The 72089-nt window shown below is 39.1% G+C and overlaps 1 protein-coding gene and 1 pseudogene across 1 annotated transcript; one reads left to right on the plus strand and one right to left on the minus strand.

Moving 5' to 3' along the window:
• The first annotated feature begins 3560 nt into the window (after window positions 1–3560).
• Window positions 3561–12082, plus strand: LOC107045785. Its single transcript, XM_015268141.1, has 4 exons — window positions 3561–3696; window positions 10633–10796; window positions 11168–11557; window positions 11615–12082. Exons 1-4 carry the CDS (start codon window positions 3561–3563, stop codon window positions 12080–12082), a joined length of 1158 nt encoding a protein of 385 aa, XP_015123627.1.
• Window positions 12083–24584: 12502 nt separating this feature from the next.
• LOC107045786 lies at window positions 24585–30847 on the minus strand (annotated as a pseudogene).
• Between the last annotated feature and the right edge of the window lie 41242 nt (window positions 30848–72089).

Below are 72089 nucleotides of genomic sequence, written 5' to 3' on the forward strand. Positions count from 1 at the left end.
AATTTTTCGATATAATTCAAAACTGGCGTAGTATCCCATGTAGTATTATACTTCGCTTTTGTTGGTCTCTGCTTAGACACACCTTTCATAAAACGACCAATCAAACCATCTTCATTTATGTTGTAAGTAGTAATTAGTGAGATTGATGAACGAGATGTATTTAATGTGGTGTAACTCGCACCGTCATTGAAACGTTCATTCAAAAACTGAATAATTTCGGTAGTTTTTGCATTAAATAAATCTATCCCATGCACATGGGTGAACTCCCACCATCGTTTAAGAGAGCTTTCATACTGTTTCAGTGATGATCTTGTGATGGAACTGACTATCACTTCCACAGCTTCGTCTGATAATCCTTTATTCATATACGCTGACCTGATAATTTGCCCACCACCAATGAAAGGTGGGACGCTAGCGGGTGGTTCGAGTCTCTGAAAGGAGATAATAACAAAGTCGGATTGGGTTCAAATGTGAGCACCGGTTTTACTAGAAGAGATGTAAACAAGGGAATACCACGGCTGTGTGGGCCATAAAGGTACTACCATTGTTCCCTCAGCTTTATCATTAACTATTTTCCTCAGAGACCGTAGAATGAGGGCGAAGGGAGGAAATGCGTAAAATTTTTTATTTGTCCAATTGATTGTGAATGCATCAATGGCATTTGCCTCTGGGTCTGGAAATCTTGAATAGAATTTTTTGCATTTTTTATTCACTCTTGATGCGAATAAATCTACTGAGAAATTACCGAATTGTTTTTTAACCTTTTTAAAAGCCCAATCAGCTAGCTCCCACTCTGAATCTATATTTACCTCACGTGACGCCCTATCGGCTTCCGTATTTTCGGCTGAAGGAATATAAGATGCCCTTAACCACAATTTCCTCTCTTCGCACCACTTCCAGATACTTCTTGCTAATTCACTGAGATGTGGAAATTGTATTCCACCAGCCTTGTTTACATATGAAATAGCTGTAGTGTTATCCAGACGGAGTAACACTTCACAGTGTGTTAAGTCTGATGCAAAACATTTTAGTGCAAAAAAAGCAGCCAACAGTTCAAGATAATTGATATGTTGGCTCTTTTCATGTTCGTCCCAAAATCCAAAGGCTGATTGACCATTATAATAGCAACCCCATCCAGACAGGGATGTATCTGAAAAAATTTCTCTCGAATACACCTGGGTTCTGATAGGATTTGAGCCAATAGACACGTGATCTTCCCACCAATTGAGATCCTCTGCGAGATTCTCAGTTAGTGTCAATTTTTTCTCATAGTTTCCTCCATTCATTTGTAATGTCAAAAATTTTAATCTTTCCATTCTCTTGCAATGTATAAAACCGTAAACTACAGCTGGACATGCTGCTGTTAAGGTACCTAAAAATTCTGCAAACCTTCGTATTTTGTAAGATTTATTGACTTTAAATTCATTTGTCAATTTTCTAATTTGTTCTTTCTTCTTGTTTGTTAAATTTAGAGAAAAATCGACTGAGTCAATGATAAAACCCAAATATTTACATTGTTGTTTAGCTATGAGTGAACTTTTTTCGTAATTGACAATGAGCCCTAGATGTTCTAGTAATTGAATCACTTCGTACATATTTCTCTCACAAACTTGCTTTGATTCATGTATGAAAAGAAAATCATCTAGGTACAGCACCAACAGCATTCCCTCTAATCTCAATTTATTGACAATGGGCTTCATTATTTTTGTAAAAATATAAGGGCTCGTGCATAACCCAAAGGGCAGACACGAGAATTGGAAAAATTTTCCCTCAAACCTGAATCTCAAAAAATTTTTATGTCCTTCAAATATGGGAACAAGAAAATATGCATCTTTAAGATCCATTGTCCCCATGAAATCATCTTGAGAGAGAAGATTTATAGCGGTTCTCATATCTTCGAGTTTGAAATGTGGTGGATTGATGAATTTATTTAAATTCTTCAAATTAAAAATGAATCGACTCGTGCCATCGGATTTTGGAACTAAAAAGTATGACGAAAGGAACTGCCCTGCAGAGTCTTCACATTCCTCTATCGCGCCCTTTTTTAATAACTTCTGAATTTCGACACTTAATTTCTCAGATTCTTCTCTAGAGAATTCTTTTCCCTTTGGAGCGATAGTCTGGAATGGAGTCTTAATAAATGGGATTTTGTATCCATTTAAACATTCTAAAATATATCTATCCGATGTGATGTTGCTCCATCTGTCCACAAAATAACGGAGGCGACCTGCTGGTTTCTTTACCTGCACTACCTCCTCGATGACGAGGTCCTCTTCCTCTCCGTCGGCCTGGATGAAGGGTGGGGGGTCCTGTAGGGTTTGGGTTTGAATTTCATTGGACGACGCTTTGGAACTGGACCCACCTGACGACTCCCGACAGGTGGGTATTTCGAGTTTCCCTGGTTCTTATAACCAGGAGTATACTTCAGAGCAGCTTTTTTCTTGATATTATCGCATACTTTGCCAATCTCCGTCACGCTGTTGATTTTATCTTTGAGTTTGTCCCCGTACAGTAACTCATCCGAAATCAATCTGTCGACCATTTCCTTCATGTCGTCACCTAACTTTGGGGTAATAAAAGATTTCCTTCCTACCGACTGCTGGTGGAAAACATCAACCATCATCTGGGCAGCGTGACTAATACATTCCGTCAGTTCCTCCTCATCAACGCCATCTTCGGACTGTTCTAGAAGCAAACTCATGGCCGCCCCCAAAGCAACAATCGCAGTACCAACACAGTTTTGAGTGTTCACGAAATGGTCGTCTCTCTGCTTTGGAATTCCCTTACACAAGGGAAGAACATCTTCATTTAATGCAGGTGCCTCCATGTAAAGATCTCCTTGCCTGTTGTACAATTCGATGATTTCTTTTTTATTTTTCTCAGGAAGACCTTCTTTTTTCCATTTCATCCGTGTTTTTCAATTCTGGATGGAATTGAGCTTTCTTGAATTTACAATCACTGGGGTCAGCTCCCAATAACTTTAGAGCTTCATTTTTTGCTTGTTGCTCTGATGTCTCTCTCGAAGTTCCGATTTCCTCAATCACCTGGATTTCAACGTCCTCTGGGCGTTTTGTCGGTCGATTCTCCTTCTCGCTGTCATCTAGAGACACGATAACGATTTTTTATGGCACCATCGTTCTTATTGAACTCAATTGCTGACAAATGTCTTTATTGCGGTCTTATTGACCAGACAAAACCGTATGGGTTTGTCCCTCACACTTTCGTCTGGAAAGGCAAGGTAGACATCGAGACACAGCTAATAACTTACCAGTTTTCTCGATGTCAGTAGACTTGGGTTCAGGAGGCGCTTTCAAGGTGGTCTGTACTGTTTGTACAGTCACCAGCGTCTCAACCACCTTTGTTAGGTTATCAAGTCTTTTATGCAATTCTTCGAATTTCTCATCACGTCTACTCTTCTTATGACTCCTGGATCTCGATCTGGAACGACTTCTCCTCGGCATGTTGACTCTCAAAAGAAAAAATTCGACGGAATTATTCCTTCTTTTGAGATAATACACGGCTAAACGTCTTGACGCTTCGGCACAACGAAACAATATGAAATGGAGGGGCCGGAGAGATTCGGGAGATGGCTACGGAGGGTGCCACCCCTGCTTTTTCTTTTAAATTTGGGCGCTAAACGTTGTGAAGCTAGGCATGACAAGCATGACTACATTACTATCATCGAGAACGAGACACGTAATATAATAATGCCTATACATTCAGTTCCATTCCATTCTCATTCACAAGGGGAAATGGTAATTTATTTCATTCTGTAACAGTATGTATCATTAATATTACNATAGTTTTCTCATTTTTAAAAATCACATTTTCATGTATTTCGTGAAAGAATTTCAAAAGTGTGTTCCAACAATATTCATGGCCTATGTGGAAAAATGTTGTATTGACCATTTTGGCTATTTTAGGGCAACCAAGTGGAAGAAGGTCATATGAATCTTAAGCAGGAAAGGATCTTGACGATTTGAGCTGCCCAGAATCATTCGGATCCAATTTTTGATTACACTTTTCACTCCAGTATATACGACCTTCTTTCACCATCATCTCCCTGATAGTAAAACCATGGAACAGAAATTTTGTTCAATCTTTTTCGAGTTTATTACCATCTCGAAGCGATCATAAATTATCAGCATTAAATAAATATTTATTTAGTTCAAAGGCAAAATTTTTTGATTCAAATAAAGAATTCATTTGGATGAAATAAAGATTTATTGTCAATAAAAAAACACTTATTCAACATAAATAAAACTTCGAATAGAAATTCTTATTCAACTTGAAAAAATACTTTATTTAGTACTATTTAAACAAACTTATTTATTTGATTTAAATAAACTTTATTTGATTCAAATAAATCATTTTTCTGGGTGTAAATTTCAATCAATGAATAATTTAAAAACTCTGGAAATGATCGAATGTTATAGTTTCATATGACATAAACAATTCGAGCTGACCGATTGATGAAATTGTTATAAATTCAATAATTTAAATAATAATTCCGAGTAATTAATAAATTTTCGATAAAATTTGTGAATATTCGAAACACAACAGAATTCATCCCATATCTCTCTTCACCGTAGAGTACCATTCTTAACATTGGTGTTGATGAAGCCATTTGTTTTTCCCCTTTTTCTTTCATAAAAACATTTTTTGCCTAGGATTCTGGCGTTTTTCGTGCTGAACATTGAAAATTCACATTATCTAAAAAAAAAACAAAGATGTTTTATATTTTATCATATTGTGTAGCTTTGGATACTCCATTCAAAAAGACTCAAATGGAATAAAAAAGATGTCGAATACCATGAAACAGCGTTAATCCTCTTAAATAAAATCAGCCAACCGTTCACATAGATTCTCACAATAACCCAAAAATGGATACACGAACCGACACCCCACCACAAAACACAAAGATCTCGTGGCCCAATTAATGTCCAACTAACGGAGGAATATCGTCACGCTATTCAATAGACCTCGTTCCCTCTTTCAGTCCCTTCTCTCGTGCCCTTTATAGTATCCGAGGATTACGAAGAGGGTGTGTCTTTTATACCTGTTCATTCATCAAGGAAAACAAAAAAAAATGAAAAATGAAAGAGAATTTAAAAAATAGTCAAAACATTTCTATCTTTCATGATTAAGGATTTTCTAAGCTTTGTTCAATTATATCTCTTCATATAATGATGAAATATATTCGAATGCACCAGAAAATTTTCGGGGGATATCTATGAGAAATGGTCATAAGGGTTTGGGTGATAAGAGTCATAGACTCATATGAGAAGATCCACGCGAAATCAGCAGGACAAAAAAGTGAATGCCATGATGTCATAAGGATCAGGAATTGGCAGAGGATGAGAAAGTATAGAATGAGTAAGGTGTTCTTAATGGTTATAAGAGTCATAAATCTGATGGGATTGACAAGTTATAAAAGTAAAAAAGCTTGAGGTTTCAAGAGGGCTTCTGTTTTTCGGGTACGCCTCTGAGTAGGAGTCACAAGGTTAGTTAATAACATTCAGAGTGTCAGATATCTGGTGCCTATAAAGGTCAGAAGTTCATTCGATATCCATAAGGGGCAAAAGAAAGAGGAATTGAAATAAGGGTAAGGAGGCTCATGAGGGTCATGAATCTCATAAAAATCATAATATTCGCAAGGGTTAGAAAGCTCACGAAAAGAGTAAGTCATCAAGCTCATCAAGGTAATAAGGTTCAAGATTTTCACAAGGGCCGCGAGTCCTATAAAAGTCGTCAAGCTCTTGCACCCCATAAGTATTAATGAGTCAAGAAACTCATTAAGCAGATAAGGTTCAGCGATCTGATCGAAATCAGAAGAGTCATAAGAATCCGATAAAGATCGTAACGCTCATAAGTGTTAGAAGATTCAAAAGGATCAGGAAACTCAAAAGTATTACAAGAGTCATGAACCCCTCGAGATCATGACGATAGGGAGCCTATCGACATCAGACTCAAGAAGCTCGTCGGGTCAAAGAGTCAGAAAACGCATTAAGGTGATAAAGGTTAGCAGTCTGATTAAAGTCGTAACCGTCATAAGCGTCAAGTATATTATATCGATCACATAACTTATAAGTGTCATAAGAGTCAAAAGTATCAGAAAGCGCAAAAGGATTATGACAGTCATAAAGCTCCTCAAAGTTATTAAGCTCATGAGCCTCACGAGATTCATGAGCCCTATAAACCTCCTCATAAGGAACAAGAAGTCATGAAATTCATTAAGCAGATAAGGTTTAGCAGTCTGCAGGGCCGGCGGAAAGGGTATGGTGGGTATGGTGGCCACCATGCCTCGAAAATTGCTAAGTATGGTCTACCATACTTTAATTAATTGCTAATTTTCATCCCGAACAACAAACGCCTGAAAAAAATTAGTTACGCCCCTGTTTTGAGGGTCCGTGTCAACCGTTTCATCACTTCCCTCACTCACGACTCTCCTCTCATTGTGACCGAACAGTTGAGCCGGCTTCTCACTGAGCACATGTATAGAAACGGCTTCGTGGGTATAGAAAGGGATTTTTCAGTAGTGGTAGTGAAAGATGGACCGATACTTGATACGTGGTAAACGGAAAAGGACAGAATTAGACAAGTCTCGTGAAGAATCACAGGTTTCTAAAGTATCAGAAGTTGACATAACCTCAGGTGCCGGCGTAGTTGAACGCGAGTCAAGTTCTCTCTCCACAAATGCAAATAAGAATGTTACGAGTAAATTGTTTTGGAAATTACAATTTTAGAGTAGGATTTTATTCGTGAGATTTTGGACTTTATTCGTCATATTTCAATTTTGTAATTCGATTTCTAGTTCTGAAAAAAATCGATCGTCCTTCCGATTCGAGGCTGAAAACATGGAAAGGAAAACATCCGTGGCTTACAATTAATTCCGAGAACAGAGGAATTTATACTATATGCAGTGATACTGTGAAGCAACAATTGCCTATTCCGAGATCTGCAAGTTGTCAAATATCGCGTGAAGTTTTTGTAGACAAGGGATTCAGCGGCTGGTCAAATGCGTATAAATTATTCGTATCTCATGAGAGTAGTGAGTTACACCGAGCATCCCACGAGTTACTGCGCAATCATTCGACTCAAAACGTGATCCAACTGATTTATACTGCTAAGACAAAAGAAATGGTGCACAACACTCCACAAAATGTTCAGTACGATTCAATTTTTGGCTATGCAAGGACTGCCATTGAGAGTTAGCAACAATGATGAGCGATCGAATTTCCTACAAATTCTGAAGGTGAGATCAGAGGACGTTCCGGAACGGAGAGACTGGTTGACTCGCCCTGATGGTGATTATAAATGGTTACACCGCGACGTGCAAAACGAGATTCTCGATGCGATGGCTTCAGAAATTCGTAAGAAAAACCAAGAAACGATCAACGCTGTACCTTTTTTCGCCTTAACACTGGATGTAGTATTTCCCGATCCAGTAACAATACTTGTATCGATATTTTTTGTTCCGATATTCGACATTTTGTATCGATATTTGCTCATCGCGATATTGGATGTATGGATATTTCTGGGTTGGGATCGATATTTTCTCTGGGACAAGTAGTGAAAAGAAAATTAAGCTAAAGAATATTCATAACGGATTTAAAGACCAGGGAGGTCACAAGAATAAGATGATTCATCGGGGTCAAAATATCAGAAGGGACAAAAGGATCACAAGAGGATGGTCAAATTTCAAGAGGGTCAAACATCACGAGGTTCGAACGTCACGAAGGTCACAAGGGCATGATTAAATTTCACGAAGGTCAAAAGGCACAAGGGTCACATTGAGACGATCAATTTTCACACGGATCAAAAGTCACAAGAGTCACAAGGGGATGATCAAGTTTCACAAGGGTCAAACGTGACGAGCGAGACAAGGGAACGATCAAATTTCCCGAGGGTCAAACAGCTGAGGGTCACAAGGAGATGGTCAAATTTCACGAGAGTCAAACGTCACGAGGGTCATAAGGGAATGCCTAAATTGCACGGAAGTCAAAGGTCACGGGGGTCACAAGGGGATGATCAAATTTCACAAGGGTCAAAAGTCACAAGGGTCACATGGAGACAAGGTTCACAAACATCAAACATGATGAAGGTCACGAGGGGATGGTCAAATTTCACAAGGGTCAAACGTCATGAGGGTCACAACGAGATCAAATTTCACAAGAGTCATAAGGGGATGGTCAAATTCCACGAGGGTCAAATTTTCACACGAGGGTCATAAGGGGACGGCCGAATGTCACGGCAGTTAACCGACACAAGGGGACGGTCAATTTTCACAAGGGTCAAACTGAGAGGGTCACAAGGGGACGATCAAATTTTACGAGTCAGACAGTATGAAAGTCACAGGGGGATCGCCAATTTTTGAACTTTCCAGGGCCCGAAATGATTCCGTGAAAAATTCAATAAACTTGAATAATGAACACCATTATCCTTTCTACAAAGAGTTGGAGATTGTTCCATGTGATTCTCAAAGATCGTTAAAACATCGCATTTCCTTGTGACTCTTGTGATCCTTTGCTCCTCGCTCCTTTGAAGTTGGACCTTCGTGGAAAATAATCATTGGAATATTAAAACGTCAGAACATTTCATTATTCCTTTGTGACTCTNCATGATTAAATTTCACGAAGGTCAAAAGGCACAAGGGTCACATTGAGACGATCAATTTTCACACGGATCAAAAGTCACAAGAGTCACAAGGGGATGATCAAGTTTCACAAGGGTCAAACGTGACGAGCGAGACAAGGGAACGATCAAATTTCCCGAGGGTCAAACAGCTGAGGGTCACAAGGAGATGGTCAAATTTCACGAGAGTCAAACGTCACGAGGGTCATAAGGGAATGCCTAAATTGCACGGAAGTCAAAGGTCACGGGGGTCACAAGGGGATGATCAAATTTCACAAGGGTCAAAAGTCACAAGGGTCACATGGAGACAAGGTTCACAAACATCAAACATGATGAAGGTCACGAGGGGATGGTCAAATTTCACGAGAGTCAAACGTCACGAGGGTCATAAGGGAATGCCTAAATTGCACGGAAGTCAAAGGTCACGGGGGTCACAAGGGGATGATCAAATTTCACAAGGGTCAAAAGTCACAAGGGTCACATGGAGACAAGGTTCACAAACATCAAACATGATGAAGGTCACGAGGGGATGGTCAAATTTCACAAGGGTCAAACGTCATGAGGGTCACAACGAGATCAAATTTCACAAGAGTCATAAGGGGATGGTCAAATTCCACGAGGGTCAAATTTTCACACGAGGGTCATAAGGGGACGGCCGAATGTCACGGCAGTTAACCGACACAAGGGGACGGTCAATTTTCACAAGGGTCAAACTGAGAGGGTCACAAGGGGACGATCAAATTTTACGAGTCAGACAGTATGAAAGTCACAGGGGGATCGCCAATTTTTGAACTTTCCAGGGCCCGAAATGATTCCGTGAAAAATTCAATAAACTTGAATAATGAACACCATTATCCTTTCTACAAAGAGTTGGAGATTGTTCCATGTGATTCTCAAAGATCGTTAAAACATCGCATTTCCTTGTGACTCTTGTGATCCTTTGCTCCTCGCTCCTTTGAAGTTGGACCTTCGTGGAAAATAATCATTGGAATATTAAAACGTCAGAACATTTCATTATTCCTTTGTGACTCTCGTGAGGTTTGATCCTCTTGAACATTTGCCGATCCCATCGTGACCCTTGGGAGGTTTGGTACTCGTGAAATCTAACCCACCCCTAGTCAATCTCGTGGCGTTTCACTCCGGTGAAATTTGATCTCTTGTGACCCTCGTGTCGAGTCACTCTCGTGGAATTTGATCGTCTCTTTGTGATCCTCGTGCCGTTTCTACCCCGTAAAATTTGACGATTCCCGTGAGATCCTCGTGACGTTTGACACTTGTTAAATTCGACCACACTCTTGTGACCCTTATGACGTTTGACTCTTGTGAAGTTTGACCATCCCCGTGTGACTCTCGTGCTGTTTGACTCTCGTGAAATTTGACCATCTCCTTTTGACACGTGACGTTTCACTTACGTGAAATTTGACCATCTTCTTGTGATCGTCGTAAAATTTGACCATCCCCATATGACCCTCGTGTTGGTTGACTGGTGAAATTTAATCGTCTCCCTTGTGGCTGTCTAGAGTTTGACCCTCGTGAAATTTGATCATTCCCTAGTGACTCTCATGACGTTCCACCCTCGAATGAAGAAAATAATAATTCTGTGCGAAATGTAATGTGAATGATACAGAATATTCATAACTTATCTCGATTTTTCCTCGCGTAATTTAATTGACAAATTTGATGATTGAAAGTGGCGGAATCTATAGAATGGTCTGTACCAAATTGTAAATTTGTCAATTAAAAAGATCGATATTACGAGTATCGATATTTCCCAAGGCGATACTTTGCGGTATCGATACCAAGCAATCTGCTTCGATACGATACTGAGTATCGATATTTTTTTGGGAATCGGGAAACACTAACTGGATGAAACCCAAGATGCCTCTCATCTAGAGGAAGTTTCGATATCAATCAGAATTGTTTCCGAAGAATTATTGATCACTGAAAGATTTCTTAGATTTTACGATACGCCAAATACTAAAGCGGAAACTCTTTTAGCTATTGTAAAGCCTGTTTTTGAGACACATTCCTTAGAGTTCGAGAAATTACGTGGAGAATGCTTCGACGGTGCTAGCAATGTCTCAGAAAGGATCACGGGCCTTCACACTCTGATTCGAAAAATAGAACCTCGCGCCTTATTTTCACACTGCGACGCACACAACGTAAGTCTCATTACTCAAGATGCTCTGGAGGGCGTTGATGCCGCCAAGAAATTCATTGGCATAGTTAAAGATCTCATCAATTTCGTGAGGGATTCGCCTAAACGCCTCGCTTAATTTCAAGCATTTCAATCGGCAGTTTTGACTGAAAATGACGGGGTTGAAAAAAAATCTGCTCTAGTGGCTTTTTGTCCGAAAAGGTAAATACGCGTTTGCATATTTTCTTTGATAATTATTCTCCAGTGCTATTTTGAAAAGAGTACGGTAATTATTAGAGATGGCGTGTTCGAGTACGCTCGCTGAAGTCTCTCCAGCATGAGACGAATTACAAAGCATCATTGGAGTTTTTCGAGTCAATAAGACTCGATCGACAGGTGGACAGCACAGTTTTGGCAAAAGCTGCTGGATTTCTCAGGCATTTAGAATCATTCGAATTCTACTACTTGTTGACTCTTTTCATTGAGTTGTTCGATCGGATCAAAATTCTGAATACGGAGCTGCAAAAAACAGAACTCTGCTTATTGGAATCATCTCAGAAAGTTAAAGCGGTCGCTGATGGTTTGAAGCAGATGCGAGACTCTAAATTTGACACTATTTGGAAAAAAGCTACAGCTGATGCAAAGGAACTGGAACTCGATGACCCAAAACTGCTACGAACTCGAAATATTCCAAGAAAATTGGAAAACTCTGGAGCCAGTGCCCTTCACATATTCAAGGAGCCCAAAGATTATTACAAGAAAGTTTACTATGAAATTTTCGACACTGTGATGAGGGCGTTTGATGATCGTTGCGATTCAAGTACCATGCGATTTCTGAGTTAGCTGGAAGCCTTCGCTATCTTCTCAGTGAAGAAGAAGAAAGAAGAAAAAGCAGAAGGGGAAGAAGAGGACGGTAACACAAGAGGAGAGGACAATAAATGGAAGAAAGAAGTATCTGTAGATGGAATCGTCGAGTTTTACGGAAATGATTTTGACAAGGATGCATTGGTTCGAGATCATGATTTCTTCGTTGGTCTGGTTGAAAAGAAGCAACCTACGTTGGAGAGTATCAAAGATGTGGTTTCGTTTCTTCGAGATAATCCTTGGTGCCATGAGCTGGTGCCTGAGTACTCCAAATTCATCCGATTGCTATTAACGATTCCGAATTCCACTTGCACCAACGAACGAAGCTTGAACGAAGCACCAACGAGACGCTTGAAGAATTATCTTCGATCAACAATGCTCCAAGAGCGACTGAATAATATTGCAATACTACCATCGACAATTAGCAGAAAATTTAGATCTAGATGAATTAATGAATAAATTCATCAGAAAAATAAACGCGCAGCACAATTCGCTGTTATCCTCAAGAAATAAAATAATAAAATTAAAAATTATTTATTTTTTGCTCTTAACCCTCCCCCCCTCCCTCATCGCCACTCTCCACCATACCTCGGAATTTCGCCGGCCCTGGCAGTTTGATTGGGATCATAAAAGTCATACGAGTCTGACAAAAATCGTCACGCTCATAAGTGTTAGAAGATCGGGATCAGAAGGGTGAGACGTTCACGAAGGTCAAGAAGCCCGTAAAGGTCAAAAAGCTCATAAGCATCATAAAACTCTCGACACTCATAAAGATTAGTAGAGTCAGAAAGCTTATTACGCTAGTAAGAGTCGAAGGTCTGATAAAGGTCAGTATGTACATAAAAGTCGGAAAGGTCTGGAGTCGATACACATTTTTCAATTACTATAGGTATCATTTTATATTTCTCAACAAAAGATTTGAGAAAAATATCCTTCATCTGGTTTAATTTTTTACTCTCTCCAATTCCAACTTTCCAAACTAAATCACTTCTTCATCCCCTCGTGTCAATTAAATACAGCAGAATTTTCAATTGAAAAAAACACCTTCAGAATCAATCCTTTCTGGAAAAGTCGTTTGACAGTCGTCGATCGACTTTTCCATTGTTTTCACTTTGCTTCATCACTCCAGCATCCCCCACTTCGTTGGACTCCTCTTTTTATCCTCCACCTGGCGTTTGTTCCCAAGCATGAAGAATCAATTATCAAACTTTTCAAATTTGTCAGTAATATTGAAATTTCTTTTATGCTTTGGAGTTCATAATTGAAGTCTATCGGAAAGACACTCGCTTCAAAGGATGTAGCGACGTTTTCACTCCTCCAAGAAAAGAATAATGTGACGGAGAAGGGGGTATGTTTGGTGCGACGAGGCGCGAGCGAGACGAGAGGACGAAAACTTTTTGTTTTTCCCTCGACTATTGTTTTCTATTGCCTCTCCTCCTCATTTCTTCCGGTTTCTCCCTTTTCTTCTCGCGTCTTGGAGAAAACAGCGGCTTATCATAGATGGTTTCTCTTCAATTTCTATAATTAAAAGAGGGTGGTGTCTTTGAACGTCTGATTTCCGTGCAATTGAAAAGATAATCTCATGATAAGAATTTTGACATTTCTGTATTATTTGTTCCTATGTCGCAAACTTGATTGCAGCGTTGTCTATCAGTAATTTATGTTGTAAATTGAATAATTTAAATAATGATCTCGAAAAATCGATTAATTTTTAATAAAATAAATTATTATTTCTTTTTGAAACGGCATCATTCCCTCGCAACTAGGTAGAAAGAACACAAAGAAAAATTTAATCATTCTTAAAAATTAACCTAATTGCCAGTCAGATAAAAATTTTCAACCCCTTCAATACTCCCCAGTGATTATACTCAAACGATAATCATCCAATTAACCATTCTTTGAACCAGGAAAGTATAATAGGCATTATCCAAAATTGCCCGTTGAGTCTGACGATCCCTTTTAATAAAAAAACTCCTCTCTTTTTTTCTCGAATTCCCCTTCTCATTGCTATTTTTTCAATAAAGTCTTTCAATTATGATTATCCATAAATTTTAACATAATTATTCATTATTCATGGCATATACTCATCAGCTTTTGAATCATTTTAATCATAAAAATAAATATCTGAAATTTCGTCACATAATTGGTATTACTTTGAAGCACTTCTGAGCGCAATTTTAGCTCAAACGCTCCGGTAATTCTCGACATGTAGTAATTTCTCAGAAATCTGTTTTCCTCAATATCTCGAAAACTACGTGACTGAATTGAATTTTTTTAATTCAAAATATTCCTTGTGATAGTATCTATCAAATCAAATCACAATATTGCTATGTAACTAGGGACACTTTGGTAATAATAGGGAATTTTCATTTTTATGAGAAAATCGTTTAGTGCACGATAACTGTTGAAAAAATTTAGATAGGATGTTGAAACGGTCTAGCCGAATAAGCATGTTGAATTTGCCCCCAGCTAATTTCGATGCGGCAATTTTTTCACATATTCATCACCTAAAAAACAATTCTGTGCAAAATTTCAGACCATTATATTGATTCCCTGAATTTTCATGGCCAGAAAAACATTTTTTTCAATTCATTATTTTTTGTGCACGTGAAAGCTATTTAAAAATTTGAAAAAATTATGAAAAATCAAAAACATCTCACAATTGAAGGGAAAAATTTCTATTATATTTTTTATTGCTGAATTATATTTTTAATCGACACTTCTTTCTTTAAAAAAATTATTCTCATAGGTACAGATTTTTCTACCACTTTGACAAAAATTGATGTAATTCTAGCTTCAATACCCTATAGTTTGAAAAAAAAAGTTCTAAAATTTCATCTCAAACATTAAAAAAAAATGAAAACGATAAATTTTTGCGTTTTTCACTATAGATCTGTACATGAGTATCTGTACAGGTCTGTTGATTGATTATTATGACTAGACTAGTAGTGCAATATATCATACTTCTATAGAATAGCAACTACGGGGCAAAATAACTAGTGAAGCGGGAAAACGATTTAAGTCGACTTAGCTCTCATCTAAGTTTTCGAGGAATATCTCCAACTCAAAGGGAGATAGCGAAATTTTTATAGTGACCTTTTTTGTAGCTCTTAATCATCTCTGCAAAAAAGATAACGAAAAAAATTTTGCTATCCGGAAAAATGAGCAAACAAGTAGGAGGAACGAGCCAAATGATCAGGAGGTTCAAATTATCAGAAGGGTCGAATGGAAGAGATGAGTAAAATGATTGAACAGAACATATAGGCGAAACGGGAGCAGGTAAGCCGAATAATATTTACAAAAATGAGCAAAACAAATAAGTATATAATCAGGAAGATCGAATCAAAAACCCAGAGATTTTCAAAATTATTGGATATTTCCTGAAAGCTGTGTTACAAACAAATAAAGGTATCAAGTTCTGCAGGCTAAGAATCCCGAGTGCGCAGTACGAGGAATTTATCTGCCAACTTGACACACTCGTTTCTTGTAGTGTTTCCCGATACCCAAAAAAATATCGATACTCAGTATCGTATCGAAGTGGATTGCTTGGTATCGATACCGCAAAGTATCGCCTTGGGAAATATCGATACTCGTAATATCAATCTTTTTAAAAATTCTGGATGACAATGGGAAATAAAAAAAAAATTAAAGTTGAAGAATGTCGCATTAAAAGACCTTAAACATTCAGATTCATTCACGTGAGGATATCCCAATATTGTTTACAATTTGGTATAGACCATTCTATTAATTCCGCCACTTTCAATCATCAAATTTGTCAATTAAATTGCGCGAGGAAAAATTGAGATAAGTTATGAATATTCAGTATCATCCACATTACATTTTGCACAGACTTATTATTTTCTTCATTCGAGGGTGGAACGTCATGAGAGTGACTAGGGAATGATCAAATTTCACGAGGGTCAAACTACGAAAGCCACAAGGGAACGATCAAGTTTCACGGAAGTGAAGCGTCACGAGGGTCACAAGGGGTCAAATTTCACCGGAGTGAAACGCCATGAGATTGACTGGGGATTGGTTAGATTTCACGAGTACCAAACCTCCCAAGGGTCACGAGGGGATTGGCAAATGTTCAAGAGGATCAAACCTCACGAGAATCACAAAGGAATAATGAACTGTTATGACGTTTGAATGTTCCAATGGTCATTTTCCACGAGTGTCCAACGTCAAATTTCGCGAGTGGCAAAGGATCACAAGAGTCATAAGGAAATACGATGCTTTAGCGATCTTTGAGAATCACATGGAACAATCTCCAACTCTTTGCAGGAAGGATAATGGTGTTCATTATTCAAGTTTATTCAATTTTTCACGGAATCACTTCGGGCCCTGGAAAGTTCAAAAATTGGCGATCCCCCTGTGACTTTCATACTGTCTCACTCTTAAAATTTGATCATCCCTTGTGACCCTTCCAGTTTGACCCTTGTGAAAATTGACCGTCTCCTTGTTTCGGTTAACTGCCGTGATATTTGACCGTCCCCTTGTGCCCCTCGTGGAATTTGACCATCCTCTTATGACCCTTGTGAAGTTTGACCATCTCGTTGTGACCCTCGTGACATTTGACCCTTGTGAAATTTGACCATCCCCTTGTGATCCTCGTGCTGTTTGACCCTCGGGAAATTTGATCGTCCCCTTGTCTCGCTCGTCACGTTTGATGCTTGTGAACCTTGTCTCCATGTGACCCTTGTGACTTTTGACCCTTGTGAAATTTGATCATCCCGTTGTGACCCCCGTGACTTTTGACGTTCGTGAAATTTAGGCATTCCCTTATGACCCTCGTGACATTTGACTCTCGTAAAATTTGACCATCCCCTTGTGATCCTCGTGCTGTTTGACCCTCGGGAAATTTGATCGTCCCCTTGTCTCGCTCGTCACGTTTGACCCTTGTGAAACTTGATCATCCCCTTGTGACCCTCGTGACGTTTGACCCTCATGATGTTTGACCCTCTTGAAATTTGACCATCCCCTTGTGATCCTCGTGCTGTTTGACCCTCGGGAAATTTGATCGTCCCCTTGTCTCGCTCGTCACGTTTGACCCTTGTGAAACTTGATCATCCCCTTGTAACTTTTGATCCGTGTGAAACTTGATCATCTCAATGTGACCCTTGCGACTTTTGACCTTCGTGAAGTTTGATCATCCCCTTGTGACCCTCGTGACGTTTGACCCTCATGATGTTTGACCCTCTTGAAATTTGACCATCCCCTTGTGATCCTTTTGTCCCTTCTGATATTTTGACCCCGATGAATTATCTTATTCTTGTGACCTCCCTGGTCTTTAAATCCGTTATGAATATTTTTTAGATCAATTTTTTTTTTCATTACTTGTCCCTGAGAAAATATCGATCCCAATCCAGAAATATCGATACACCCAATATTGCGACGCGCAAATATCGATACAAAATATCGAATATCGGAACAAAAAATATTGATACAATTAAGTATCGATACTGGATCGGGAAACACTAGTTTCTTGGCAGGGGAGCTTCAAGGAAATATACCATGAATTTTGAAGGTCGAGGGGTACTCGGATCGTAATTTCCTCAAATCTGATATTCGCCGAAAAAGGTGCCGTGTCCGGGGTTACATGGTACTTCACCAAAATGGCAGGAATATCCTTCAAAAGAAGGGAAAACAATTAATAGGCACTTGTGGAATCATTAGTTTCATAATTCACCCGTGGTCCGGTGATTTATCGAAATAAAACTGATGTGGAGATGCCACATGATTCCGAATACTGTACTCTGGTTGGACGAAATTAGAATGGAGGAAAATCTAAAAAATCCGCTTCCTCGAACTTGTGTTCTGAGCGAAAGGAATTAAAAACTGTAATTCAATTTTATTTTTTCAAACATCCATGGGGTAACATCAATTAACTACTCCCTATATCACTCCTATAGAAATCCTTCCTTAAAGCTTTCTTTTTTCTTAAATCAAGTAAAGGGTCAACCTGATAATTTGGCATTGTTGTCAAGTTTTCATTTATTAAAAATTTTTTCCTGTCCACTATTTACCCGGAGATGAGCGTTCAATTACCAATGTAATATTGTAATGTATTTTATCATGGATTCCGTACGAAGCCTGCTTAGCCTCGTTTTTTGTTTCTTTTTTCAATTCAATTTTTTTGGGATGCAAGATTTGCCTCATGGTAGAGATTTCATGATATTTGACGCCTATTCGACTGATTTCCTCGGAGCTTTTCGAATTCAAACTTGAGAGAAATCGAAATTTAAATGAGAGTTCCATTTTAACTCGGAGTTTCATCATACCCTGCGTTTCATTTTGCCTCGCAGTTGCTCTCCTATAAAAGTATGATATTTTAATACTAACCTAGTTATAATAATCAATTAACAGACAGATAGAGATGATTCATAGAAGGGTTTCTAGTGAAAAACGCAAAAATTTATCGTTTTTATTTTTTTTAAATGTGTTCCAGGTGGAAACTTGGAACGTTTTTGCTTTGAAAATGTAGAGAATTGAGGCTAGAATCGCGTAAATTTTCGTGAAAGTAGTAAAAAAATCAGTACGTACGAGAATGATTTTTTTTAAAGAAATAAGTGCCGATTAAAAATATAATTTAGCAGTAAAAATAATAAATTTTTCCTTCAATTCTGAGATGTTTTTGATTTTTCAGAATTTTTTCAGATTTTTAAACAGCTTTTAAGTACGCAGTAATTAATAAAATTGAAAAAAAAACTGTTTTTCAGACATGAAAATTCAAGGAATCAATATAATGATCTGAAATTTTGCACAGAATTGTTTTTTTAGGTGATGAATATGTGAAAAAATTGTCGCATTGAAATTCGCTGGGGGCAGATTCATCATGCTTATCCGACTAGACCCTTTGGTGAGGTTGCAGCTCTCATATCACAGGACGGGATTGTGGGTATAGTAAGTGAAATCAGACAAGTGGTTTAGAAGATATTCGACTTTTTGTGAAAAACTGTTTTGTTCAATATCTCCCAAACTACTGGTTCGATTGATTTTACTTTTTTTTCAAAATATACTCGTCTTACCGCACCCCATCAAGACCAATCAAAATATCAATACCCATTCATACAAAGTTTTCTAGATATTCGCGTTTTTCTAATTTTTTCAATTGGCAATTAATGTGACGTTTCGTGATACACGTAAAACATGGAATAATCATCTGAGATTCTAGCTACTAACTAGTATTATTGAGTGTCACTTGTTTTATTTCTATAAATATTTCTCAACTTATTAATTTATGGATTTGTATTAATTCAAGTACTAATGCATTTTTCAATTAATTGAAACGGAAAATCACAGGTGCAATAGTCATCTGAACTTGAATAATTCATTGTCAATCATTTCACCCTTCTCGAGAGAGAGTTTTAATTATTCCCAGTCTCTCGCCCCACTACCAAATAATATAATTCATTTCATCACTGGGGAGTCGAGGGTGTTGAACGTCTTACGGAGAAATTCTTCTTGACGTCTCTTGAGTCCATTTGTCGACATTCATATCAGAATTCTTTACCACAATTACATCATTGTATTGCAATTAGGGTCTCCAAGAGAAAAACTTCACATCGTACTTGGGGTGAATAAAGCATTGAAGGTGGTCCAAGGTATGCAATGTAAAATGTCGTTGCTGATGTTACGGACCGAAGCACGTCAAGAAAACTTCATCAAAAAAACTTTGTTAAAAAAACCTGGTTGAATTCAACTTGGAAAAGTGAACTTCCAGTTAATTGCACTTTTGTCAAATTGAATTTTTATCAATAAAACGTTTCGGTTATCTTGTCGATTGTAATATCTGTGTTTGTGTTTGGAATTTCAGTATCTTGACTGTTTGTACATATGAATTTGTGTCAAATCATTTGTAATCAAGACTTGGTACTTGACTTTATTCTGGATGCGATGTTTTGAATTACAGTTCGTTCGGTTGTTTCCATCTTTGCTTCCGAATGGAAGCTTTGTAACTGTTCAAATTTAAGTTTCAAAATTGTTGTCGGGCTAACTAAGTAGGGTCCAAAGAGTTTGAATATGCGATTTTTAGAAGGTGTCTGCATGTATGGATGTGTGTGGACTTTTTTGAATTTTTTTTCACCACTTTCTTCATGCGTCAAAAGTTTAAAAGGTTTTTGCTTCCGAATGGAAGCCTTGTATTTGAGCGATTTTTCGATTTTATAATTTTGATGACAAATAGTCTAGAATGTTATGAAACCTGAAGAAATGATGTTTTTAGGGTCATGTCTGTATGTATGTGTTTGACAACTTGGGTTTCTGGTGATCAATTTTTAGAAAATTCAACATAAATATGGTGAAATTTGTTGACAAAAGTCTGAAATTTTGGCTCCTGGTAGCTATGATTGAACTTCACTTTGGGGCGCAATTTCAGCGCGATCGGTCCAGTAGTTCCTGAGATATAACAGCTTCTTTGAATTTCGTTTTTTTTCAATATCTCAAAATCTACTGCATCGTTTTTCATTTTTTTTTCCAAAATATTCGTTTCGATGGACTTTATTTAGATCAATCAAAATATAGATACCCGTTCAAACAGGATTTAAAGATATTGCCGTTTTTCCGTTTGTTCATGAAAAATCTTTTTTATACGATAACTTAATAAAAAATGGAGATAACGAGTTAAAATTTTGTATGCCCCTAGCTTTTATAACATGAAAGGTTGGTATTGTGGATGGGCGCAATCGGCCAAGCGGTTCTTGAGATATTCAACCTTTTGTGTAAATATATCTCTTCAAATATCTCATGAACTACTGGACGTATTTCATTTTTTTTTTTTTAATACTTGTCTCGGTGGCCACTATCTCGATCAATCACAATATGTATACCCGTCCATACAAAGATTCAGGGATATTCCCGTTTTTTCGTTTTTTAATTTTTTTCATTTTTATACGCACAATATTTTGAGAAAAAATGAAAATAGCAAGTTGAAATTTGGTGATTGTAGCTTTTACGATATTGAACATTCGTATTTTGGATAGGCACAATCGGCCGAACAGTTTCGGAGATATTTAACCTTTTGTATAAATCTATCTTATTAAAGGGTGAAATATCTTCCTGTAGACACCCTGTAGCATGTGGTTACGATTGTATGCCTGNAATATGTATACCCGTCCATACAAAGATTCAGGGATATTCCCGTTTTTTCGTTTTTTAATTTTTTTCATTTTTATACGCACAATATTTTGAGAAAAAATGAAAATAGCAAGTTGAAATTTGGTGATTGTAGCTTTTACGATATTGAACATTCGTATTTTGGATAGGCACAATCGGCCGAACAGTTTCGGAGATATTTAACCTTTTGTATAAATCTATCTTATTAAAGGGTGAAATATCTTCCTGTAGACACCCTGTAGCATGTGGTTACGATTGTATGCCTGTCACAAGGACAGAGAATCGCTACGGATCTATTCGGAAGCTTACTACTAATGGAATTGGTAGAACTAAAAACAAACCGCGGTAGAACTCCTATCCGACAGAACGCAAATGACCATTACTTTTTTTCTTATTATACTTTTCTCCTTTTTTTTCTACCAATTTCATTGGTAGTAAGCTTCCGAAGGGAAGTAGGGGAGGATGGGGCAAAACAGCCCCCCTTCAATCGTCAATATTTTCCGATTCAATAATCCGATTGGGATGAGTTAGAGCTCGTTGTGAAGAATGAAAAATTATCTTCAAAATGAAGTTGAAACTGGGAATTTTCACAATGTCATTCACAAGTTATTGACAATTGAAGGGGGGCCGTTTTGCCCCACCCTCCCCTATATGGAAATATAAACGACCATTTCATTCATCACCATTCAATGACATACACCAACGAAATCCAATATTGAATCAACAATCTTTTATTGTCAATTTCCACGTAGAGAATCCTTTCATTTTCTCACTTCCCTTGTCAATAAAAGTCTGTTGTTCTACTCTGATTTAATAGTTTCTTGTGATTTCATCTGTATCGCCCAAAACGTAGTAATTTCTGATGATGACGTTACTTCCCATTCAAATTCACAAAAGACATCCTCATTCCAGATGGTATTCCATAGTGGTATTCTGCATCGTTTATATGGCGTGGCGTTTCGAATATGGATCAACTATCAAATGAAATTATAGTTTGATAAAATATAATTGTTTGATAAAATATATTGTAAAAATATAATATCTCTTTTATTAATTTTATCTTTGAAACCATCTAACTAACTTCATATCTAGGGATGCGGTCAACGAATGATTTGATCAGGCGCGCGGAGTTATTGAGCCGAGCCAAAGACGGAGTTCTTGAGCCGAGCTAAAGGCGAGGCAGACCAACGGCGCGAGTAAAAAAAACACATAACGGCAGCCCGGAAAATATTTTTTCGTGAGAAGACCCGGTAAACCGCGATTCTAACCTCGCTTCGCTCGGTTTGATCGCGGTTTACGGGCCTTCTGACGAAAAATTGCATTCATCACACGATCCAAAAGTATTTTCTGACGAATGTGATTATAGGCCTCGCCTTCGGCTCGGCCTACAAAGCCACATTCGTCAGAAAATACTTTGTGGACCTTGTGATGAAAATAACTATTTCGTAGTGATTTTCAATTTTTCAAGTTTGGAAAGTATGCTATACCAATTCCCAGACGAGAAATCGTGGGAAGCAGTAAGGAAAAAAAAATATTTTACCTTTTACTGAAATGGATATATACAAAAAATTAATCTCTCACACCACTGCGGCGATGGCGTCCATTTAAAGTACGGACCTTTGGTATTATAAGAGAGATATATATACCATATTTCAACTTAATATCGTTTTTCCGTCACAAGTTATCAATCGCACAAGAATGAGAAAACAAAAAAAAAAGAAAAACGAGAATATCTCCAAAAGTTTGTATGGGCGGGTATATATATATTTTCAATGATCTAGATAGCAGCGATCGAGACAGATATTTTGAAAAAAGAAAATTTTCAATCCGTCAAGTAGTTGACGAGATATTTGACAGAATAGATTTTCACAAAAAATTGAATATCTCGCGAACCGCTCGACCGATTGATCTCATCGAAAATACGACCCGTCTATGTTATAAAAGCTAGCAGCATACCGAATTTCAAGTCGCTAGCTCGTTTTTTCATTGACTTATCGTGCGTACAATTTTTTTAATGAAAAAACGGATAAACGGCAATATCTTCAAACTTTGCACAAATCGGTAGATATGATATAAGTGATCTAGATAAAGGCCATCGATACAAGTAGATTGAAAAAAAAAATTGAAATCGGTGCAGTTGTTGGCGAGATATTGCGGAAAAACGAAATTTAAACAAGTGATTATATCTCAGGAACTACTTCACCGATCGAGCTGAAACGAAGCACCAAAGTGAGGCTCATTCATAGCTATCATGAGCCGAAATTTCAAATTTTTAGCTGCAAATTTCACCGTATTTACGTTGAATTTTCTAAAATTGAATCACCAAAAACCCGAATCTGCACACATACATACAGACACCCCCCTAAAAACATCAGTTCTTTACGTTTCATGATGTTATAGACCATTTGCAACCAAAATTAGAGAATCGAAAAATCGACCAAAAACAATGCTTCCCGTCGGAAGCAAAGAGGACTAATAACGCAAAAAGTAACGGTCACATGCCTTCTGTCGGATGGGCTCGAACCCCTGCTTGGTTCAAATTTTTTTAAATTCAGATTGTTCAAAGTTTTTTTTCTTCAAGTTTTTCTCGTTTCCAATTTGTTTTGGCCAACTTTTTTTGACAAAGTTCTTGTAACGGAAGTTTTTTAGACGTGGACCCGTACAGATACGATCAATATTTGCACCATTAATTATTCTCAAATGAATAGGAAAATGAGAGCAACATTCGTCATTTAGTTACGGTCGTAACTTGTACAATTTAGTTGAATATTATTCGGGAACGTTTTGCCGTGGTAAAACACTGAAGTCTATCGATGCGTCAAAGGATATAGACAAGAGAGAAAATAGTAATAAAAGTATAGGTTTATTTAAGGAGAATTTGTCTCAAAAGAATCAAGGGATTCAATCACATAATTATTGGAGGAAATGACGATGAGAATAGATCTTTCACTTACGATTGATTGTTTCGATAATTGGAGATGCAAAAGAATATTCAGCTGGAAATAGGTTCTTATAGATTGGCTGGATCGAGAAGAGCCCGAAAGTAGATGATGACGATTGGAATGCTCTACCAGGTTACGGACTGATGGCGAAAGACAATTCAAAGCGACGTGTAGGCGTAGATGGTATTACTCACCTCCACGGGGTGTTTGATTCTACAGGAGATATACTTCTAGAAATTCTTGAAGAGGATTGCATACTGACTTTTGGGTTTAGGATTTTGAACTAAGACGTGAACAGTAACAACGTTGAATCAGATTAATAAGATTAATAAGATTATTAATAATAAGATTATTCAAACAACTGCGGTGTATTCGGCTTATAAAGGAGATTCTAAACTCCCTCCTTGTGAGCAACCGCCTCGAGTGATGAAAGTTCCTTATAAATATTGTTTATCCACTTTTAATAATTGTTTCAAATATAACCCCCTCGATTCGTTTCCGTTGAACGTCACGCACTTTGAGAGGCTAGAATAACTCAATAATGCTCCCAGTGGTCACAAAGAGACCTTGATTCCCGTGAGTTCACATCATGACCCCAAGAAATGGGTTCAAAATTGATGCATTTTTAATTAATTATCACCAAATATCCAGACCACTTTTTGGAACACTTTTTAATTTGGAATGATTCATAGGCTACAAAGACTCTATTCATTTGGAGATATTCGAAGGCTGGACTCTATTATTATTATTATTATTATTTTCCCTCGGTAAAAGGATTACTGATAGGCCCTCGAGGGCTCCGGCTTCACCTCGGAGGCCGCCCAGTAAGCGAAGCGATACATACTTCTGCTAATCGCTCTGCAGCAGTGCTCCCTCTAACTAGAGGGTGAGCTCTACTGCAGTCCGAAATTATGCTGCCTAAGCAGCCGGAGGGACCCAAGGATGACAGCCTTCTGCATCTGCCCAGCCAATATGGAGACATTTCGACTACACGCCGGGATCACTTCAAGGGCAGTTCCGAAGGACTGCTTCATCTCGCAGAGAGAGCCAATGATCAGGACAATGAGCTTGACCCTGAATCCCCGATTTAGCTGACGCAGCTCAAACAGCAGTGGTTGGTACTTGAGCCGCTTGTCCTCTTCTTTAACTGATATATTGCTCTCCGCAAGAGCCGAGAACTCAATCACATAAATGATCTTGTCATAAAAATCGAAGAGGACAATATCAGGCTTCGTCGCAGCGTTAGGCCCTGATGGTCACAAACGAGAAGTTCCAGTAAATCTTACACCTCTCATTCACGACTATGGACTCAATATCCCCTGGAGTATAAGGCAGCACCGGCGTTCTGCCTATCCCGTAAGAGTGCCGCTAATGATAATACAGCACCCTCAAAGCCGCATTATGACGGTAGATATAACTCGTGACTGCATATGTTGGGCAAGCCGACAGAAGATGCATCAGAGTTTCTGGAGATTGCTTGCAAGCCCGACATCGAATGTCCGGAACATGCACCCCCATAACGCGCAGGTACTTCCATAGACTAGGGTGTTTACCACGCTATCCTGACATACGCAAAGAAACCCTCAATTTCGGATATCAAGCCAGCTGACTTCAAGAATGAGAAAGTCAGCTGGAGGGACAGACACTGCTCCTCCACATGACGGAAGAATACGCCATGCATGGATTTTTCGACGTACTGATGGAGCCACCTGGACTGCTCCGCCTCCTTGATGATCGCTCTTCACCGAGATTTAGCCATGCTAGCTAATGCCCAATCATGAGCCAACTGACTATCGCGGCCACGATGAAATTCTAAACCGAGAGCTTCAGCCGCGGTATCCGCTGCCTTATAGAGAAAGGCTTGAATCCCATGAAGTTCATGATCGTGAGCAAACTCCAAGCAAGGATCCAAGCCATTCATGACATGACAAGCCAAACGAAGGACCAGGCGCTCATGGAGAGACTAAGCTGAGAAGCCCGCGCCCTCCACTGTCTTGCGAGAAGTATAACCGCGGACATGACCGTGGATGCAGCCTCCGATGGATGTTCATGAGCTTACGAGTATCTCGGTCCAGCTGTTTCACCTCACTCCTCCTCCATTTGAGCACGCCAAAGGAGTACAGAAGAACTGGGACAGCGAACATATTTGTCGTGGCTATCTTGTTCTTTCCGGAAAGTTCGAACTTCCAAACTTTCCAAAGCCACCGACGATACTCCTCACGAGGAGTCTCTTTGACTGCTTCAGTATCCACAACGGATCGCTGATTGAAGCCACGATATCTATAAGACTCTTTGGCGCTAAGATTTTCGATGACGCTTCCATCCACTAGATGAACATCTCCCATCCCATCCCCAACCTTCCCCCTCTTCGTTCTCCAAAGCGGCGCAAGATCTTTAAGACATCACTACATTATCTTCTACCGTAAGATAAATCAATAGCAAAAATATGAGCTAGTGACTCGTGCTATCAAATGCCTTACGATAGTCGACCCAGGCTACCGACAGGTTATGATGATATTGGATCGAATCGCGCAATACGCAGCGATCGACCAGCAAGCTCTCCTCGCAACCTGACAGCGACCGCTTTGCCCCACGCTGTTCATAAATCTGTTACCACACTGGTTGTAGGTCATGCAAAATACGATCATTTAAAACCCCTGTAATGAGCTGGTAGAGCGTATTTAAACACGTGATAGGCCGATAATTTGCCGGATCAGACAAGTCTCCTTTCTTCGGGAGCAGCACAGTTCTCCCCACCACCAACCACTCAGGAAGCAACGCACTACCATCGATAAACAACGTGAATATCCGAGCTAGGTGGCTATGATCAGAGGTAAGCCTCTTTCACCAAAAGGCGTTGATGCCATCGGGACCCGGAGCAGCATAGTTATTCATACCCCGTAGCGCAGCTTGAATTTCCTCTTCTAGCAGTTGGACAATTCAAAGCAAACCTATAAATAGCTTTAATCTCAGTGAAACTAGCGTTGAAAATTAAGCTACCCAAGGAGCGATTTGAAAAGTTAGGGAAGCTAGTGTAGAATGCATGCTGGTAATGACTGGACAAAATAAGAAGAAATGCTCGACCCTATCAGGTTGGCCAAGATCACAGTAAGCGCAGGTCCTTCTTGGTTTGAAAGAGATTTTTTCCTTAGAGATATAAAAATAACAACTAAAATTGTTCGCAAGTCTGAGCTGAACTACAACACGTTTAATGTGCAAACTGTGATTTTCAGTAAGATAATTAGATTTCCATACAGAATTTGAAACACTAAATGGCGGAATGAGCTGACATGAGGATGAACATTGCGATCTCTCAAGGTCCAGACCTCTGATGTGACTTTCAAAATTATTAAAGATTTGGGTAGTACAGTAAGATAAAGAGGAGAAGCTGAAGTCATTCCTTAGATCACCATGGCCATTATCATTGAGAAAGATTTTGATTTGAGAAACCCAATTGTACGAGTCATCACAACTGGAATTACGACTTAGATCAAGCGGTCTCATGATGCAAAATTTAGGGAGGAAGGAGCTATCTTGTTTCAAGATTTTCAAAAGCCAGTCAGAAGTTAATTTCGTGACTCTAAATTTAACATGGATTAGGTTAGTCTCAAGCCTAAGCACCCAGTCGGGGGTAGGCTTGGAAGATTGAGGCCTAGGAAGATTAAGAGTACGCTTGAAAAAGTCTACTTGAACTCTTTCCAGATCTTCACTTTGGAGGAGACCCTGGGCGGGGATAGCGTAAAGGAGAGTGGAGTTAACAAGAGAGTTATACAATGTAGCATAAGTCCTCCACGAACTGACGTTCAGACTCGTAAGGCCACCAAAAGCAGCTTCAGTTGCCATCTTTGCCGTGGAAATCGCGTACCTAGCCGCCACATTGCCGAGCCCATTCCGGGAGAGGGGAATACTAAGATAAAACAAGGACCTGACGACCTCAAGCTCCGAGTCCTTATATATCTTAAATCTGGCGGGGAGATTCTATATTCTACCTGATCTTTTAAAAACCATGATCTGAGTCTTAGAGACAATGACAGCTAGACCGTTCAAGTCACAATATTCAGCGAGGATTCCGAACGATCTTCTTCCCCAGAAAAAATCTCGCAAAAAAAAATCCCCATTGCCCCAAATAAAAATACAGAAAAATCGAAACAAGTGCATTTCACGTGTCTTCATTCTTCAAAGAAAAAAAAACGCAGAAATACCTTTTGTGAATCACTCAAGAATATCATTTTTGAATCGTCTTGATACAACTGATTCAACTGATTTCAAAATTTTTGCTGAAATTTTCGTTACTCTTCCAAGAAATTTTTCATCATATTTCAGTTCCATTGAAATTCCAAGGAATTTCGTCATTGAAAATTCATAATATCATGAAAAAATCATTGTGAACTGTAAATTTCAGTTCAATTATTACCTGAAAATTAATATAAATTGGGAAAAATCCAGTAAACATATTTTTTAATATTCAATTCATGGAAAAACCAACGTGATTTGTCACTCAATATTCATGTTTTTATGGAACATTCAAACATATTAAGGAATACTCGTCTTAATGCTGCTAAAAAATTTGGAATATCATTGGATTTTTAGTGATAAATGAAAGTTTATTATTTCTCATCTTTAAATTATATTCAATGTTACCCTCTTGTAATTACTGATTTACTCTCCATGATTTTTTTTTTCAAACAGTGAATGTGTGTCTGACGACTCCAACATGAAAATATAACTTTATAACAAAAAAGGTTTGTTCTCATTTTTCCAGTGACAATTTCTTTAGATGTTGCGAGTTGTATTGAAAAAAAAAAAGAAATTCTTGATCACGTTTTTGTGAGTTATTTTACATCGTATTTCAAATTAATACCACTGGACTGGTTTATACCACTTCAGCTTTTGCTGCGCTTGTGATTACGTTTAATTGCAAATCCATGTCATCTTCACAAGTATTCCCTTAATTTTTTGATCAAATTGCAATGCTATGGGACCTGTCAAATTATTATTGAGGTTAGGTGTGCCGGGATCGAGTAACTGCGGATAACCCGCAGGTTGAGCGGTGGCCATTCAACTAAGGCCGAGGGAAGCATCCCGAGCGCTAGTGTAACGGCGGCTGAGAGCGCGTGACGCGCCTCAAACTCGGGTAGATGTGTAGGTTGCCCGAGCCGGGGTAGAACGGCATATTTCTAGCTGGGATACGGCTTCTTACCAGAGCTCGAACGGCACGATTCCTATACGGGCAGAGTGGCAGTATCATCCGCGTAGAGCAACATCAAGATGTCAGACCGACCATCAATATTTAAGCCAGTGATATTTCTGAGTCAAAAGAAACTTTCAAAGTCCGCTATATATAAGATGAATAAAAGAGCGCTCAGCGAATCATGTTACGAAGATTTTTACGTATATTTTAAAGGAAAGATTTGTGAAATGGATTGAGATTCGGAACATTCTTCCTTCATCTCAATTTGGTTTCAGGGCTGGCAGGGATTCCACCGAGGCAATTTTCGCACTCCTCTCTGCTGTCCAACTTCAACTGCGTCTGCCGAAGAGAGAGGTTTACTCAATTTTTGTTGACTTCCGCAGAGCTTTTGACTGGGTGCCTCATGCCAGTCTCTGGGCCAAGCTCAATGATCTTGGCATCAGTTGAAAATTATTAGAATCGTCAAATCCCTTTATGATAATGCCAAGATTCAGATCAAGAGTAATAATCAACTTTCTAATAAGTTCGAAGTCAGTAGTATTGGGGGACCCCTGTCCATAGTTCCAACTTTCACCACCAGGTGGCACTGGCATCGCTGTTCGTTTAGCGGCGGACGGTAGGTGGGGGTGGAGGTGGCGCTAGTGTTCGGTGGAGGTGGGGGCGGTGGGTGATTAGAAGGCGGGGTGGAAAGAGGAGGGGGGGTTAAGAAGGGAATCGTAAACTATTCGAGAACAAGTATCAGGTGACTATGAACGTGGAGGAGGTAGCGTCTGGGGGGCCTTAGATAAACACCGCTGCAATTAGGAGCACTTATCCGGAAGGGTCTGGTGTTAGGAATGCGTTAACAATAGACAATGGAACACTTGTACAAATTTTACATTTTCTACAGTTTTATTCAACATTTCGGTTACATTTTGTGTCAATGATGAGTTACCTAACGTTTCAATAAAAAGATCTGGTATGCAATAATAATAATGAATGAAAAGCGCTTCTACTCATTCCATTCCTAATACATATAAAGAGCCGACAATTGATGCGACTAGACATATCATTATAATTAGAATGTATACAACGGAGGGTGTGCTCTCATCTTCAGTATCGTCTTCGGAATTACCGATTTCAATATCTTTATTTTTGCGGTTGATCAGAAGGTGCATAGCACAGGTCATTGCGATGGCGATGAGTAAAATCCAATAAACACCTCCTACGGTGCTCAACAGTTTTGGCACAATGACTGCGAAATACAGGTAAACCCAAGGTCGCGGTCGTCCTCGGTCTTCTTTTAAAAATGAATTTCACCTTTCTAGAATTACAATACCCGTTCTATCAATTTGATATGCAAAACTGTTCAAAAAATATTGAAAATACCTTTACAAACAAGGGTTTTAGGGTCGATATTTTGAGTGTCGGCGTCGTCGAACTCGTCATCAGTCGCGGGTCTTGAACACTGATGCGAGGTATTGTCCTCCCACTTCTTATGAATTAAATGATTACGTATATATTTAAAACTGTTTTTAAGGCGCAGTTATACGCCTGAACGTCCATCTTGTTTTTCATGGCATGGAGGTAACACACAGTCTTTCCTTCATTCTGCAGACATGTATTGTTTTTTAAATCCGTCTCTGTACTCAAATTTATGGTCTCTCGTGCAGATAAGATCTGGAGATATACACTCTCCTCACCACCAATAGTCAAAATATGGCGAGCATTTCTGCACAGCTCTCTAATATTATGTAAAGCGTCCCGCACTTCTGTATCCCCATCATGCCACTCGATTTCGTGATTGTTGGTTGTGAGTCTATTGTTCGTCTCACACCATCAGGTAGAAAGGTCTAAGTACGGGTAAGATGCATTCAAAATCCAGTGCGAAAGAAATACTCCCTCAGTATCAGCAACAGCAATTTCTTTCGGCAAGAATTTCCCATTTTTGCCACGGAAACCTTGGATAACGACAGCGACATCCATGTTAATGCGATCACCACAAGAGACTTTTTTATAATGAAGAAGCCGACAGGTGGATAAAGTACTATATCTGACGACGGCGGCAGGGGGAAATCGGAGTGGGGAAAATATATCAATATCATTTTAATGTTTCATTTTAATTTATTCTTCATTCACAGTGAAAAAGTTACAGATTTTTGCGTTTCTGCTGCTATGCTGTTTCTATTTTTTTCTACATCAACTGCCAAGCGTACTTCTTTAATAATTTCGCCGGTGTATAATGTGACAATTTGTCCAAAGAAATCAAAAAGATTTTTTCACATTTTTATATGCAAGATTGTGACGAGTCATGTCAAACAACTGTTCAAAATATTTGAAAATTGTTTTTTTTATAATACATGCGACAACCACTTTTTTCCATTACACTCCATGATTTTCATCCACAAAAAAAAACCATCATTCCATCATTTCCAAAATTAATGATGTTTCCATCATTTTTCAAAGAAATTTCGAAATTTTGAAAATCGGAGTAAAAAATTCGGAAAAAACGTTTTTAGGAGATAGTAAATCTTCACGTTTGAAGTGATCCTGAGCTTGAAGGAATGGTCAGATTTCACGTTAGTCACGAGAGGTTGAGCAAGTTTCACGAGAATCACGCGTGTCACAAGGAGACGATCAGATTTCACACGAATCAAACGTCACGAAGGGGACGATAATTTTCAAATTGAGCAAAGAATATGTATTGATTATTTTTTTCTGATTTTTGATATTTTTTCTAGATTTTTATCTTTTTCCTAACCTCGAAAAATGCATTTTTCCATAAGGTTCTGTGTTATATTGCCACTTTTAAATTAATTATTACCAATAATTATAACTTGTGAATTATCAGTGGCTGTAGTAGTCACGCGGGGAATGTGTGGCTCCGGCGGTCATCCAAGCTAAGCAGCGTTCAGTCTGCCCAGTACTTGGATGGGTGTCCGCTTAGGCACACCTAACCACGTGGGACTACAGTCGCTATGCACGAACGTAGAGAACCACTGTGCCCATTGAGTCAGTGTGACCAATGGACACAGTGGAATCCCTGCATTATCGGCCGGCTGTACGACTGGGGTTTTCCATGGTTTCCCCTACAGTCCTGGCCCGAATGGGGTACAGTTAAGATTAAGACGGCCCATGGTAACGCAGAAAAGATCAGAAGGGAGAAGTGAGAGAGGCAAGACAGACGAATGGGAAGCCGATAAAACCGTAATGGTAGTAGGAAAAAAATATGAATAAAAAAAAATATTAAAAAAAATTCAACTTGCGAATTGAGCACGAATTCAATTAGAAAGTTTTTATTCGCAATAACACCCTTTAAAATTAATTTCAGATTTTAACGAATAAAATTCAAGTTATGTTTATACTACTTTGATTACTCCAGATAAATATTTACACAATGCCAAAATTGAAGTGGAAGAGTTTTGAGGGTAAAGTTATGAGACCAAACTGCGTGCACGTCGGAGGCATGAGCTAGAACCGAAAAAGCCGAACAATCAAGTAAAGCAAGCTCATATTGGTGAGAGTATGAAAACTGATACATCTCAATTGAGAGCTGACGAAAACTTAGTTAATGAAATTAAAGAAAAGCATAGAGGACCAACAGTCTGTTGAAGGACTCCGATAAATGATAAAGTTTCTTTTTTTTATCGTTATTTTACATCGCTTTGACCCCGTTAGGGTATACTGTGGTGATGATCAAGACTTTAAATGGTTAGATCGCACCAATCTATCCGGCCGGGATTTTAACTCGGAACCTTACGCATGTGAGGCAACGAACTTACCCACTGCGCCAAGCCACCGGGCGATAAAGTTTCTAATTCCATTTCTGAAGATAATATCTCTCATCATACACGAATGCAAAATCTGAGAGAGCATCGTCTCTATAATGATAATGAGGAACACTCCAATGTCACACAAACGCAAAATAAGCGTCCTAATTTGGGCTATGTAACACAAGCAAGAGTGTTGAATTCTGAACAATTGAAGAATAAGAAAATACAGGAAAAAATGAGAAAACAGTCAGTTCGAAATAATACACACAAGTATAAAACCCGTGACAAAATGAAAAAAATTATCAAAAAGTCTAACAAAAATAATCTAAACTACAAGGAATTTACCAAATTCGTTTCAGATTTAAACACAGAAAGGGAAACTAAAAATATTGAATATTCATGCCGAGAAAAAATGAATAATAGAGAGCGCATTAAAATTCTACGTCAGAATACGAATCTTGCAAAGGACAAAAAAAAAGAATCTTGAAAGGATTAACCAAGTGAGAAATGATCACAATTTCAATTCAAATGAAAAACAATAATAGTAACGGATGAGATCATCCCGGGCGATAGAAATACCGAAATTTCGTCAAGTTTATCCCAATATGATCAACACACAATGAACACAAAATCAACACAAAATGATAAATTCAAAGCAATGTATCGTTTGATCAAAATATTTTTGGAAAATCGTAAACAATCTCAAATGTTGGATGTATTCGCTGTGACAATCTGTTATTTCGAAAAGGAGTACGAAAATATGATTCCGCTAATATTTCTTCAAAGTTATCATTTAAATCAAAACATATGGAATCGTTCCTTAATAAAATAGAGAATAACTCATTAACTTACATATGCGAAAATTGTCACAAACATATTGCACAAGAAAAAATCCCAAAAAATTGTGCCTTTAATGTAAAATTCCCTATTCTACCAGATGAAGTGAGGAATTTGTCTCCGTTAGAAGAACGTATGGTAGCACCATATGTTCCCTTCATGCAAATACGAGCTTTGAAACCTCATTGCTGCAAAAATCCACAATTATCCATCCATGGCAGTGTGGTAAATGTTCACGTAGAAATTAACGACATGATTGATGTACTCCCTCGAAAATTCAATNGAAAACAGTCAGTTCGAAATAATACACACAAGTATAAAACCCGTGACAAAATGAAAAAAATTATCAAAAAGTCTAACAAAAATAATCTAAACTACAAGGAATTTACCAAATTCGTTTCAGATTTAAACACAGAAAGGGAAACTAAAAATATTGAATATTCATGCCGAGAAAAAATGAATAATAGAGAGCGCATTAAAATTCTACGTCAGAATACGAATCTTGCAAAGGACAAAAAAAAAGAATCTTGAAAGGATTAACCAAGTGAGAAATGATCACAATTTCAATTCAAATGAAAAACAATAATAGTAACGGATGAGATCATCCCGGGCGATAGAAATACCGAAATTTCGTCAAGTTTATCCCAATATGATCAACACACAATGAACACAAAATCAACACAAAATGATAAATTCAAAGCAATGTATCGTTTGATCAAAATATTTTTGGAAAATCGTAAACAATCTCAAATGTTGGATGTATTCGCTGTGACAATCTGTTATTTCGAAAAGGAGTACGAAAATATGATTCCGCTAATATTTCTTCAAAGTTATCATTTAAATCAAAACATATGGAATCGTTCCTTAATAAAATAGAGAATAACTCATTAACTTACATATGCGAAAATTGTCACAAACATATTGCACAAGAAAAAATCCCAAAAAATTGTGCCTTTAATGTAAAATTCCCTATTCTACCAGATGAAGTGAGGAATTTGTCTCCGTTAGAAGAACGTATGGTAGCACCATATGTTCCCTTCATGCAAATACGAGCTTTGAAACCTCATTGCTGCAAAAATCCACAATTATCCATCCATGGCAGTGTGGTAAATGTTCACGTAGAAATTAACGACATGATTGATGTACTCCCTCGAAAATTCAATGATATATCAACATTACAAATTCAATTCAAACGACATCTAGATCATAAAACATGCTATATGTATGAAACGATAAAGCCGAAGATACCGATTCTCCAGATAAGACAAATAGAAAAAATAATGATAAAAATGATGATAACATATCAGATGTTTCAACCGATTCAGAAACTGACAGTTCAAATAATTATGATTCCCAAAACGAATCCGATGATGATGAAAAACGTATTTCGTCATCATATAAAGACGAAATACTAATCATCGATGAAAACCATGAATTGTCATCGGAAACATGTATCAGTGCACCATGCCAGAATAATTGCCTCATGAGGCCTCTTCTTGGCTCATGAATAGTTCTATTGATGAGATGTGTTTCCCTACGATTTTCGGAGGACAAATTTTCGATAAGAATAAAAAATTTCGATCAGTAATTAGGTAGGATAGCACCTCCTACTTCTTCGGGATACTGATAGCTAAATATCAACTTTATTATATTGAAGTAATTTGACGTATAATTTGTCGGAACCTAGTTGCTATAAATGATTTTAACCTCCTTTGAGCTATCACACTTAATAATATGTATACTCATGTAGATGTACGGGACGTCCCATTCTGCCCTTTCCCTTCTAAAAGCATTTATAAAATATCATTTATGAGGCGCTCATATAAATTCAACGTGTAGTGAAGCACTTATTCTTAAAGTATCAAGCATCAAGCATCACCAGCACTTAGCATTACCCAGGGTTCGCGACGGGGACGCAGCTGGTATGAACCCCACAAAGGCCAAAATTTGACCCAGTCACCCCCTTCGAGTTATTTACCTAATTGAGTCCGACTCAATTTTCTTCTTGATTTCAATTTCTATTTGTATTAAATGACGAAATAATTCAGCTTCCTCGAAAAATTCGTTGGAGTATTTATATAAGCGAATTACCTTTCGATCTTATGGTCTACGAGCTTAATTTGAAACGAGAAACCGCGATCGCAGATCATGCAATCCAACTAGATTATTGTTTATAGCAAAACGTAAACTTGAAGAAAGTGTCATATCCAACATTAATACATGTTTAAGACGAATAAAACAACACCAACAGCTGACAGCTGAGAATATGAAAGATAAGAATTTCATCACAGATGTCATCCGCCACCATGATGCTTATTCTTTTCTGAAACAAGTGCGCCCATATCCCGCATTTTGGGAAGCAAAAAAGAAAAACCTCCGAGCGATGATTCGTCAGTTGGGCACACCAACATTATTCATGACTTTATCTGCATCTGAGACGAATAATGCTGAATTGATTCAGTTTCTTTATAACATGAAAAACAACGAGAATATAAGTTTACGAGAAGCCCTATGTCTTGGTGAAGATATGAAAAATAAATTAGTAAGGGACAATCCCATTTCTGTGGTTTGTTATATAGACAAGTGATTTACTGAGATTATGAAAATATTGAAAAGTATCGATGGACCATCTAAAGAAAACTTTGTAGTTGATTATTTCATCAGGAGGGAATTTCAGAGTAGAGGAACTGCTCACATTCATACATTATTATGGTGTAACAATACCCCAAAGTACGATTCAAAAAACATGGACTCCATTCATGATGGTATAATTTTTGTTAACGTTCATATATCCAGTGCGCACAATCCTATGAATCCATTTTTGAATTTCCAAATACATAAACACACCATTACATGTCATAAGGGAAGAAAACATAAAAAACAATGTAGATTCCTTTATGCTCAGTTTGTTATAAGATCAACTCAAATTCTCAAACCCTTAACTGCGAGTGAAAGGAGGAATAATGAGAATCAAAATCTAGAGAAAATAAAAAATTTGATGGACACTTATTTCAAAACGAATGTGACTGTGAATTTTGACGATATGTTGCGCGAATTAAAAATAACTGCAGAAGAATATCTGAATGCTATAAGAAGCACGTTGGATAAAGATAAACTCTTCATCAAAAGCCGAACGTGTGATGTTGCACATAATAACTATAATGAAACAATTTTGACTCTCCTGGAAGCAAATATGGATATCCAATTTGTATTGGATCCATATGCTTGTGCACAATACATAATCAATTACATTTCAAAAATTGATGTTGGCTTATCTAAATTATTACGTGACGCGGCAAATGATATGAGTAATAATAATCACTCATTACGTGAAAAATTTAATAAATGTGGTAACATATTTATCACTGCGAACGTGATGTCAACCCAGGAAGCAGTATATCGCGTATTGGAATTACCTCTTTGCCAATCTAGTCGTAGAGTCATTTTCATCAATACTTCCCCTAAAACTGAAAGAGTACGAAAGCCTAAATCATGCAAGAAACTGAAGTTTCTTGATGAGTATTCGACCGACATTTATAATGTCTGACTCGTGGAAGACGTACAATGAGACTGATTTCATAAACCGTAATACTAGCAGCAGTCAACTTAGGCAGAAGTAATGATACAATATTTATATGATACCCAACATTGACTAACGACCACACTTTTAATAATGAGAATTGGTTTATATTACCGACACACAGATCTATGTCTCCGTCCCAGCTATGACATTTCATCAAATATTACATAATAGAAAATATAAAAAATCATAAATTTATGTTATATGACTGTTGAAGTCTTCCGGAGACAAAAATCTTTGATAACATGACGATGTGTGATTGAAAAAAAAAAGATTTTTGGATGAATCGCTCTACACCAGGATGTACCGAATCGATTGACACAAAATTTTATACAGAAGTGTGTGTTAATCATGCGAATCAGTAACCAAAATCTCAGATGTTTACTTCCAGTTTTACGTGTATTATGGACACCACATGAATTTTTTAATGAAAAAAACAGAAAAACGCTGATATCTCGGAAACTTTATATGGACGGGTATGCATATTTTGATTGATCTTGATTCAAGGTACCATGGCGAATATTTTGAAAAAAATATGTAAAATAAAGTGAATCGGCCCAGTAGTTAAAAAGTTATTGAGTATAACAGTTTTTCAGAAAAAGTTGAATATCTTCTAAACTACTCATCTGATTCTACCCATCTATAATCCCAGCTAATGGCACCAGCAGAGCTACAATCTTACAAAATTTCAACTTCCTATCTTGATTTTTCAGACAATTATCGTGCTACACCAATTTTCTCATAAAAATGAAAAATGCCAATTATTAGCAAACCATCGCTAGATAGGTTTCAATATTATGGTTTGAGTCGATAGATATTATCACAAGGAATATTTTGACGTAAAAGGAATTAAATTCGGTAACGTACTTTTTGAGATATTGAGGAAAACAGATTTTTGAGAAATTGCTGTATCTCGAAAACTACTGCACCCATTGAGCTGAAACTGTGCCCCGAAATGCTCCAAAGTAATACCAATTAAATGACAAAATTTCAGATTTCTAGCTTGAACTTTAGTCCTTTTTTTTGGTGTAATTTATAAAAAAAATTCGAAAAATGACCACACGCTATCGCACATACATACACACATTTTCTAAAAACATCATATCTTCACGTTTCATGACATTCTGCATCATTTTCAGGCAAAATTGGAAGATCGCAAAATTCATCGATCACGATGCTTCCATTCGGAAGCAAAATTAGTATCTCCTTCAAATAATACCTATCCATGCAGAGCGTACATTGAAACATTATTGAATTATGGTAATGATGCGAAAAGTAGTCACCTAGAGAATACTTTATGGGCCAAAGCCACAGCAGAGTGCATGGATCATTCTGCAGGCGATAAAGAAGATGAAACCAAGAAGAAAATTCACAATCTCGGATTAGAAAAAAGAAGGGCAATGACAATGGGAGGAAAAGTAGTTGAAATGCTTGGACATATCCATTGCGATGTATTCAACCAAGACAAATTTTTATTGAATGGTGTTGATATGCGGCTGCGCCTGGTGAGGTCAAAAGATTAATTGTCTTTGATTGATAAAATGACCAAAAATTATAAAATAACAATCACCGAAGCCTCTTTAATAGTGAGAAAAGCAAAACTGAGCCTGGCGTTCTTCTTGCCCATACCAAGACTCTACATCTGAATTATTTTCGCTAGGAATTTGGTTTTTAACGATATGCGCGGAACCACAATATCAGAACACGGTGAAGACATATTGGATACTAACTTCATCTTGGTTCTTCTCGTTGTTCTATTAGCAGTGAGGTGAGAGCGAAACGATCTTATTAGCTTACAAATTTTTTACTTAAACCAGTAAGACATGAAACATCAAACAACAAACTCAAAATATAGAAACTCTCTAGATATTAGATCATCTGCATTGCCCATTTCCACCACAGCAGCGCCACCATCGTCTCCCATTTTTGACGTCGTGTCCCCTCCACAGCCACATCTATCTCACAGTAAAAGAGAGAAGAAACGATGATAAGAGGAAACAAGGAAACGAGGAAACGAGGAAACGAGAGAAACACTTGTGTAAACATCCACTGTGGCAGAGCGGATAATAGAACAATACCAATACATCCGGTGCATAAGTTACACCATCTGCATCTCTAGACGGTAGTAATGTCAATAAATGATTAAAAGACCAACAATTGATATGAAAAAATACTTACCATTTAATCCGTGTATGTGTAACACGTGTGCAGTAACGTTAATACGGATACGTATGCGCTCCCCTCCCACTCGGCGCGACCGTATGTGAGCATAAAAAGCCAATACTGATGGCGTGATATTCATGTACATTAGTCTCACCATGTTCCAAACAGACATCTCAACCGTGATTGACGATAACGCGTGTGTTAACCCTATGGATGCCATATCTCCGGGGTATTATAGACCCCTTCAAGAGTTACCATTGTTTGAAGGGAAATTGGACGGTTTCTTCTCACAGAATGTTGGAACCAAACGTAAATCTAGTGCAGAGGACACCTCTGTAAACAAAGAAAACCAACCTCCGGTGGTGAAGAAGCAAAATGTTGGAACGACTAAACTGGGGGGACTTTCACGGATCAGCCTTTATTACTTGCGGATACTTTGTCGATCAATAAAGTACATACAAAACAAGCGACCATCGGCTGGTTGTGGACTGAAAAGAGTACTATCACGCCCGTGGTGCAGATAATTGCAACATTTCCTCGGACAGTGATCACACTGGCCCTTTCAGAACGGCACAGCATGGCTGAACATATACCACTCATACTTGAGTATTTCGCTGCAGAGTCTCGATCACCGGAGGATGATGAAAAATTTCCATCGATATCCTGTAGTCCAGGTAAAAGAATTTGTTTCACCCGTTCAAGTTTCGGCTATAGAGCAATCCTCTTCTCTGATCTTGGGGCCGAGGCGAATATCTACGCATTGGATAGCACGATACGCTCTCTATCATGGCGGAAGACCTGGATTACTCAACGTATGCAGTATTTGAAGAATATATCTGGTGAGACGTATAAGCAAGCTGTTGTGGACATCCTGACTATTTTTTTGTGGATGGAAATCATGGAGTGTACTAGAAAAAAGTGGTTGTCGCATAATATTGTAATAAAAACCATTTTCAAATATTTTGAACAGTTGTTTGACATGACTCGTCACAATCTTGCATATAAAAATGTGAATGTTGAAAATCTTTTGATTTCTTTGGACAAATTGTTATATTATACACCGGCGAAATTGTTAAAGAAGTAGGCTTGGCAGTTGATGGAGAAAAAAATGGAAACCGCATAGCAGTAGAAACGCAAAAATCTGTAACTTTTTCGCTATGAATGGAGAATAAATTAAAATGAAATATTAAAATGATACTGATATATTTCCCCTACCCCGATTTCCTCCCGCCTCCGTCGTCAGATATATTACCTTATCCACCTGTCGGCTTCTTCATTATAAAGAAATCGCTTGTGGTGATCGCATCAACATGGATGTCGCTATCGTTATCCAAGGTTTCCGTGGCAAAAATGGGAAATTCTTGCCAAAAGAAATTGCTGTTGCTGATACTGAGCGAGTATTTCTTTCGCACTGGATTTTGAATGAACCTTATCCGTACTTAGACCTTTCTACCTGCTGGCGTGAGACGAACAATAGACCCACAACCAACAATCACGGAATCGAGTCGCATGATGGGGATACAGAAGTGCGGGATGCTTTACATAATATTAGAGAGCTGTGCAGAAATGCTCGCCGTATTTTTACTATTGGTGGTGAGGAGGTTGTACATCTCCAGATCTTATCTGCACGACAGACCATACATTTGGGTACAGAGACGGATATTAAAAACAATATATGTCTGCAGAATGAAGAAAAGACTGTGTGTTACCTCCATGTCATGAAAAATAAGATGGACATTCAGGCGTATAACTGCGCCTTACAAACAGTTTTAAATATACGTAATCATTTAATTCATAATAAGTGGGAGGACAATACCTCGCATCAGTGTTCAAGACCCGAGACTGATGACGAGTTCGACGACGCCGACACTCAAAATATCGACCGTAAAACCCCTGATCGTAAAGGTATTTTCAATAGTTTTTGTACCGTTTTGCATATCAAATTGATAGAATGGGTATTCTAACTCTAGAGAGGTGAAATTCATTTTTAAAAGAAGACCGAGGACGACCGCAACATTGGGTTTAACTGTATTTCGCAGTCATTGTACCGAAACAATTGAGCACCGTAGGAGGTATTTATTGGATTTTACTCATCGCCATCGCAATGACCTGTACTACGCGCCTTTTGATCAACCGCAAAAATAAAGATATTGAAATCGGTAATACCGAAGACGGTACTGAAGATGAGGGAACACCCTCCGTTGTATACATTCTAATTATAATGATATGTCTAGCTGCATCAATTGTAGGCCCTTCATATGTATTAGGAATGGAATGGGTAGATGCTCTTTTCATTCATTATTATTAATGCATACCAGATCTTTTCAATGAAACGTTAGGTAACTCATCATTGACACAAAATGTAACCGAAATGTTGAATAAATCTCTGTAGAAAATGTAAAATTTGTACAAGTGTTCCATTGTCTATTGTTAACGCATTCCTCACACCAGACCCTTCCGGACAAGTGCTCCTAATTGCAGCTGTGTTTGCCTAAGGCCCGCCCGGTGCTACCCCCTCTACGCTCATAGTCACCTGATACTTTTTCTCGAATATTTTATGATTCCCGCCTTTCCTTGCGTACGTATGCCTGTCTTACTTCCCTGTCCCTAAGACAGGCATACATACGCAACCACATTAATTCTATTTCTATGTGGAAATCATTAACTAACTCTTGATATTGAAGTAATTTAATCTTGATAATTAGAGATTAGATTGCTGGATTCGAGATTGCTTGATGAGTGGGCCTATTAATAATTTTCTAAATCTGGTATTGCTGATTATCTCTATGATTTTCAACTAATATCTCATTTTCTTATAAAATATGCACAAAGCAGATCTTTTTTGGTCGAATTTTCGTTTTTCTAATTTTGATTGCAAATGGTCAAGAATGTTATGTGTGATGAAATTCCAGGCGAATTCGTCACCTACTGGACTCTAGGGTATCTATATGTAGAAAATGAGAGGGAGAGGGAGAGGGAGAGGGAGAGAGAGGGAGAGAGAGGGAGAGAGAGGGAGAGAGAGAGAGAGAGAGAGAGAGAGAGAGAGAGAGAGAGAGAGAGTAAAAAGAGTAAAAATTCATAAAACGTTATCTTTTCGCCCCGATAAAATTTATATGGGAAATAAGAGCTACCTGCTACCTTAACTCTACGTCAGAGCTACCTTAAGTTCAGAAGATTACTCCAATTAGTTACCTATCGCGTGAATTGCTTCCCTAAATTTTTAGAATATTCATTCATTAAATTCATAAAATAAACCAGATATTGTACAGATATTTTGTCGAGATCAGTTTTGTTGAGTTGGAGTTTAGTATTTTTGAGATTTTTCTACAAATCGTTTTTTACATTTGTAGCATTTTTTACAAATGTAAATTCGGTTAAGGATCAGAATATCACCGTGGAATATTTGGCCAAGAAAATGTGCTACCCAGTGTTTCCTGTAACCCTTTTTGGTTTGTCGATAGAGTGAGTACATAGGCCGAGTTCGGTCGGGTTGCTTGCGCTCCCTAGCGCGAGAGTGTTAGGGCTTTCATTTGGAAGGCCGTGGAAACAATCACCCAGTTGTCAAACCGGATCGCCATTGGGCTTTTAATTTTAGTTTTATTTTGCGTTTTCGTTGATAAAGTCCTAATTCCTCTCCGGAGAGTGCCCTCTGTAGATAAGCTACCTTATTTCGGTCGTATATGAAACGAAGACCCGCTCAGCCGTCTCAGTTTAGTTTTGAGTTTGAGTAATTACGATTTAGTTCAGTTAAAATAATTAAAATCAATATGGTATTACAATTCAAATTTAAATCTTCAAATATTTCGCGCATAATTACCGAGGGAATCGATAGTTCGCATCTCTGACCCTCGAGTCAGCACCGTGCAGGGCTAGTCTCCATCAGACTCCCCACCACTACTGCGCAACAGGCCCGAGCGGAAGCACGCAGTGATTGCCATTACAGTATTCACCGGGACTACCACGTGTGAGGTACCTCTCAGAGTTGCTCCCTTACGAAAATTAGTTCTAAATCGGTGTTAATCGACCGAATTACCGTCTACATCAATGCTCCAGAGTACGGTAAGTAACAGTGTACTTATTTAGAAGTGGTTTTAAGTGATTTAGTACGGATTTTCGGGAGATAAAAGTTTTGCTCGGGAAATGGCGTCGCTACCTTACTACATGACGCCAACACTTAAGTTCATGGTTTGAAGGGCAGGAAACTCTCCAGACGAACCCATTGCTACCTTTCAGCCAGCTGGAGTTTATCAAGGAGGATTTATGCTACCTAAAATGATTAGGTTTAATGAAAAGTTAATCATTTATGCATCTCGCTCAGGCGATTGATGTTCAATGCTACCTCTTGCTTGCTACCTTTCGCTTGCTCTCTTATGCTACCTCTTATGCTCTGGGAGGGAAATTATGCTGCCTGGAGATGTCGTTACGCTACCTTTTACGCATTTTGATGCTCTCTAGCGTTCGTTAAGTTTGTGGATTTCGGTTGGGCATGGGGACGCTATCTTTCTGTTACCTTTAATTTTTCATAGTTGGAATCCACAATACTAAAATTATTTAGGCTCTCTTGCGTTATTGATTAAGCTACCTACTATTTTATAAATCGATTGACACCAGAAGCTACCTATTTTGATGGGGAGAACTTCCATTTCCGGTTTAGAAATGCTCCCTTCCGGTAAATCAGCCACGTGGCTGATTCAAGCTTTCTAGCTCATTCTGATATCTTTTCGGTGGATAATATACCCGATTTTAATATATTACAAATGGCGGACTATCGGGGGATTATCATAAAAGCTCGCTAGAGTCTAAATCTGAATAATTATCGTTCGAGAATTTAAAAATGCGTCTATTTTTCCCAGCTCTCTCGATTTCGTGTAGCTACCTAGTTCGTTTTCTCTCCCACTCATGCTACCTCGACGCGTCCTCTCTCTTTCTCTCTCGGATTCGTGTCCACCTCGTGGACAATACTTTTGCTTCTGCCTATCAGCTTTGGGTTGGGATCGCTTTCTTTTTCGTATTTATTAAGATTACAATTCATATATTTTCGACTCTTATAGATTTTATTGGATCATTTTAGAGTAGTTTGAATTATTTCGAGTGACCTTCATGTAATTTTGTATTTACAAGAATTTACGATTTTGTATTCATTTTGGCAATAGCGGAACACGTCAGTATAATTATGTTTTATTATTGAATATCGACATTATCTATCCGGTTTAGAGTTTAAGATATTGGTTTATTAGTTTCTCGATCGATGATTGGCTTTGTTAATTGATGTTTTCGTCCACGAATCCACCCCTCTCTCCACGACCCGCACACTGAGCAACCGAGTAAATCCCGTATCCTCGTAATCCACAATTTTTCGTATCGTTTGCGTTACGTTTCTTATCATTATTGGACTTTTAGGGGCAATCAGTAATTGGTTTTAAGAAAATATGGTTTCGTTTGTGGTAAGTCAATTCCGCGTTGCTAAAAATCGGCTGGCGCCTTAAATATTTGAAGCAAGGATTGAATGAGCTGTTGATTGTTCCCGGAGTCCAGTTTTATCGTTATGGTTTCTGTGGTTTCAGACTTGTCGGATTGCGAGAACAAAGGTAATGATTTGGCCGTGTTTGGATAATCGAGAATATTGGATTAGGGTTTTATTGCGTATTTGTTGAGGCCAAAGAAAAATCATTACATCTGAAACGTGAAGAAATGATGTCTCTAGGGTCATGTCGATATGTATGACTTTGGTACGTTGTTTTATCCCGATCGGTCCAATAGTTCCTGACATATAACAACTTTTTTTTAAATTTTTTCAAAGATTTTAGATATTCTGGGCAATTTTTCGAAAGTGTTGCCAAACAATTCATTTTCTTCATAAAAAACGAGAAGAAAATCGAATGAGAAACCATCAATGTTTTCTACCACGCATAAAATATCGTATGTCACACGGCAATAAAAGTATTATCTGGCCAATGTGATTACCCTAAAAAAACAAAAACACATGTTTTTGTAAAAAAAACTGCGCCAAGAAAAAGTTTTATTTGGTTCTTATTGGAAAGTAGAAATTTTTGAAAAATACAAAGGAATGAAAAAGAAAGCCAAGTCAGCAATGTCGAATAAACGAAAATAATGCACAATCAGATTTCTATAAGAGAAATAGTTTCAAATCGAATGAGGATTTTAAAAAAATTCTTGATGAAATAAAAAATTAGTAGAAGGAGGACCAACGTCCTTGGCGCGGATCAGAAGATGGAGAATTAGATTGATACTAGACAATGAGTTGAAAAACTCCGCGCCAAGAACGTTGGTCCTCCTTCTACTAATTTTTTATTTCATCAAGAATTTTTTGAAAATCCTCATTCGATTTGAAACTATTTCTCTTATAGAAATCTGATTGTGCATTATTTTCGTTTATTCGACATTGCTGACTTGGCTTTCTTTTTCATTCCTTTGTATTTTTCAAAAATTTCTACTTTCCAGTAAGAACCAAACAAAACTTTTTCTTGGCGCAGTTTTTTCACAAAAACATGTGTTTTTGTGTTTTTAGGGAGATTTTATTATTTTTTTCAAAATAAACAAGGAATCGTTTTTATATATCCTGTAAATTTTTTCATTTTCAATTCAATTCGGCTCATTTGTTTTTCACACGATAAATCATCTTTCCAATTAACAATCGAAGTAAAACAAATAGTTCTATTCCACAGTCGTTATTTGCACCGACTTTTAATTATTTATTCAAGATTTTCCGACTGAATTTGCTTCTTCGAGAATTCATTTGTGCACGAAACTCGAATGAAAAATATCTGTGGAATTCATCATTCGTGCACCATATTCAATTTGTAAATTCCCGGGCTTCCCTCCTTGGTGCGTGTGGTTGTATTGCACTGCTACCAACTCCGTAACAAAAAAATGACAGGAGTTGATGTGAAATGCGAGAATGTGCATATGAACCCGTTGCTATGCGCGTATTTTTTTAAATATTGCTTCGAACAAAAAAATAGTTACATCAATGAGAATCTTGTAGCCAATTTATATAATGTAACTAAGAGTATTTTTCATGTAGCTCGTCACGTTTGTATTTTATTTAATGGATATGATTCGGAGGTAGTGGAGGAGGTAGTTGCTTCGTGTATAGATACACGGCAGCGATCGGCCTGATGTTTTGTACAATCGGAGTCAAAACTTTTCTTGGCCGATACGCTGCCGCGTATCTCGATAATCCTCGCTTTTGACTCGGATTATAAAGCCACATTCGCCAGATAATACTTTTATCGCCTGATGACATAATATACTATTATTTTTAAAAAAATTATATTTAACCTTTTGATAAAACGGATTTATACAAAAAAATTAATATCTTCCAAACCGCTGTGTCGATTGCACCCATTCAAAATACGGATCTTTAATATTATGAGAGATATAATCATACCAAATTTCAACTTGATATCTTCTTTTTGTCTCAAGTTATCGTGCGCACAACGATGAAAAAAACAGGAATATCTCGGAAAATTTGTATGAACGGGTATACATATTTTGATTGATCTAGATAGTGGCCGCCGAGACGAGTATTTTGAAAAACAAGCAGGGGTTCGAGCCTGTTTGGCCGAAGCCATCTGACCGTTACTTTATGTGTTATAACTCTTCTTCTTTCTTTCATTTCTACCAATTCCATTGGTAGTAAGCTTCCGAATGGGATAGAAGGTATTCGGATAGAAGGCATCGAAGCAAATATTTTGAAGAAAAAAACATTGAAATCGGTTGCGTAATTTTTAAGCTATTGCACATAAAAGGTTTTCAGAGAAAGTCGAATATCTCAGAAAATACTCATGCGATTGAGCTCATTTTCAATAGAAAGGATTGTTATCATAAGAGGATGATTCTCTCCAAATTTCAAGATGATATCTCAACTTTTGTACAATCTAGAGTGATTACAAGGATTTTTATGAAAAAACAGAAAAACGGAAATATCTCGAAAAGTTTGTATGAACGGGTATATATGTTTTGATTGATTCAAATAGAAGGCAGCAAAACGAATATTAAAAAAAAAAATTTAAATCGGTTGACTAGCTTCGAAAATATTAACGAAAAACGATTTAAAAACGAATAGCTTTTTCTCAAAACCTATTTGATCAATCGGGCTGAACTTTTGCACAGAGTTAGTTCTTGTTAAGGTCTATAATCTGACAAAATTTCAGATTTTTTGGAATAAGTTTAAGCAATTAATTACTCAATTTTCCAAAAATTGACCACCGGAAAGGTGGCGATGTACACCGACAGACATGGTCGCCAAACTTCGTATTTTTAGGTTTCAGACCATTCTACATCATTGACAATTAAAATTAGAGAATGTTAAAACAGCACGATTACAATGGTTCCATTCGGAAGCAAAAAAATTGAAATCCGTTGAGTAGTTCATGAGATATTTGAAGAAATAAATTTATACAAAAACTTGAATATCTTTAGAACCGCTCGGCCGATTGCGCCCATCCGAAATACGAACCTTTCACATTATAAAAGCTAGAAGCATACCAAATTTCAAGTCGCTATCTCCATTTTTGCTTTCAAATGGAAGCTTTGTATTCGTCCGATTTTCACATTCTTTAATTTTCATTGGAAATGATGTAGAATGGTCTGAAACGTAAAAATACGAAGTTTGGCGACCATGTCCGTATGTGAATATGTCCACCGCCACCTCCCCAATGGTGAATTTTTGGAAAATTGAGTAATTAAGAGGCTAAAATAATTCAAAAAAAGTTGAAATTTCGTCCGATTATAGGTCTTAATGAGGACTAACTATGTGCACAATTTCAGCCCGATCGGTTAAGTAGTTTTTGAGATAAAGTGATTCGTTTTTAAATCTTTTTTCACGAATATCTGTAAAATTATTGAACCGATTTAGTTTTTTTTTCATTCAAAATATTTGTCTCGATTTGTGTAGATGTCTACCGAGATCAATAAAAATATATTTACCCGTTTATACAAAGTGTTCGAGATAGTCCCCTTTTTCTGTTTTTTTCATTAAAATGCTTGTATGCGCGCTAACGGGTGAAAAAATCGAGATATCAACTTAAAATTTGAACAGAATCTTCGTCCTGTGATAGCAAAGGTTCATATTGCAGATGGGCTCAATCGCACCAGTAGTTGCGGAGATATTCAACTTTTTCTGAAAATCTATCATGTTGAATAGCTTTAAAACTTCGCAAACGATTCCACTTTTTTTTCAAAATATTCGTCTTGATGTCCTCTACCTAGATCAATCAAAGCATCTATACCTGTTCATACAAAGTGTTCGAGATATTTCCCTTTTTCTGTTTTTTCATTAAAATCCTTGTACGCGCGCTAACGTGTGCAAAAATCAAGATATTTACTTGTTTTTCAAATTACTCGTCTCGATGTCATCTATCTAGGTCAATCAAAATATTTGTACCCGTTTATACAAAGTTTTGGAAATTCATTTCAATTAATCAACTTCGTATAAGCGATTTTAAATTTCTGGTGTTCCCTAAATTCTTTGTTCGCACAATAACTTGAGGAAAAATTAGGATAGGAATATCACATGAAAAAATAGTTTCTCCTGTAAATTAAAAAAAGGAATTGCTATTGATCCATTCTGAAGCTTACTACCAATGAAATTGGTAGAAAGCAAAAAATTAAAATACCAATAACACATAAAGTAACAGTCACATGCCTTCTGCAATATAGGAGCGGTCAACTGCTTGTTTCTTAAGTTATTGTGCGCACAAGATTTACAATGAAACAAGGATTTTAATGAAAAAACAGAAAAAGGGGAATATCTCGAACACTTTATATGAACAGGTATAGTGTTATGCCCCGAAATAACGTTATGAAATTCCTCTGTTGATCCGGATAANATTGTGCGCACAAGATTTACAATGAAACAAGGATTTTAATGAAAAAACAGAAAAAGGGGAATATCTCGAACACTTTATATGAACAGGTATAGTGTTATGCCCCGAAATAACGTTATGAAATTCCTCTGTTGATCCGGATAATATGAGGACAGGAAAGTGGTACATATTATTCGAAACAAAACAGGGAATGAAGAAGTATAAAATAACGTCGAATTTTCGGGTTTCAAAACCACGTATATTCGACGAATGTAGATAACTGGGATGCAGCGTCAGCGTTTCGCGTCCCGACGACTGGCCTTCGCGCGCGCCAGGAGACGTCACCCGATGCCTCGCACGTGTGCGACGAAGACAATGACCTGATGCAATCGAATACGGGATGGAATATAAAAACTCGTGAATTCGTTGCCTCTTGGTGAGTAATTCGACATCTCTTTTTCTCACTGTTACCTCTTTTGTATTTCTGTTCGCCCGATACCTTTTATCTCGGAGCGAATCTTTAATTATTTAAAATCGGTAAAAGTAACGAATAAGAGTCAATAGTGTTTGAAGATAATTATTTTTATTATTTATCCGCGTGTGATAATCCCTTTCATCGAACCCAACCGCTCGGGTCCATTACATTTTTGGTGGCAGCGTAACTTTTGGGAAAACGGGGGCCTGATCAACCACTGTCTTATCACACGGTGATAGAGAACGAGATAAATATTTGGAGATTTGGACTACCTGAGGGTCGACTGGCCAGTACCTGCAACAACCTTTCACATCGAGGGAGTGAGAAGATTACCTTTAGGGTAAACCAGCCGAAGATTTTCGTGAACCTTTCATCGTGAGAACGAAGAGGTTATCATTGTGATGAACCAAGGAAACCGACCTTAGTACTTCATCGTACCAAAAGGGCTAGTACAGCAGTGAACTATCCTGTTAGAAAGGGCTAGTATCGTGATAAGTAGCTACTCAAGTAAGATTATTTTATTTTTGGCCAAGAAATAAATAATCAATCATGTCAACTACTGGAGCAGATGCTAGTCGACGATCTGAATCAGACTTCGAATCTTACTTTATTTCGGCCACCGACGTCGGTGGCCGAAGCGGCTAGGTGCGAGCCTAGTGTGCGAAAGGTTGTGAGTTCGATTCCCCGTGGAACTGAGTTTTTCAACCGGAGGCTCCGGCGAGCGGGATGTTGCTAATATAGTGACCGCCTGTACCGGCATGGGATTTCTGTGGTTTCCCATGCTTCTCCTATGTTCTATAGGAGTGCGAATTCAGTGCAGTGTAGAATCCACAGCCGCATTCATAGGGTTGGATAGGGCCGATTAGCCAATCAGAGGGCAGAAAGGGCCGGAATATAAAAAAAAGAAACTTTATTTCGGCCCAGGGGGTAAGAAGACATCTATTTAATTCTGATGGGAATATTAACGCAAATGTTAATGTACAACGGAGATATGCCCGATCCTTGCATCGGAGCATGTTAGCCGGTGGTAATGAGCAACAGGTTAGGGTTGACGTCTATCAGGAAGAGGACGCTTTGCCAGAGGAATTACCTGGGGAGTGACTGGCTAACAGCACGCGAGAAACCGGGGGAGGAAATCAAAGGACTCCTTCTAGAAATCCTCCAAAGGTACCTGGAAATCCCTTCGATGAAATTGAGGAGATTCAGGAGGAGGGGGCAACCAATGAAACACCTAGACATGAATATTCTACACCTAGTAATGTTTTCTATCGTGCGGGAACATTCACGGTGGGAGGGTTCATTCCACCTCCCGAGGGCGAACGCCGTGGGCCAGGACAACGTCCCGACGGGGCACGACGGCTTCGACGTGTCGACGAGCTGCGGGAGAAAATAGTGGTTTTGCAGGAGAGAGTGGCAGATCTGGAAATAGGAAATAAACAGGGGGAAATGCAACGCCTCCTTGATTCTGAGCGGCATCGTCGGGAGGAGGCTGAACAAGAATGAAATGAGGTTAGAAATCTTTTGGCAGATGCCTGGGCGGAGCAAAATATCCAGCACAACCGAGAGCCAGTGAGGGCACATCTTGATCTGAAAGGTGCGCTTCAAATGGTACGTAATTTCGCTGGAAAAGATGCAGATAAATTAGATGCTTTTTTCAAATCAGTCGAAGCCGCTAGGAAATTGATATATCCAGAACTTCAAGATTCTCTTCTAGAAGGGATTCTGGGAAGTAAACTTGAAGGTGCCGCTATGAAGCAATTAAAGTACCGAACTATCACATCATTTGAATAGCTAAGAAACGAATTACAATCACTTTTTGGGAAAACAAAAAGTCTCGTTGGGCTTCAGGCAGAATTTAGCAGGATACAGCAAAAGGAGAATGAAAGTGTCTCTAAATATGTAGTCCGCACGGAGGAAGTCACTCTCGATTTATTGAATGGCTTACTTGGTCTGCACGCTGAATTCACTGAGAGCGAGAAAATAGCCTCTCAAAAACTCCTGATGTCCCTGGCTAAACTTATGTTTGAGCAAGGATTACAGGGGCAGTTACAGATTTTGGTGCGAGCACATAATTTTAAAACACTGCACGAGTCTCGTGCAGAGGCCATAGAATTGGAGAAAACCGTCTCTGGTCCCCATAAGGGAAAAAATGGGAGTTTTGTGGTATCTCAGAGGAATTTCACTGGTAGGAATAGAGCTTCGATGGGTCGGCAGTCCACTGGAAATTGTTTCAACTGCGGACAATCCGGTCATGTTGCGAAAGACTGTCGTAATTCGCAGGCAGGTCAACGCAAATCGTTGCCGGTTGCGTCAGAGCGACGTAGCGTCAACGCATTCGGTACTGTTTGTAAATATTGCCGATATGCAGGTCATAAGGCTACTGATTGCCGTAAATTGAAGAAAAGATTGGGAATACCTGACTCGCAGAAAATTCCTGCGGAGCTCGTGAAGCCTCATACTTCAAATACAAAGTAGAATAATAATACAGGTATTAATAATAATGAGCTGAATTCAGAGAAAAGAGTCGACAAATTAGACGAGGAGAAGGCGTTGCCTGTTGGAGCCTATCAGGTCATGATGATGAAGCCTACACGGAAGCAAGGAGAAGGTTTTCAATGGAACAATAAGGCAATGATAAAACCAGCGCAACCGGGAGAAATAAAATCGCAGATTTTACTAACTGCAGAGGAGCTGAAGTTGCCTACTATGTTCTTGGCGGATTCCGGAGCAAAGACTTCCCTAATGAGGGTGGACAAGCTGGCGAAGGGAGTCGAAGTTACCCCGGGGAGCCGANCAAGGAGAAGGTTTTCAATGGAACAATAAGGCAATGATAAAACCAGCGCAACCGGGAGAAATAAAATCGCAGATTTTACTAACTGCAGAGGAGCTGAAGTTGCCTACTATGTTCTTGGCGGATTCCGGAGCAAAGACTTCCCTAATGAGGGTGGACAAGCTGGCGAAGGGAGTCGAAGTTACCCCGGGGAGCCGAATCCTAAGGAGGATATCGAATCATGACGTAGCCACCCTCGGTGAGGTCATTCTTTATTTGGGAATTGGGAAGAGAAACCTGGGACATACGTTTCAGGTCGTTCCTGAAACTTTTCCTTGCATCGGGGGAATTCTAGGCGAAGATTTTTCGTCTTCACCTAGTCTGAAGGTGCAAACAGTCCATGGGAAAACATTGGTGATCAATGGACATCCTTTCAACCTGTTCCAGGATAGAGCACCGACAAAAATCAAAGCTAGAAGTGAGGTATTACTTCAAGTACCCACACAGAGCTTGAAAACTGGTATCGTCTAGAAAAAACAGCTGACGAAAGGCGTCTTCATGGGAGAATGCCTGACGAAAGCAGTGGACGGTCAAGCGCTCGTTTGCATGGTGAATACAAACGACAGCGATGATGATGAATTGATGTGTTCGTCAATTTACCGATGGTCAAACCAATTACCATCGGGTGAAATAATTATGATGCTGAATAATGCAGCGAAAGGCGAGGTGAAAGATCGCATCAAATTACTGCACGAAAACTTGAGAATTGACCACCTGAATGAGGAGGAGAAATATTCTCTTCCGGAAGTCTTAGAGGAATACAACTCAATCGTGCAACTACCAGGAGATCCTCCCGGAATTACTGACCATCTGGAGCATGAGATCCCATTGAAACCAGGGACAGCACCGATCAATGTTAGACCTCATCGTTTACCGGACTCACAGACGGGAGAAGTTGATCGTCAGGTTAAGGAGATGTTGAACAATGGAATTGTGCGTCCAAGCAAAAGCCAGTGGAATGCGCCTTTACTCGTCGTTCCTAAAAAAATGGATGCGTCAGGGAAGGTGAAATTCCGCATCGTGGTGGATTTTCGACGCCTGCATGAAGTCACGGTTGGTGATTCATTCCCATTACCAAATATTTCCGATATACTGGATCGATTGGGAAATGCCAAGTATTTTTCAACTCTGGATTTAGCCTCAGGATTTCATCAAATCCCTGTAAAAGAAGAGGATAAGTGTAAAACTGCCTTCTCCACACCGTATGGGCACTATGAGTTCTGTAGATTGCCTTTCGGAGTTAAGGGCGGGCCTGCAACATTCCAAAGGCTCATGAATTCTGTCTTGGCTGGAGTTCAGGGAATTCGGTGTTTTGTCTATTTCGATGACATCGTGATTTTTGGACCGGACCTACGGGAACATAACAAAAGGCTAAGGGAAGTCCTGTAGTGCCTGAAGGATGCAAACCTGAGACTTCAACCTGATAAATGCAATTTCTTAAGGAAAGAAGTTGTGTATTTGGGGCACATCATCACCAAGGATGGTATTAAGACAGATCCTAGTAAGATAGAGGCAGTATTAAATTTTCCAGTACCACAGCATGAGAAGGAAATTGTCCTTCTTAGGATTAGCAGGGTATTACCGGAAATTCATCAAGGATTTTTCAAAAATTGCTAAACCCTTCTCTGAGTTGCTGAAAAAGAACGTAACTTAGACCTGGGGAGGAAGGGAACAGAGCGCCTTCGAGACTCTAAAGGGGGCTCTGACAACAGCGCCGGTACTGCAATATCCAAATTTCGAGAAGCAGTTTCTACTAACCACAGATGCGTCGAACAAAGCCATAGGTGCTGTGCTACCGCAGGGGGAAATAGGCAAGGATTTACCAATTGCCTATGCCAGTAGAACCCTAAATAAGGCAGAACAGAACTACAGCACCATAGAAAAGGAACTTTTGGCCATTGTATGGGGTGCTCATCACTTTCGACCCTATTTATATGGACGTAAGTTCATTGTAGTTACCGATCACAGGCCCTTAAGGTGGATATTCAACGTTAAGGACCCAGGATCAAGGCTTGTACATTGGCGAATCAAATTAGAAGAGTATGAATACGAGGTGATACACAAACCCGGTAAATTAAATGCCAACGCTGATGCAGTGAGTCAAATAAATATCGTAACTCGAGCGCAGGCAAAAGCGGAGACGGGTGCGATGAACTTGGACTCTGACGGCGGGGTCATTACACCTGCTGTCGACGAAATTCCGGAAATACTGCGAGAATATCACAACACGCCGATTGCTGGTCATCCTGGTGTAAAACGTATTTACGCTAGACTGAAGCAAAAATATTACTGGAAGCGGATTAAATCTGATGTGGAGAAATACGTGGGAAGCTGTGAGGAATGTCAACTAAATAAGCTGGGAAAAGCCACGAAAGTACCAATGATAGTCGGAGAGAGCCCTGAAGCAGCATTCGAGCAATGCGCTATGGACGTAGTCGGTCCATTGCCCGTCACGAATGCTGGGAACAAGTACATCTCGACATTCCAGGATGCTCTTACAAAATTCAGCAAGGCTGTACCTATCCCTGATCAAGAGGCCAATACACTCGGATGTGCGTTCGCTGAAAAAATAATATGCGAATATGGTACACCGCAGAAATTGCTCACGGATCAAGGACCGAATTTCGTGGGGGAAATATTTAAGAATGTATGCAAACTTCTCAGAATTAAGAAAATTCAGACAATGGCTTACCATCCACAAACTAATGGCATCGTTGAGTGGTCGCATCGCCCTCTAGCGGAGTATCTGAGAGGCTTGATCCAAGAGGATCAGACGGATTGGGATACGTGGCTACCATACGCGACGTTTGCGTATAGCACCACTCCCCACACGGCTACAAAAATGACGCCTTTCGAGCTGATTTTTGGAAAGCGCACTGAATTACCAACGGCCGTCAAGCAGCTGCCCCGTTTGACATATTGTTACGATGATTTTGCGCAGGAACTTCGAGAGAGACTCCGTGCAGCTCACCAGGAAGCGAAAGAGACCCTTCACCAATTAAAAGTACAGTCAAAAATTCAATACGACAAGGATGCGGAGCCAATGGAGTTCGAAGTTGGAGATAAATTCCTCTTGAAAAACGATGTTTCGCGACGCGGAAGATCAAAGAAGTTAACGCAGCCCTGGATAGGACCGTACGAGGTCATCGAGAGGAATTCTGATGTCAACTACACGATTCGAAGTGGGAATAAACAGAAGACGCAGAGAGTCCATGTCAATCGACTTCGGCCTTTCATAGAAGCATGACTATATGGACCCCTGCCTCGGAAAACTCAACCCTTCGTAGACCTGAAATTTTCTTATCTAAGGGATAAGGAACTGTTCATGGAGGAAGTGAGATTGACCTTACATTGCGTTTATTCAATTAAACCCTTAGTAATAAGGTTCAGTCACAACACCAAAAAAATTATCGGAGCGTCGCACGTACCAGTTCCACCCCAGGAAGAAGAAGTTTGGATAATTCCAGCAATAAGAGTTGTAGTGGGAACATCTCGTCTCACTGTTATCCAGTAATTGGGGTACATGACAGGGCTGAGTTTCATTGAAGAGACCACGGAGATGGAAGACATCCGCTACGCCGGTCTCGACATCGGAGCGTATTGGGAGATCCCAAAGGGCGTTAAAATCTCTGCTGTTACGCATTCTCCATTGCTGGACCTTCTCCTTGAACTTCAGATTCACATACCCAGGATAGTGAGGGTATTGGTCACACTGGAAGAATCAAAGAATAGAAGGAAATTAGGAGAAATAGAGGCTTGGAGAGTCGAAAAGAAACAGGGTAGCATGGTAATAGCAGAGGTATTTGGACTTACCAGATATCCAAATATGAATGCATCCACCAAATGCTTCAAATACAGGTGTTTCTTGACAAAGCGTTTCGGACGAGAAACGGGAGGGCCGAGCCGTTCCCACACACTTCGAGGCGCAGATCTTAGTCGATCAGTACGGATGCTGATACGCAGTGGGCAATCACGAGCGAGATGTCCAAGCTTGTCGCACTTAAAGCATCTTCTTGGAGCTTCAGGGACAGATGGTGATGGGCGAAATCCTACTCGGCGAGATCTCTTGCAAATACCACAGTTGGAGGACGTTCCGCAGGCGCTGAAGGGACAGTTACTAGAGACATGTCCAACCATTCCACACTCGAAGCACTTCCATGGATCCATCTTGATGATTTGGTTTGTTATAACCTCTTCACTCAAAACTTTGGAAGGAACTGTGACCGGGTGGGGGGGACGAGCACTTTTATATCTAAGGGTGCAACGTCGGCAAACATGGCTGCTTTCATGCCTAAATTTCTTGGAGTCAACGAATGCCTTCGGTTCAACCACCTTTGATTTTGCAAAACCTCGAAAACGAATGGGTTTCGCAATTCTCTGGATGGCGCTCATGCTAGGAAGCATGATAGTTAAAGTTCGGGGGGAGGGGCATGAGATTGAAAAATTCATTCATACTCCTGGAATTCATTTTGAACCTATCGGGAGGTTGTATCTGTCTAACCAAATATGGAGCATAGTGGCNTGAAAAATTCATTCATACTCCTGGAATTCATTTTGAACCTATCAGGAGGTTGTATCTGTCTAACCAGATATGGAGCATAGTGGCATCTACGGATATTTCACCCTGGTTGTCAAGGGCCGATCAGGTTCATCGACATCTTTATCTGGCTAAGGAACTCTCTCGTAGGGCTGGAAAAAGCGGAGATAATTTCAAACTCCTCATAGAACAATGGATTGAGGACTTTGCGGAAACAAAGGACGTAATCCTTGGGATGTTGAGTTCTACCGAATCGAAGAAAAAGTGGAGAGGGCTCATAGATGGCCTAGGGACTGTCGCCAAGTCACTGTTTGGTACCATGGATGCCCAGGACGCGCAGGTGATCAACGAGGGACTCCAACGCCTAGAGGATGGTGTCGAAGGGAGTTTTAAAAGTTCAACAAAGCAGCTGGAAATAATAAATTCAACCCTCTATCATTTGGGGCATACTGAGGAGATGATTAAAAAGAATGAAGGGATTTTGATGCAATCCATGAAAGAGGCTGTGAGCGAGATAAATCGGGAAAACGCAGAGATAATGAATAAAACAAACGTAGATGAACTTCTCATGATATTAGAGGCCATCTACACTGGAGTGAACACGGATGCTGTGAAAATCAAAAGACTGCTGACTGACTCCAGAGGGTTGGTGTTGGATACAGGGGTGTTCACGGAGAAAGATTTAGTTACCCTTCTCAAAACTGCGAAATTACCAAAGGGTTTAAGTTTCCCCTTTGAGCTCGAAATAGGCGGAATGTATCAACTGCAGGAGGTTTCCACTGTCTACGTATATACCTCCGGTTTGAAAATTATTACCCTGGTAGAAATACCACTGGTTAACTTCCAAGCATTCGACGTCTTGCTGACGCATGGAATTCCTGTGCGGACATCGAACGGGTACCACTCATACTTGGAGGCGAAAAACGAACTGATGGTGATACACGGAGCGACGCAGCAATACGTGCCGATGAGCCAAGAACAATTAGAACGCTGCAAGCGAATTCACGAACAATACTTATGCACCGAATCTTATCTTGTGCAAAAGGTGAAAGATACAAGTCCGTGTGAGGTGCAGATGTAATCCTGCGAGTCAAGGACTTCTGTGAGATAGTTGCTTCCGACTTCACTATAAGGGGCCGGAAATCACATGAAGTGATGTTCAGTGCTCATGTTCACCCTAGATTGAATTTGACATTGGATGACGACACCGCTACTCAATTAGAGCAACGGGAATTTAACTTAAGTGACGTTCAACTGACCAACGTTGTAGGAAATATAAAGGAATTGGAAGGGCTACATGTGCAATTGGAAACTGAGAAGAAGAATCTAGATAGAATACAGGAGAAATTCAACTATCGAGAATTTCTCACACACCCATCATTGATATTCACCGGAGTGATGGTGGTTCTAGCAATCATCCTAGGACTGACCCTTTACTGCTGGTGTCGGAAACCATGGCCAGCGCCCAGGAGGGAAGAAATGAACTTCGGAATACCATAAAAAAATATTGAATCAATGGTAAAATTTTAATGTAAGGAGTTAATCATGTATTGTATCGATGAGTTAGAGTTGAAGCAGAAAATTTCTAAGGGTAGAAATTTTCTTCCCTGGTGGGGAGGGATGTTCTGCCCCGAAATAACGTTATGAAATTCCTCTGTTGATCCGGATAATATGAGGACACGAAAGTGGCACATATTATTCGAAACAAAACAGGGAATGAAGAAATATAAAATAACGTTGAATATTCGTGTTCCAAAACCACGTATACTCGACGAATGTAGATAACTGGGGTGCAGCCTCAACGTTTCGCGCCCCGACGACTGGCCTTCGCGCGCGCCGGGAGACGTCACCCGATGCCTCGCAGGTGTGCGACGAAGACAATGACCTGATGCAATCGAATACACGATGGAATATAAAAACTCGTGAATTCGTTGCCTCTTGGCCAGTAATTCGACATCTCTTTTTCTCACTGACCTCTTTTGTATTTTTGTTTGCCCAATACCTTTTATCTCGGAGCGAATCTTTAATTATTTAAAATCGGTAAAAGTAATGAATAAAAGTCAATAGTGTTTGAAGATAATTATTTCTATTATTTATCCGCGTGTGATAATCCCTTTCATCGAACCCAACCGCTCGGGTCCATTACAATAGATGTTTTGATTGATCTAGGTAGAGGACGTGGAGACGAATATTTTGAAATAAAAAAAATCTAAATCGGTTCAATAATTTTAAAGGTATTCATGAAAAACCATTCAAAAATGAATCGCTGTATCTCAAAAACGACTTGACCGATCGGGCTGAAATTGTGCACAGTGTTAGTCCTCATCAAGACTTATAATCTGACAAAATTTCAACTTCTTTAAAATTATTTTAGCCACTTAATTACTCAATTTTCTAAAAATTGACCATCGGGAAGGTGGCGGTAGACATATTCACACACAGGACATGGTCACCAAACTTCGTATTTTTACGTTTCAGACCATTCTACATCATTTCCCATGAAAATTAGAGAATGTGAAAATCGGATGGCTACAAAGCTTCCATTCGGAAGCAAAAATTCATATGGTTGATGAGCTTGAAGGTCAAATGGCTTATGAGGGTCATAAGCGGCAGGAAATTGGTACGAGTCAGTAAGTAATTGGCGAAAAGCCGCGAGTTTCTTTTTCACTGTGAATCGATGAATTTATTTTCATATTAGAAATTCATCATTGAAGATTTAATGTTCGCGTGGTAAGAGAAAATGTCTCAAGAATTTTTGGCGGTGGATCGGAAGGAATTAATCATCGCGATTCACCGTCGAGGAATTAATGGTTTTCTAATAAAAATCTGTTCTGGAGAAAATGGGGAGATAAGGTGGCAATAACCCGACCTTAATGACTATCGATTACGGTGCCCGTTTGTAATTGCTACGATAAATTCCAGACACCGGCGACTGCCTCAGTACAATGCATCTGAGATTGAGTACAGCTATTCTCTGAAGGCTATTGAGTGTATGGTACATGCTAGGTCGAAAGTCGTTAATAAATTCGATGATAAGAGATTTAGTGAAAAATATGTCGATTCTCAGAAACGTTAAAAATTGTGCATTATGATTTCCTTACATACATTTTCATTTAACGACATTAAATGAAAATGTATTAGAGCTCAATCACGAAACTATACAGAAATAATTTGCGAAAGAAGCAATATTCTGCGGTATTGACACAGATATAAAATGGCGTCCTACCATATAAATTAATATTAAAAAGAATGGTGGTTCCGTAATGCGTCTATGAAATTTACATGTTGATCCATTGGATTATGTAAATATGATAATAACCGAAATTAAACCTCATGTACTCGTAGCCAAAACGATTTCACAAGAAGAAGGAAAAAAAAGAATAATATTGCTACCAAAAATGAAATTTGTAACTTTGGAATATGAGTTCATTTTTATAATGTGTAGGAAACAGTTCCCAATACGACTAGCATAGATGCTAAGACGAAAATTAAGTCATACGGTCAAGCTTTAGAAAATGTAGATGTTCATCTTAAAAGTTATGGTCAATTATACGTCCCATTTTCAAGAGAGAGGGCAAGTAAAAAACGGAACATATGCATGACTGAAGGAGGTAGAATAAAAAATGAAAAAGATTGAAATAGTTATATGGACTATGTCGTATATGAAAAAATTTTAGAACATTAATATAATTATGAAAAATATATGGTATACTCCCAGAAAAATTAATCTGAATCAAATGGGCAAGTTTGTTTAAATAGTAACAAATTAAGTTTTTTTTCCAAATTGAATACATTTTTCCATTCTGAGTTGTATTTATAGCAAATAAATATTTTCATCACGCTGTGCGAAAAAGTAACTTTTTAGGCACGCCTCGCGTGCCTAAAACGTCCCTTTTTCACACATTGTGATGAAAAATATCCTTCGATACTCGTGCGAAAAGTGTTTTTTGGCTCGTGGGATTATATCACTCGCCTTCGGCTCATGCTATAAACCTCCCACGAACCAAAAAACTCTTCTCCGCACTCATAACGAAAGATACTACTTTGCTTCTGAATGGAATCCTTGTATTTGACCGATTTTTCGATTTTCTAATTTGAATTGCAAATAGTCTAGAACGTTATGAAACGTGAAAAAATGATGTTTTTAGGATCATGTATGTATGTACGTATGTATAGTTTGGGATCAATTGCCGCATCGCGCGGATCAAAGGATGGAGGGGTAGATTGATAGACAGTGAATTGAAAAACTCTGCGCCAAGAACGTTGGTCCTGCTCCTACTGATTTTTTATTTCATGGAGAATTTTTTTAAAATACTTATTCCATTGAGAACTATTTTTCTTATAGAAACCTGAATGTGCACTATCACCATTGATTCAAAATTCTTAATTTGGCTTCTTTTTTTATTTCTATGTATTTTTCAAAAACTTCGACTTCCCAGTAGGAATCAAACAAAACTTTTTCTTGGCCCAGTTTTTTTACAAAAACATTTGTTTTTGTGTTTTTAGGCAGATTTCATTATTTTTTTCAAAATAAGCAAGGACTGTTTTTACATCCGATGAAATTTGTCCTTTTCAATTCAATTTTACTGATTCATTTTTCATAAGATAGAACATTTTTTGAATCAATAATTGAAGGGAAATAAACAGTTCTACTCCAGATTTATTCTCTCCACCGAATTTCAAATTTTAATTATCTATTAATAATTTTCTGACTTGATTTGGTTCCTCATTCAATTTTTGCTCTGATGATTCCTGTATGGATTGTATTTCNTGAGGGTCATAAGCGGCAGGAAATTGGTACGAGTCAGTAAGTAATTGGCGAAAAGCCGCGAGTTTCTTTTTCACTGTGAATCGATGAATTTATTTTCATATTAGAAATTCATCATTGAAGATTTAATGTTCGCGTGGTAAGAGAAAATGTCTCAAGAATTTTTGGCGGTGGATCGGAAGGAATTAATCATCGCGATTCACCGTCGAGGAATTAATGGTTTTCTAATAAAAATCTGTTCTGGAGAAAATGGGGAGATAAGGTGGCAATAACCCGACCTTAATGACTATCGATTACGGTGCCCGTTTGTAATTGCTACGATAAATTCCAGACACCGGCGACTGCCTCAGTACAATGCATCTGAGATTGAGTACAGCTATTCTCTGAAGGCTATTGAGTGTATGGTACATGCTAGGTCGAAAGTCGTTAATAAATTCGATGATAAGAGATTTAGTGAAAAATATGTCGATTCTCAGAAACGTTAAAAATTGTGCATTATGATTTCCTTACATACATTTTCATTTAACGACATTAAATGAAAATGTATTAGAGCTCAATCACGAAACTATACAGAAATAATTTGCGAAAGAAGCAATATTCTGCGGTATTGACACAGATATAAAATGGCGTCCTACCATATAAATTAATATTAAAAAGAATGGTGGTTCCGTAATGCGTCTATGAAATTTACATGTTGATCCATTGGATTATGTAAATATGATAATAACCGAAATTAAACCTCATGTACTCGTAGCCAAAACGATTTCACAAGAAGAAGGAAAAAAAAGAATAATATTGCTACCAAAAATGAAATTTGTAACTTTGGAATATGAGTTCATTTTTATAATGTGTAGGAAACAGTTCCCAATACGACTAGCATAGATGCTAAGACGAAAATTAAGTCATACGGTCAAGCTTTAGAAAATGTAGATGTTCATCTTAAAAGTTATGGTCAATTATACGTCCCATTTTCAAGAGAGAGGGCAAGTAAAAAACGGAACATATGCATGACTGAAGGAGGTAGAATAAAAAATGAAAAAGATTGAAATAGTTATATGGACTATGTCGTATATGAAAAAATTTTAGAACATTAATATAATTATGAAAAATATATGGTATACTCCCAGAAAAATTAATCTGAATCAAATGGGCAAGTTTGTTTAAATAGTAACAAATTAAGTTTTTTTTCCAAATTGAATACATTTTTCCATTCTGAGTTGTATTTATAGCAAATAAATATTTTCATCACGCTGTGCGAAAAAGTAACTTTTTAGGCACGCCTCGCGTGCCTAAAACGTCCCTTTTTCACACATTGTGATGAAAAATATCCTTCGATACTCGTGCGAAAAGTGTTTTTTGGCTCGTGGGATTATATCACTCGCCTTCGGCTCATGCTATAAACCTCCCACGAACCAAAAAACTCTTCTCCGCACTCATAACGAAAGATACTACTTTGCTTCTGAATGGAATCCTTGTATTTGACCGATTTTTCGATTTTCTAATTTGAATTGCAAATAGTCTAGAACGTTATGAAACGTGAAAAAATGATGTTTTTAGGATCATGTATGTATGTACGTATGTATAGTTTGGGATCAATTGCCGCATCGCGCGGATCAAAGGATGGAGGGGTAGATTGATAGACAGTGAATTGAAAAACTCTGCGCCAAGAACGTTGGTCCTGCTCCTACTGATTTTTTATTTCATGGAGAATTTTTTTAAAATACTTATTCCATTGAGAACTATTTTTCTTATAGAAACCTGAATGTGCACTATCACCATTGATTCAAAATTCTTAATTTGGCTTCTTTTTTTATTTCTATGTATTTTTCAAAAACTTCGACTTCCCAGTAGGAATCAAACAAAACTTTTTCTTGGCCCAGTGTTTTTACAAAAACATTTGTTTTTGTGTTTTTAGGCAGATTTCATTATTTTTTTCAAAATAAGCAAGGACTGTTTTTACATCCGATGAAATTTGTCCTTTTCAATTCAATTTTACTGATTCATTTTTCATAAGATAGAACATTTTTTGAATCAATAATTGAAGGGAAATAAACAGTTCTACTCCAGATTTATTCTCTCCACCGAATTTCAAATTTTAATTATCTATTAATAATTTTCTGACTTGATTTGGTTCCTCATTCAATTTTTGCTCTGATGATTCCTGTATGGATTGTATTTCGTAGAGAGATGAATTGATTTCCTTATAGAAATAGTCGAACAAAATGTTCCCAAAGAATTCTTTTTGAAAACATCTGTTTTTGTTTTTTTTGTTTTTAAAAATATTAGGGAAACATTGGGTGGAATGGACTCTTCTGACTACTTGTTTCAATATTTATAACCAAGGAACAAATTTATCGATTGAGCTCAGTCTAAGCTTATTACAAAGGGGCTGACTGTACTTTAATTTAAAAAAAAAATCTATTTCATCAACACTTCAATAAGACATCAACATTTTGGAAAGGGTTCAAAGTTTCCATTTAATCCCACCGTCTCCTACTAATTTTTCCTAAATAATCACAAAATTATTCGCATTTCACTGTCTCTTAATTTAGTGAATTTTTTTTCACGGAATGAAAACATTTTCTGTTACACGCGTAGAAAAATAAATATTTTCTTTTCGCATTTAACTATTCACGGACATTTAATACTTTTTTAGAATTTAGAACTTAGAGTAATGCCGCCGGTCAATTTCTTGCCCAGAGTCACCTAAATCATACGGTTTTTTGTAACTTCCGCCTTATGCTGGTCAGCCCACCAGCCCCAGCCCTGTGTCTTTCACTAGGCTAATGAGGCTGGTCACCGCCACTTCATTTAGGTCAGCTGGTTCCATGAAAGCCTGGCCCCAGCTCCTATATCTACGTATTGCCAGTAGGGGGCATTCGCACAGAATATATGCGGCGTCCTCTCTACCGTCCCCGCATAGTCTACAGCCTGCCTGTTCATCTGGCTTCATGTTGTACAGGTGAGCCTTGAGGGTAGTGTGGCCTGTGAGACGTCCTATCCCAACCCTCAGAGTTTTCCTGTCCAGCGCCAGAAGTTCTAGTCCTTCTATTTGACTGCTCCCCCATAAACATTTTAGCCTGTCTACAGGTTGTGCTCGTTCGCCAGCGTTTTTTGAATTCCCACTGTAGGTGATCTTTTATGATTTTTTTTTTCCCACTGCGAAAGGCACACGGATGTCCCTCCGGAGAAACACCTTCCGTTCCTCTTCTAGCCTGCCAGTCCGCCTCTTCGTTACCCTGTATTCCGTGGTGGCCCGGAACCCAGGTTAGGGTGGCTTTATTCCTCTCCCCTAAAGTGGCAAGTGCTTGCATACACTCCCACACCACTTTAGAATTAGTGGTGGCTTTCTCCAGTGCTTTTATGGCCGCCTGGCTGTCGCTGCAGATGAAGATTTTCATCCCTTCCGTCTCGTTTGCTACCCGGTACTCGGCACACTTGGGTATGCCTAACATCTCGGCTTGAAAGACTGTTGCATGCTGGCCCAGGGGGAAGCTTTCCCCCAAGCCATCCTTCAATCGATAGATCCCCGCCCCAAAGTGTTCATTGTAGCCAGATCCATCGGTAAACCAGTAATCCTCCTTGGGTCCTGGTTTAAGTTTTGAATCTAGCCACTCCTCTCTGGATGGTATTCTAGTTTTGGAAGCTTTGTTAATTTGATATTTTCTCTGAATCCTGTCAGACTTGCCCATGAGGGGATTGGCATTAATCAAGCCAAGTTGGGTATGACCTTGGCCTGTTGATTTTCATTCCTGCTGACACCGGAGTCTGTAGGCTGTTGTGCTTGCACAGCTAATGACTCTGAGGTCCAAAGGCAGGATACTGAGTACTATTTCTAGCGCCTCAGTAGGTGTGGTCTTCATGGCCCCCGTCGCGACCCTCAGGAAAGTTCCCTGTAGCCCCTGCAACAAGTTTCTTGTTTCCACCCTTCCTGCCCTTGGCCACCACACTACCACAGCATACATTAGCCTTGGTAACAATACCATCTGATAGAGCTACAGTATCATTCTGGGGTTTAGCCCCCAGCTTTTCCCAATGGCCCTTCTGCATGCCCACATCGAGGCAAATGCTTTGCTTCTCTGTGTATAGATGTGATCCTTCCAACTGAGTTTATTATCTAAAATTACTCCCAGATAGTTTACTTTCTTGGTGTAGTTTACTACCGAGCCGTTCAGTATTAAGGGTCTAATCGTCTCTGGCTTGTATTTTTTCGTGAAGACTAGGACTGTGGTCTTGGCGGGATTCACCGAGAGGTCAAGTGCCGTCGCCATCAGATCTCTGAGCACCCTCAGAAAACCGCCTTTAACCACTATTGCCACATCATCGGCAAAGCTAATGACATGGCACCCCGCTCCACGCAGCCTTTCCAGAAGTTCGTTCACAACCAGATTCCACAGCAGAAGTGGGAGAACTCCCCCCTGCGGACATCCTCTGGCTGGGCGCCCTTCTATATAGCTTTGTCCATGATCACCCGACAGTCTTCTGCCCCTTAACATGGTCTGTGTCCAAGCAATGATCGTCCTAGGGATCCCATGTTTCTTCATAGCTTCTTCTATGGTTCCGTTCGAGGTGCTGTCAAAAGCTCCCTCAACATCCAAGAAGGCTCCTATGGAATATCCCTTGGCAGCGAATTGTCCCTCCACGAGTCCCACCAGATGGTGTAGGGCGGTATCCGTGGATCTACCTCCTCGATACGCATATTGGAAGGGAGAGAGGGGGCTCGCTACCAAGGGCCTCTTTTTTATGAATCGGTCCACAAGTCTTTCCAGTGTCTTCAATATGAAGGATGTAAGACTTATTGGGCGGAAGTCCTTTGGTTGAATATACCCAACCTTATCCGGCTTTGGAATGAAGACTATCTTAGTCTCGTTCCATGACCTCGGAACATGTCTCAGTGCTATACTGGCCCTGAGGATTTTGGTGAGGGGTCATATGATGTTCTCCATCCCCTCCTGTAGCAGGGCCGGCAAAATCCCATCTGGCCCCGGCGCTTTGTAAGGCTCAAAGGTCTTTATAGCCCATTTGACTCCCCACAGTTGCACAATTTTGCCAGCCAAGGACCAGTCGTGAGTTTCTTGTTCGCCCCATCGACTTCGCCTTGATTCTGTATCTCCTCCCCGGGATTCGGTGAATCCCGGAAAGTGTGTTTCCATTGGGAGTTTCAATGTTTCCTCCATTGTCTCCGTATTGCTCCCATCGGGTGCTTGTAGGCTCCCTAGATATGTGGTCTTGTTTGTACCAAGGATTTTCGCCAGCCTGGCAGTCTCTGATTGGCTCTCAATGATGCTCGTGAACGCCCTCTAGCAGCTGTCTTTGGCGGCTTTTATTGCCTTGTTGTACTTTGCGAGAAATCCCCTGTAAGTCGTCCAGGCTGCTTCCTTACGGGGACCTTTCCTCGCATTCTTTGCCTTGTTGAAAGCCCTTCTGGTTTCATTCCTGAGTCCCCCAAGTTCGTCTTCCGACCACCAGGTTATCTCAGTCTTCCCCCTTCTGGGCAACAACTTACAGTTTTCCTCATATGAGTCAATTATCACCCGGTGCAAGACCTTAGAGGCCTCTTCCAGTTGCTTCTTGCTGCCAAATCTGAGAGAAATCATTCTCAGCCTAAGTGCTAGACTCTTCCGATAATTTCCCCAGTCGGTTCGCCGTGGGTTTCTGCTCCACTCAGTCGCTTCCTCAAAAAGAACGGACATTTTTATGGTTTTATGATCCGAGGCCGAGAGGCCATTTGAAACTCTCCAGTCTCCAACCAAGCTAGCCACATCATCCGTTGCCAGAATTATGTCTAGTACTTCCTGTCGCCTACGGTTCATGAAAGTTGGTTCTGTCCCCCTGTTTAAAATGTGGAGGCCTGCCCCCATGATGAACTCCTTGGAGGATCTCTCCCCTGCCGTTGCAACCGGTGCTCCCCCATGCAGCATGATGAGAGTTCGCATCACAGCCCAACAGGAGTTGAAGCCCCCTTCTTTTCACATGGTTGCACAGCCCCTTTACTTTATCCGGTGGGGGTGGCTCTGCTGAGTCATAGGGCATGTAAGCGAACCCGACTATTATATCCATAACCCTGCCTTGTCCTAGGTTTAACCTCACTTGAGCCGCAGTTAGGTCTCCCCCGCTGAACTGTAGACAGAGAAAAGAAACTAATCCTTTAATAATTAGGCAGGTTCTCAATTTTTAATTTCCGGGTCCTCCACGTGTATCACCACTCGATGCTTCTTAGGAAGCTCTGACAGCACCACAACGTGGATGGTGTGCCCCGCTATTATATTCTCAGGGAACAGACTCTTCAGCCGGTTCCCTGTGGTCTCGTCTGTGCAGTTCACCACAACCGCACTGTCCCTCTCCCAGACCCCGTCGAAGGTGGGTGCTTTGACTCCGTCTGGTAAAGCCAATATGGCCCCCTTCAGGAGCTTCTTCACCTGTGTCCCCCTCCCGGTGTCCAGCTTCTGGTCCGGATACGACTGCGGTATCACTGCCAGCTTTAATGAGTTTAACTGATCCTGCTTCCTCATTGTTTTTCCCTCTTGGCCTGGTGGTGGGACTAGGCGTGGTGTGCTCAGGAAGAAGTCGTTTTTCAGCCCTCTTCTGAGCCCCTACATCACCAGCTACTTCAGCCTGAGATGCAGCTTCGACCAGGGTTGTTAATGTCCCCGAGGTTTGCTGCTGCCTCTGCCTCCTCATCTTCTTCCTGGCGGCACCGCTCAGCCTGCCTCGTTTGTTTTCTCCCCTCAACCGAGTCAGTCTGAGAGTCACCAGTAGTCCTCTTCGGGTGTTCGCCATCACTAGCCCCACCCGGAGAAATTTCTTCAACTAATAGATTTTTTAAATTGGTTTCCATTCTTGGTCCCATGAGTAACACGGAAGAGCGGTCTCACCCGGTCAGAGCCGTATGCCGGGGCTTGGCTTGTCCTAAGACTACTCCTAGATATCGCCCGGTTTCTGAGAGGCACCGTTAATGACGCAGCTCCGCCTGTGCCACCCCCTGTGCCTAGGTACGGTTATATGACCATAAAGTCATATACTGGTTGTACACCAGGCTCACACCATGGATTTGAGTGGGTTTCTCTTAGCAGTCGCAGACAGTAGCAGCCCCTTTTTAAAGCCCCCGGCGCCCGCAACTGAGCCCCCCTACCAACGACAAGGTGGAAACCCGGTCAGGGGGGATTTAATATTTGATCACACAATATTTTCGACACATCTCCCTTCAAATGCACTGGTGGCAACACTTCAACATTGGATATGAGGCTCAGTTGGACCGGCGCTGCCAACGTTACAACTTGATTCTCCGACTTTATAATGTGAACCGCGAGAATGTGAATATCAACCCGTTGCTATGCACATATCTTTTGTACTGTTAATCCAAAAAATACCATCGTTACACAGTTGAAAAGTTCATAGGCGATTTATATGATGTAACTAACGACACTTTCCCGATTTGTCGTCCCGTTTTCATTATACCGAATGTAAATCATTTAGAGGTAGTGGAGGGGGAAGTTCTGTCATGTATAGATACGCGGTGCGCTCGGCCTGATGGTTTGCTCAGTCGGTCAAAACTTTTCTTGGCCGATACGCTGCCGCGTATCTCGATACCTTAAAGTATATAGAAAAAGTGTGGAAGTAAAATTTGGGAGTAAAAAAGTGGTTTGAGCCATTCGAAAAGAGAAATAATCGTCTAGGACGTTATGTGATCCCAGTACAGCAGCAAAATGCAGCGAGACATAAGTAGATCAGTAACAAAAACTAATAGAATTTTTAGTTGAAGACGAAGAAGCATTCTGTAAATCGAGGCGCCTCCTTGTTGCAAAACAATTCATTATAAAATTGTAGAAACATTTGTTTTCGACGAAATTTGCACTGAAGATAATCATGCTTAAGGATACATTAGCTAACTCAGGTAATTTGACAAAAAGTTTAAAGCGTAGATTGGCAGCAGAAGGACAGGCTAAACACAAATGCTGAAGAGTATTGGCTTCATTCAGATCGCATTTAAAATTGAATATGGGTGTGCTATTCAACAATCCTAACTAGTAGCCAAAGTTTCAAAAGGTTTCGCTGACTTTACCCATATTATAGAGCTCAAAAGTGGATTTTGACAAAAAAATACAAAAAAAATTCAATGAGACGGTTCTCATAGTTTGTTAGAAATAGATAGGGAGCGTTCTCTGTCAAACCAAACAGTCATTTTTCATGATCTCTCGCACTGTCTCACCAATGTTTCAGGGTGTTCTGTGACTCGAAAAAAGTATTTCAGATTTTTTTCAGAATTTTGCTACCGCTAATTCTCTTTCTGCAATCAGATTTTCTCCGGTTTTATATGTTCAAAAATGATGATTCAAAAAAAGTGCAATTTTTCCAAGCTTTAAGATGGAAAAATTATTAAAGGTCGCAAACCATCAAGAGATTCATTTTAGCGAAAAAAACAGAGGAAAATAATTTTTTTTTCTTTACTTGGACACTTTTAATCATTGTGATATTTATTGACATAATTTTTCAATCTCCAATGAGATCAGGGTTCGGGACAATTGTAATGTCAAATGACCGTTACTCTATTACTCAGTCACTGAAGTAATTGAATATGAAATTTTTCTATTAATTGGAAAATGAATAATTCAACGCACTTATGACAGATTACATAAGTAATCAATAACTCAATCGCTCTGAATATCCATTACATTGTCATTGAGTAATCATCATTAAAAATTGCAAATTATTTCAGTAATTATAAATGAAAATATAGAATTGACCATTATTTTTTCGATCAATATTTTATATTCAGCCATTTCACATTACTTGCTTGGCAGTTCACATAAAATATGAATTTTTCACTTCCTTGGATAATCGGTAATTGAGTTTTAATAATACAAATTTACTTGAGAAATAAGTAATGATTATCAGAAAATTTTCGATTACTGATTAAATCATCAACTCAAATCCGAAGTTACCCAATTCAGTCGTTAATCAGTGTTACTGATTATTCTTCAATTATTGATTGTTCAACAATTACTCAAAATGTCGAATTATTCATTTTCTCGAGTAATCATCAATGAAACGTATCAATTATGTAATTACACAGGTAATAACAAATTATAAATGTTGATTTCCAAGTTACTAAATTCCTGAAAATCGAAAACAGAAATTGGTGAGGAGGGGGGATTTTGCAAAGCGGGGTAGAGGGGGGAATGTACATTGACAATTCATAACCAAAGGAGTTTAATCGGTGAGTTTTGTTACAAATATCTCGGAAACTAAGGGAGATAGCGAATTTTTACTGAAAATTTAGGGTGGGGGGGTAGAGAGAATTGCCTATTGGGAATCCACAACCAAAAAAATTTTATCGGCGAGTTTTTCGAAAATATCTCCAAAACTGAGGGAGATGGCGAATTTTTACTGAAAATTTGAAGGGAGAGTGCTTTGAGAATCCAAAAACAAAATAATTGAATCAGTGAGTTGTTCAAAAATATCTCCGAAACTAAAAGAAATAGCGAATTTTTATTGAAAATTTGGCGGTGAGGGGGGTTGTGAATGCACAATGAAAGGATTGAGTCGGTATGTTTTTCAAAAATATCTCCTAAACCAAGGGAGATGGCGGATTTTTAATGAAAATTTGGGGTGGCAGGGGGGGGGGTTGTGAACGCACAATGGAAGGATTGAGTCGGTGAGTTTTTCAGAAATATCTCCTAAAGTAAGGGAAAAAGCGAATTTTGACTGAAAATTTGGGGTGGTGGACAGGGGGGGTTTTGAATATACAATGAAAAGATTGAGTCGGTGAGTATTTCAGAAATATCTCCTGGAGATTGTGCATTCACAACCCCCACCCCCTGCCCCCCCTCCCAAATTTTCATTAAAAATTCGTTATCTCCCTTATTTTAGGGGATATTTTTCAAAAACTCACTGACTCAATTTTTTCAATGTGCATTCACAACCCCCCCCCCCCCTGTCGGATTCGAGGTGGTGGTTGTTTGGGAAGGTATCGTATGAATGTATGTACATGGGTGAGTCGTAATGAATATATATATATACAGATTGCGACACCTGAGACGTGCGTGTGTTCCTCAGGTGTGTGTGTGTATGAGAGCGGTGCGATACGCGTCTCAGTGTGGATGTAGCGAGGCGCTACATGACTCCCCTTCTTAGTGAAAAACGCAGTTTTTCTAAACTGAAACATAAAGCAGAAAAATTAATATATTCGTTGATGATGTTGTTCCGTAGTCCAGGAGTTGTTCACAGGAGCTGATGTGCGATGATGTGTGTGTGCAGGTGTGTGTGATGCCTCTCGACGGATGTATCGTAGAGGTGATGTCCTGGTGAAGACGTCTGTCGGCGTTCGATGTGACGTCGCGTGTGCCAGGGTGTGATGTTCTCGACGATGCTTGGCGGAGATGAGCTCGGTGCGTCGGCCCGGTGTTCTCGACGCTGCTATGGGAGAAGTTGTGCA

The sequence above is a fragment of the Diachasma alloeum genome, unplaced genomic scaffold (genome assembly GCF_001412515.2).
Source record: "Diachasma alloeum isolate Michigan unplaced genomic scaffold, Dall2.0 Dall_scaffold_01080, whole genome shotgun sequence".
In the NCBI taxonomy this organism is placed as follows: Eukaryota; Metazoa; Arthropoda; class Insecta; order Hymenoptera; family Braconidae; genus Diachasma; species Diachasma alloeum.

Bases quoted from the DNA above. Each gene is read 5' to 3' on its own strand.
- LOC107045785 (XM_015268141.1), top strand. From the start codon at position 3,561: ATGGAGGGGCCGGAGAGATTCGGGAGATGGCTACGGAGGGTGCCACCC. The intron at 10,797-11,167 runs GTAAGTCTCATT...CTCGATCGACAG, and splicing joins CACACTGCGACGCACACAAC to GTGGACAGCACAGTTTTGGC. The intron at 11,558-11,614 runs GTGATGAGGGCG...TTTCTGAGTTAG, and splicing joins ACTATGAAATTTTCGACACT to CTGGAAGCCTTCGCTATCTT.